The sequence below is a fragment of the Tachypleus tridentatus genome, chromosome 7 (genome assembly GCF_004210375.1).
Source record: "Tachypleus tridentatus isolate NWPU-2018 chromosome 7, ASM421037v1, whole genome shotgun sequence".
Lineage (NCBI taxonomy): Eukaryota > Metazoa > Arthropoda > Merostomata > Xiphosura > Limulidae > Tachypleus > Tachypleus tridentatus.
In genome coordinates, this window is record NC_134831.1 from 138,447,522 (window position 1) to 138,511,391 (window position 63,870).

General features: G+C 34.6%; 1 protein-coding gene across 4 annotated transcripts; it reads left to right on the forward strand.

The window, feature by feature from the left end:
* Positions 1-26,644: 26,644 nt before the first annotated feature.
* LOC143256710 (5-hydroxytryptamine receptor 2A-like) lies at positions 26,645-49,974 on the forward strand. Of its 4 annotated transcripts, none has more exons than XM_076514311.1 (4): positions 26,645-26,819; positions 27,827-27,900; positions 36,168-36,613; positions 46,088-49,974. In XM_076514311.1, exons 3-4 carry the CDS (start codon positions 36,298-36,300, stop codon positions 47,119-47,121), a joined length of 1,350 nt encoding a protein of 449 aa, XP_076370426.1. In that variant the 5' UTR covers positions 26,645-26,819; positions 27,827-27,900; positions 36,168-36,297; the 3' UTR covers positions 47,122-49,974. The 4 variants fall into 4 exon arrangements, with proteins under 4 accessions (XP_076370426.1, XP_076370428.1, XP_076370427.1 ...); XM_076514313.1 differs by having other exon boundaries at positions 36,464-36,613; XM_076514312.1 differs by lacking the exon at positions 27,827-27,900.
* The last annotated feature ends 13,896 nt before the right edge of the window (positions 49,975-63,870 follow it).

Sequence of the window (63,870 nt, forward strand, 5' to 3'; positions counted from 1 at the left end):
TCAGGTGTTATAAAATTCATGATGCTCTAAAATCACGTAGGACCAAGAAATCTTGATAAAAATCAAACAGAAACCCTATAGCCCGAGCGTTTTCGAAAGGTGGACCTTTTATCTTCAGGGAGTGGCATTGTGATTGAACGAGTGATATATATATATATATATGTAGAGTGTTTAGTGACATCATGGGGGCCATCCGGTTTACCGAGGATTGTTTATTTCTCTGTGTAATGTTGTGAACGTCTCATTTCTGGTGCAATGTAGCCGATGACAAGCGTGTGTGTGAAAAGATGCTCGTGATATTTCAATTTTGAAATGGATAAATGTATGTGTATTAAAAAAGATTATTAGGTGTTTAAGTAAAATAAAATAAATATGACACCTGGAAGGTAACTGGAAAAGTTATGGTATATTAATATATTTTAAAAAATCAGCTTTGATTTTTCACGAAAAAATAAGTGAAGAAAAGTTATTATTATTGTTCTAACAGATGTGAAACTAATGACCGGAGATCACTGATTCCTGGATCTAGATTATTTCCTGACAGATGTGAAACTAATGACCAGAGATCACTGATTCCTGGACCTAAATTAATTCCTGACAGATATGAAACTAATGACGGGATATCACTGATTCTTAGATCTGGATTAATTCCTGACAGATATGAAACTAATGACCAGAGATCACTGATTCCTGGATCTAGATTAATTCCTGACAGAGATGAAACTAATGACCGGAGATCACTGATTCCTGCATTTAGATTAATTCTTGACAGATATGAAACTAACGACCGGAGATCACTGATTCCTGGATCTAGATTAATTTCTGACAGATATGAAACTAATGACCGGAGATCACTGATTCATAGATCTAGATTATATCCTGACAGATATGAAACTAATGACCGGAGATCACTGATTCCTGCATTTAGATTAATTCTTGACAGATATGAAACTAATGACCGAAGATCACTGATTCCTGGATCTAGATTAATTCCTGACAGGTATGAAACTAATGACCGGAGATCACTGATTCCTGCATTTAGATTAATTCTTGACAGATATGAAACTAATGACCGAAGATCACTGATTCCTGGATCTAGATTAATTCCTGACAGGTATGAAACTAATGACCGGAGATCACTGATTCCTGCATTTAGATTAATTCTTGACAGATATGAAACTAATGACCGAAGATCACTGATTCCTGGATCTAGATTAATTCCTGACAGATATGAAACTAATGACCGAAGATCACTGATTCCTGGATCTAGATTAATTCCTGACAGGTATGAAACTAATGACCGGAGATCACTGATTCCTGGATCTAGATTAATTCCTGACAGATATGAAACTAATGACCGGAGATCACTGATTCCTGGATCTAGATTAATTCCTGACAGGTATGAAACTAATGACCGGAGATCACTGATTCCTGGATCTAGATTAATTCTTGACAGATATGAAACTAATGACCGAAGATCACTGATTCCTGGATCTAGATTAATTCCTGACAGATATGAAACTAATGACCGGAGATCACTGATTCCTGGATCTAGATTAATTCCTGACAGATATGAAATTAATGACCGGAGATCATTGATTCCTGGATCTAGATTAATTCCTGACAGGTATGAAACTAATGACCGGAGATCACTGATTCCTGGATCTAGATTAATTCCTGACAGATATGAAACTAATGACCGGAGATCACTGATTCCTGGATCTAGATTAATTCCTGACAGATATGAAACTAATGACCGGAGATCACTGATTCCTGGATCTAGATTAATTCCTGACAGATATGAAATTAATGACCGGAGATCACTGATTCCTGGATCTAGATTAATTCCTGACAAATATGAAACTAATGACCGGAGATCACTGATTTCTGGATCTAGATTAATTCCTGACAGATATAAAACTAATGACCGGAGATCACTGATTCCTGGATCTAGATTAATTCCTGACAGATATGAAACTAATGACCGGAGATCACTGATTCCTGGATCTAGATTAATTCCTGACAGATATGAAACTAATGACCGGAGATCACTGATTCCTGGATCTAGATTAATTCCTGACAGATATGAAATTAATGACCGGAGATCACTGATTCCTGGATCTAGATTAATTCCTGACAAATATGAAACTAATGACCGGAGATCACTGATTTCTGGATCTAGATTAATTCCTGACAGATATGAAACTAATGACCGGAGATCACTGATTCCTGGATCTAGATTAATTCCGAAAGGTTGAACAGTGTTTAGCTTGACAATGCAATAAGCTCCTTATATTTCTCTATCTGCTTTAGTTTTTGAATCCTGTTTCAATGCCAGTGAGAGTAACATCGTTAATGGAGTGACTGGGCTGTTTGTAGTGTTGAACGACAGAGAGATATTTATCGTGTTAATAGAAGATTTATGATTGTTAAAACGTTCTCTCAGAGTTGTTTGTGTGCGTCCTACATATTGGTGATTGCATTTTTTACACTGTGTAAGATAAATGGTGATTTTTGTTTCATAAGTGAGTTCTTTAGTTATTTTAAAATTTCTTTGATTGTGCTTGTCAGAAAATGAGTCATTTTTTATGAATTTGCAGGTTTGACAACGGGCTTTATTACATGGATGATAACCATTTGGGGTGGATGTACTTTATTTTTGTGGATATGTTTTAGAGTTCTGCTTTTTTGGAAAGAGACAATGGGAACTTCAGGAAATATTTGTTTGAGACGACTGTCGATGTAGCAGATGAAATTTTTTTTCAGAAGTCGTGAAACATTTCTGAGTTTAACAAGAGGAATTCTATTTGAAAGTTTAGTATTACTCTGATTCGGGATGTTTTTCCACTGAATGCTGTTAGCCTTCTCATTTTGTTTGTTGATTTCGGTATCTTTATATCCTCTTTGTTACATGGTTTGCCTTAGAACCTTAGTGTGTTTTCTGTAGTCTGTTCCATTTAAGTATTTTTTTTTTATTCTAAGAGCTTGACTGTAAGTAATGTTTCGTTTTGTATGAGAGGGGGTGACAGTTTTTATTGTAAAGATACTGTAGTCTGTCTGTAGGTTTCTTTGTACAAGTCAGTTTGTAAGGTTTTGTTTTTTTTACAAAAACTATGACACCAAGGAAGTTAATCTGCGTAGGCGAATACTCGCAAGTAAACTTGATTGTTTTGTGAAAGGAATTTTACAAGTGCAATAAATTCTTTAATTTACTGAAGATCGGCTGTCCAAATGAAAAATATGTCGTCTGTGTAATATTTCCATATATGGGGTTTTACAGGGCTGAGTTGTAAAAGCTGGTTTTCAATATAACCCATAAAAATGTTGATATAATTGGGAATTATTCTGGTACCCATTGCGGTGCCGTTAACCTGAATGCAGTGTTCGTTACTAAATTCGAGATTGTTACAGAATTAGACCCAGGCTGGCAAGATCGGTTATTGTTTGAGATTTTGATGGGTTAGAGATGTTTAATGCGGACTTTAGAGTTTCTAGTCCTTCATCATGTGGGATGTTGTTATAAACGGAAGAAACATCCATTGTGCAAAGAAGACTATGTGGTGGTAACTGTCCATCAGAATTAATATCTTCTGTGATGTTAAGAAAGTAGGTAGTATCCTTTATATAAGAAGGAAGGGAACATGGAATACATTTTATGTGCTTGTCAATTAAAGCGGAAAGCTTTTCAGTAGCTATGTTTATATTAAAATTTATGGGTCAGCCAGGGTTGTTTGGTTTGTGTATTTTGGGTACGAGATAGAATTTACCAAGAAAAGTTTGTCTGGGTGTCAGATACTGAAATGTTTATTTGTTAATTTTACTGTTTTTGAGGAGTTCTTTAAGTTTATCAGTTACGGTTTTATTAAACTGAGTTGTAGGATCATGAAAAAGTGTTTTATAGAAATTAATGCGCTCTAGTTGACGGTTGGCTTCCGTAATATAGTTATCTTTGTTCAGAATAACAATAGCTCCACTCTCGTCTTTTGGCTTTATTATGATATTGTTGTTCGATTTAAGATTGTTTAAAGTATTTCTTTCGTTTTGGTTAATGTTATTAGGACATTGTTTGGAAGTTTTTTAAGGTCTAATTATGCCATTTTCTACAAGTTTAATACAGCTCTCTTGAAGTGGTTCTCTGTTTGGTGCAGGTGTCCATAAATACTTTTCTTTAAAGTTAGGTGTATGTTGATTTTCAATTGGGTTTGTTGTGAAAAAATTTGCGAAGTCCTAATTTTCTAGAGAATTCATAAAGGTCAGAGAGAAGCTCGGATAATATAGATGTTATTTGAGCATCATGTTAGAGGTATCATAAAATTATGTGCTTTTAAATTCAAATACAAGAATGTTTCCATTCGTAACATATAGTGATCACACTAGAATAATCAACTACGTAACTTAAACATTTGTACTGATGCACATTATATTAAAACAATAGTAAACTGACAGGCAAAAATTTATAGTCATTATTGAAATTATTATATGTATATATAACATACTACACGTTAAGACCTCTATTCTGTTGAAACGTGAAGTATTCTCACTACATGATATACTTTTATCTCAGCTTACTATTTTGTCGTTTATTAATGTACTATTATCCACAGAAAATGTGTTTAGTTGTACATAGTTTGATTCCTTGACCAAATGCCCCAGTTGAGATAATTCATCATAATTGTATTTGAATTTCGCGCAAAGCTTCAAGAGGGTTATCTGCGCCAGCCGTTCCTAATTTTGCAGTGGAAGACTAGAGGGAAGACAGCTAGTCATCACCACCCAACGCTAACTCTTGGGCTACTCTTTTACCAACGAATAGTGGGATTGACCGTCACATTACAACACCCCCATAGCTGTAAGAGCGAGCATGCTTGGTGTAATGGGGATTCGAACCAGCGACCCTCAGATTACGAGTTGAACACTTAACCATCTGGCCACGCTGGGCCAAGTTTATTTGCACTGTGATTATTAGTTCAACAGTAGGCCAGGAATACGTTTACAGAATCAAAACACATAAATCTGGGATTCCATTCCTTGAGGTAGAAAGTGCGCACAAAGGCTATTATGCAGCTTTGCGTTAAAACAATTATTTCCCTAATAGTGCTTGTGAAACATATTTGTATGGATAGATTGCAATATAAAACGCACAGTTGCACAAACAAATTTATACAGGGTGTCAGCATTTTAATATGTCAATCGCTCGTCAACATGCTCTAGGGTTAGACAATGTTTGAAATTTAATACGTGATCAGACTACATGAAATTCGATAGGAAATCTGTATATATGCTTAAGGTAGATATTTTAAGCATATAAAGATATACGACAAAGGCTTATTAGATACGTTTGGGACAAATCACAATGATATATATATATATATATCACCATTATCTTCTAAAGTTTAATATTTGCTTTTTTTTCATTTTTTGAAAATACTGGTTATTGAGACTAAAATGAACGAATGATTATTCGTAGTTTTAAATAAAAAATGGTTTATCTATACCACGTGCAGTGTTCAAACGATAATATTTGCTATTCATTATCATTAAATTATAACAACGGAGGGTGATGTATTTGGCCCGGCATGGCCAGGTTGTCAGGGCATCCGATTCATACTCTGAGGGTCAGGGGTTCGAATCCCCGTCACACCAAACATGCTTGCCATTTCAGGCGTGGGGGCGTTATAAAGTGACGTTGGTAAAAGAGTAGCCAGGAGTTGGTGGTGAGCGATAATGACTAGCTGCTTTTCCTCTAGTCTTACACTGCTAAATGAGAAGGGATAGCGCAGATAGCCCTCGTGCAGCTTTGCGCGAAATTCAAAAACAAACAAATTGATGCATTGTTTGTTGATTTTGCAACGTTTCCATACGACAAGGGTGTTGACCGGATTTTATGACGTGTTTATTTCTTATTCTTTTGACTACCTCATTTAAAAAAATATTTCAAAATGTCATGAAACATGTATTTATACGCGTAACCTTTATGTAGTTCTCTCAGTATTCACTTCGCAGAATTGTCGGGTGAGGATAAAGAACAGATCAACGTTTCACCCAAACTGATCTCTCTTTTTCAGTGAATTGATGAAAGATCGTTTAACTGAAACGCAGACCGTTCTTCCTTAAAAGTCCTCGGTATATTTTTATACATTGTGGTTAAACTGTTGGCCGAGTCTGTAAAATGTCCTGTCGTTAATGCTAGCCTTTGGTCTCTTTCACTCCTTACTAAGTCGGTTTTTTTTCCCTCTGAACTTCGTAAACTGCGGTTGACTATTGATGTAACCTAAATATCTTATACAGCTGGTGTAACTTAATTTAACGATAATAGGAAGTGACTTAACATTACGAAAACCCTTCACAGTACTCTGTTTCTTAGGCTTTAGTAAATACGGATTTTCTCTGTATGTGCAGTTAGGGTTAACTGTGACACTAAAATTTATAACTGAAACACTTAGACAAGAAACAAGTAAGAAAGAGCCGCTAATGATAGATGTGAATATTAATGACATGAAATAAATATTCTATTTCATTGTTCATTCCAAACTGTTAGAAAACTGTTTGATCTAAAGCATTAGGTGTCTTACATGCTCGCCCTTTCTTACGTGGGGGCGTTATAATGTAACGATGAAAGAGTAGCCCAAGAGTTGGCGGAGGATGGTGGGGACTAGCTTTCTTCTCTCCAGTCTTATACTCTTAAATTAGGGACTGCTAGCCTATATATCACTCGTATAGTTTTGCGCGAAATTCAAAACAAACAAATCTTCGGGAGAAATTTATTTTGTGCTATTTTGTCATTTTCTCATGTTTCAAGGCACATTATTTTAAGCAGTCACTGTCTTATGTATTCTTGTTTAGTTTGAAAATCGCGAAAAAATACACGAGGGCTATCTACTCTAGCCGTCCCTAATTTAGCAATGTAAAACTAGGGGAGTGTATGTTTTTTTATAGCAAAGCCACTCGGGCCATCTGCGGGGACCACGGAAGAGAATCGAACTCCTGACTTTAGCGTTGTAAATCCGTAGACTTACCGCTGTACTAGCGGGGGGCAAAACTAGGGAAACACAGCTAGTCATCACCACCCACCACGATCTCTTGGGCTTCTCTTTATACCAACGAATAATGAGATTGACCGTCACTTTATAACGCCCCCACAGCTAAAAGAACGAGCATCTTTGGTGTGACGGGGATTCGAATCCACGACCCTCACATTACGAGTTGAGTGCCTTTAAAAACGTGACCATCACAGTTTTTATGTATTTGAGCAGTCAATATTATTTCATATTTTGCCGAAAATTCATAACAAATAGTACAAGATATAATAATGTTTATATTTAATCATATTTTTAACTACAAGGAGTGTTTCAACGCATTGAACTTTCTCTATCTACTTTTATGATGTCACAAGAAATAACAATTTTTGAGCATCAAGAAACCTGTGAAAAATATTAATTTACATAATGATATGAGTTTGGAAGTAACTTGTTTTTCCCCCAATGAATTCGTAATGGTGAAACGCTAGCTTGAGTAAAGACAAGCCCCATCAGTGAGAAGTATGTTTGTATTTTTAATAATTAACCACAAAGATACATCATGGACTATCTGTGCTCTGCCCACAACGGGTATCAAAACCCGGTTTACAACATTGTAAGTCCGAAGCTTTACCGCTGTGTTCATGGGGGCCGGAAGAAAATCTGAGGACTTGTAACTCTAAGAACCAGGCTTTGGTACAAGTGGCGAGCAGAATACAGATAGCCATATGTCTAGCTTTGTTCTTAAAGAAAAACAAAGAAATAAAAATAATATTTATTATTTAGCAATAATGTACACGTTATTGCAAGGAAGAAAAATGTAAAAAAAGAGCGAAACACTTGATATGAGTAATTAATTCGTTCATAAACGTAAATATTAGTTAACCTAGAAATTGTGATGTTCAAATAATACAACAATTATCTACGAATTATGCAATTAATAATTTCTTGTGTGGAAGAAAACACGTAACATAAATTTTAGAACAATGGTTTGTGCAAATGTGTTCAGCATTTTTACAATAGTTTTACATATAAGATCTGATTATTATACCCTCGTAATAAGAAAACAAAACCATTCACATATATTGGTTTTAATATAAAACACGGTAATACTTAGACAATATTAATTATTAAAGAACTGAGCCTTATTTCTGTGACACTCCAGTAATTAGCGTATCTGCCTGTGGATCAGCGGCTCCATGGTTCGTGCTCGTTTACAACAATACGAAATCTCGCTTCACACTTTGGGGTCGTGGGTGCATTCTAAGCTTGACGGTCAAATCACATTATTTGATAAGAATAGCCTACGAATTGAAGGTGAATGATGTTGACTAGCTGCATTCCTTCGTGTCTTTTATTTCGAAATTTGAGATAGCTAGAGTAGTAGCCCTCAAGCAGTTTTATGTGAAATTAAAACAAACAAAAAAACATATATATCCTGAGAATATTACATTCTAACGTATAGAGTTAGGACCAAATTATTTTTATAGTTCTATATCACTGAGCCTGAAAAACAAACTTTTATTATGATAATTCTCTAATAAAAATAAATTTGTCATTAAAAATGATTAAGGCAAAATAGAAAATCAACTCATAGAAAAATCAGCTCAATCAAGGGTTAACAACAAGAAATCTTCAACAGAACTTACAAAACTATAGTTGTGAGATGTAAATAGACATCCAGAATAAACTTACTCTTATGTTTACAGAATATCTCGTGTTCGGATACTTACGATAAAACAGTGAGATGTATTAAGTACCACTTATGCAGATATTAATTTTACAGAGTTACAGTGCTTAAATACCGAGTTCGATTCCTCACTGCAAATAGGCCATTGTGTATCTTCGCGCTAATATAAGATTAGTTTGGTTTGTTTGAATTTCTCGCAAAGCTACATGAGGGTTATCTGCGCTAGCCGTCTATAACTTTGCAGTGTAAGACTAGAGGAGAGGCAGCTAGTCATCACCACCCACTCCTAACTCTTTGGCTATTCTTTTACCAACGAATAGTGGAATTGACCGTCACATTATAACACCCCCACAGCTGAAAGGGCGAGCATGTTTTGGTGTGACGGGAATTCGAACCCGTAACCTTCAGATTAAGAGTCGAACGCCTTAATCACCTGGCCATGCCGGGCTTCAACAATTGTTGCACACTGTCTTGGTATTAACTTTAAGTAAACTAATGCACTCATCAATTTTGTCAGACTTCGGTAATGAATGTACCCTACAGCAAATTAATTCGTTAGCGTTCTAGTCATTATAACAAACTATTAATTGAGCTAGAAAATGCCAAGTCTCTGTTAATAAATAGTTTGAAGAATATCTCTGTAAACAAATTTTTTAAGAGTTTGATGAATGTGAACGCTATTTATGCGAATAAAGTAATTATTTATACCGTTTAAAATTGTTGTGAAGAAACTGTATTAAAAAGATTAGATTTTTATAATTTTTTTTCTTATAGCAAAGCTATATTAAGCTATCCCTATTTTCATCGAGGGGAATCGAGTTCCTGATTTGATCATTATAAATCCAAAATCTTTACCTCTGTCTCACTGGGAAAGGGGTGGGGCGTACAAATTAAGATAGTTTTACCTGTAGTTTTAATTTTTTCGATCAGATAAATTAGTTGTTGAAAAGTTAACATTTTTTTTTGTTTCTCAAACTTCAGAGGTGTTATATATAAATGTCACAAAGTCGTGCTTAAAAACATCGGAGATCACAATGAAAAATAACTGTAATATAAAACTGTCCAATGTCTATCAGAAACAAAAGGCAGTATTTCCATCACTGGTACTACGCTTCAAATCAACGACTGCGTAGTTAAGGAAGAATACATATTAACCAGTTTGATACTCTCCCACGTGTGTGTCCACTCGACACATGTTAAAAGATGTAAAAATACTTATCAGTTCCGAATTATTTTTGTCTGTTTTGTTTATTTTTTCTTACATGTTGTTTATCCGATTTTTTACGGCAGAAAATGGGCCTAATACTTGTTTACAATTACTATCCGTCTGCATGTTGATATGACGATAAATTCAACGCACAGTAATGTAAACAGGTATATGTAAAACATAATTATGTTTGATAAAACTGGTTTTCTAGTTGACGCCACAGAACAATATTACCCTAATACTTCGAAATGATGGTCTTTAATTATACTTTCCATTGAACGCATCAACTTTATGGTAAAAGGAAGAAAAGTGTTTCCTTTTTAAAGAAATGAGAAAGTTATAAGTAGACCACATTCTTTGTCTACTTTCTGAACAAGTGGATAATCATTCTCCCATACTAAAATAATCGGAAAATCATACAGTTCTAATAATTACAGATGGAATAAATATGGTTCATGAAGCTTTATGTGGCAATTACGCATCACTAAGCAGCCCCAATATTCTTAGGATAACAACCCAAAACACCGCTAACAACGAAGACACTCAACTGTATGACCGAAGGCAGAGTGGGGTTAAACAGACTTTTTGTGGTTTGCTGCCTGTCATTCATAATAAAGATTAATTATTATTCATTGTAATTTTTATCAAAGAGTTTATTACATATCTGATCTTTCTTACTAGGGTTTGGGTTTAAGATGAAGCTCAATACATTAACAGGATGGTGCTAGTTCCTCATCATTTTAACAAAGACGTTATAGCATTAGGCTTAGCAGAAAACACATTTTTCTACCCTCCTAAACAGAGCATAGCAGGAAACATACGATGTTAAACAAAACATTACAGGAAGGAATAAATTAAATTGCAATTGTGCATAGATAAAATATTAAAAACGAGTAAATAGTGTTAAACAGTTGCATGTGACAATTCTGCTAAGTTGATTAGTAATTCGCTAATCAGGCCAATCCTTTTGGTGATTTGTAGTTTGCTAATTAGGTAATTCTTTCTGATAATTGGTGATTCGATAACCAGGCCATTTATTTTGGTGATTAGTACTTCGTTAATTAGGCCAATCCGTTTGGTGATTAGTAATTCGCTGATCAGGCCAATCTGTTTGGTGTTTAGTAGTTCGCTAATTAGGCCAATATTGTTGGTGATTAATAAGTCGCTAATTAGGCTAATCTTTTTTAGAGTTGTGCTTATTTTTTAATACAGAATGTTTATTGTGCAACTATTTAACTTTTCACGTTCGTTTTTATTATTGTTAATGTGTAACAAGGGTGGTATTTGTGATGTAGTATACGTCACTGTCAGCGATCTACACATTACAAAAACGAACGAACCTTATATATTTTTTCCCAAACTAAGGGTACGTGTCTAGGATATAACACCAGATAACACAAGGATCAAGTTATTTCTCACTCTTCCTAGCTAAGATATGCAATTATACATTTTTCCTAACTAAATTAACATGACTGATCTAAAATAGAGAAATTAGAGTTCTTATACCGTTACCTGAACATAGCTATAGTCATTTGAAGAGTATATTAACCAGGTGGCAATAGAATAATATATTTTACTTAATATTCTTTCATAGTAGCTCAAATCTACATCATAGGCTATCCGTGTTATGTCATCACAGGTATCGGAATCTGATTTCTAGCGTTGTAAGTTCGCAGACATACCGCCATACTACTGGGGGCCATCTTAATATTTCTCAAATAATTTAATTTATTACCAGAATATCTGTTTTACCCTGGTTCCTTTGCATTCGTTTAAGGCACTGGTTTTATCGACGTATCGTTTATTAAAAGAGAATGTGTCAAAAGTGAAAACTTTTAATGAGTGTTTGTAGATTGCGTTCATGTGTTGTTTTATTGTTTGCAGAAAACTAATCAGTTTCGCGATGTGTGTTCGTGATTAATGTTGACAGTATTCGTTACTCACGTCATCCTTAATATATCTACTGAGATATTTAGAATACCTGAGGATTTTAAACTTTATCCATTAGCGATTAGATAAAATTGATTCTCTATTTTCTAACAAATGCATTTAGTATAATATATTTGATGGTTTGTATTTTTATTGTGGTGTTGTTATAAACAAAAGAAAGTTCTTGAACACGTTTCTTCCAAAAAAAAAAAAAAAAAGAAAAAAGAATTACACTCTAATATCGTACTGGTCAAGTTAGGACTTGATTAAATATCAAAAACCATTTCTGTATTCACGCTCAAGAAGCTAGTCAAACTTCAATGGAACTGTTATTGTTGCACTCAATATTTCTCTGCAAAAACAAAGGAAAATCTGCACTAGTTATCTGTTACATTCAGTTGATAGACGAGAGGGAAAAATAACTAGACAACACCCCTAACTGCCAACTATTTTCTTGTTTTACCGAACACTGATATCTATCTGCTTGCTACCTTTGTAATACATCCACGGCTGAAATTACGGAGCGGGATTAGTATTACTTGTCGTAAGTGGACGTCAACAATAGATCAGAGTCTGGCGCGCCATCTGGTGGGTCATGCTCGACCCTTATGAATACTTATGCCCTAGTACTCGTTGTTTTCGAAAGATGTTGAAAATAAAAAAGTATTTGCTGTAATGTAAGTCACTCTGTGGGAGAGCGGTAAGTTTATGGACTTATAAAGCTAAGATACGAAGTTCAGTTCCACATACTAGACATAGAAAAATAGTCCAATATAGCTTTGCTCTAATAACAATCTACTATACAAAAACAATAACTTATTCAGTTGTTTTTTTTCTATAAATGCGTTTTATAACTATCTTTTCCTAACAGGGTGCATCTGGCTCATATCATCATTATTAGCAAGTTACCAAAATACATTTTAATATAACGAACTCAATACAACACAATATATGTTTAGTGTTCTTTGTGAAAATAATATTGAATGAGAACAGTAATGAAACTGTGTTCATACGTATTAAAACACACACACTGATTTCATGTGGTAAAAATTCGCATCGTTTCTTATTTAATAGCTAATATATATATATATATATAAAAGGAACTAATTATTATTATTCAACAAACCAATCTAGAGACGTTAGGCCTAAGCTAGGACAAAGAAAACGGTGTTAATCAAGCGGTACTTACTGCAGTAAACCCAATTCTTTACAATGAACAGTATGACAAACACGTATACCCCTTACCCCCACCACTCAGGAAACGAATTTTGTATAAAAAAGCAACGTAACCGGCATAGTTTCACCTTTCTAAAAAAACACGAAAAAAACGACATTTAAGTGGTTTTATGTTTAATCAGCAGAAACGTCATTCAATAAGTCCTATAGCAACAAAAAAGTAAATTAATCAAACCTAATTTAGTCTTTCAAAGGATAGGGAACACTGTTTTCTGCTTCTATATTAGTTATCGAGCTCCAGAACCACTTTTCTTTTACTCGAGAAAATCAGGCCACTTATTAGTTTTTATTTGCTAAAAATAAGAAGTTTTAATTGAGATAGGGGCTTTACTTTGTTGTTTTTATATGTATAATCTTTGATTACTTTGTGTGTTATCAACTCTTTCTTCATGTACTTGTATTTAACACAGAGTAAATGATTTAAAAATATGTTATGTAATAAAACATATAAGAAAGACAAAAACAATCAAACAATTCATTTTATTTTAACACAGTTAGCGGAAAATCGACAGAATGTATTATTTCTTGTTTATGCTGACTAAGTTTAGCTGTTTTATATTGAATGATTAGATATGGGATCAAGGTTTTGGATTACTAACTCTTTACATTCTTTATAACGTTTTGTCTAAACTTCCTGAACGCAATGACTGACTTCAACCTTTTATTTCTGAAAGGGTTTCAATCGTATATTGAAAACTTATCCTAAAACTGAGTTGCTTTCGTCTTACGTTTTGATAAGCGTATATTAAAACGTTTTGAAATTTTCCTGCTTACTGGTGGCATTCATTTAAAATTTAAGAAAATAAATTACATTGGCGAGTCTGTTATTCTAACAGTGCCTTTTGTTAATTTTAGCAGTCTTACATAGGTGACGCTGTTATTTTAGTTATACATTTGTTAATCTGAACAAACATTGGTGAGACTGCTATTTTGGCAGTGCCTTTCGTTAATCTGAATAAAGTTACATGATTGAGACTGTTATTTTATCACTATATTTTGTAAACCTGAACAAAGTTACATGATTGAGACTGTTATTTTACCAGTATATTTTGTTAATCTGAACAAACTTACATGGATAAGACTGTTATTTTAGTACCGCCTTTTGTTAAGGGTGTGGGATATTTCACTGGTATCTGAACATTTATCCTAAAGTTAGAAATTATATGTTGTTTAACTATTGTCTAAATCGTGAAAATCTTGTTATTAGCATATTGAGATGTATTGCATGTCTTAATAAACAAGAGTACGTATTCAATATTACGCTGTCAAATATGAAATTTAAAGACTTAAAACAACATACAGTTTAAAACTATTTGTGGATACTGTCCTAAATAAACTTTTGCCTAGAAAATGGAGTACTATGTTGACCAATATTTAAAGAATTTCTTGATGAAATATTTTCTGAAAAAATTTTATCAGTCAATCTATACCTAGCAATCAGAATGTAATGATTTAGATTCATTAATATATTTGGAGACTTAGAAGCAAAATCATGGATTATTCCACAATCAGCTATTTGGAATCAAGAAAAAAATTTCAAATATTCAATAAAGAAATTATAACTGTGTCAGCACTTGTGATTGCAATGTCCGTCAAAATCATTTAGCTCGTATATCAGCGCTGGTGATCGCAGTGTCAATGAAAGTCATTCATCTCGAACATCAGCACTGGTGATTGCAATGTGAAAATCATTTAGCTAGTATTTTGTCATGCTTACATCCACAGTGGATGAAGTGTAGAAGATATAGAATACCACTAGAAATTAGGATACTGAGTCTAGGCTTCGCTACTCAGAAAAATTCTTCACTCTTCGTTCCATATAAACTTGAAACGTGACGTAAAGCAAAACTGTATGTCTGGTATTAAACACAAATTGCAGGTCCAAACAGAAGGCTATCTACTACAGTTTGTAAATCTTGTATCATATAAAACGTCAGTCTTTATGTTAAAGAATAATCTAGAACCAGGGTCCCTTAACCACAAGTCCCTTCCCTCTCTGTTCCCTTCGTCAACTAGAGAAAGGTTTGTATATTTCTGTGTTACTACGACAATGAAAAGTAGTACGAAATTATTTACAAACTAAGAAGAAAAGGAGATTTTCTCATATTACTCAAAGGGTTAATCACTAAAAGTCTCCATTATTAGTAACTAAACGTATAACAAGGCTTTATGTTTTTCTTTTTAGCTTGATATCTTTAAGTGAGTTTTAAAGTTTTAAGTGATTTTTTTAAAAAAATAGCCAAGGAGTTAAACCAGTTTTTAAAATGGTTTTATCAGTGTGTGTTTTGTCTTCCTGCAACAAAGGAAATTAATTTGAGTTCATTACATACTATATGATATGTTAAAAACACCAGTTTATTAGTTATTATTATTCAAGTAATATTTGAAATATTTATACTTCTGTCTACTTAGCTAACCAGTAAGAAGATATAATCTATTGAATTCACGTAAAAAAACAAACAAACTAAAAATGTGTGCACTCTGGGGGAAGGGGGGGGTATTATCGTTAAGTAGCATTGGCTCACCTTCTTCCATACTAAATGCGTGAAGTCCTTGCTGTATGCAACATAGGTATTATTGTACTAAGAAGTACATTCTTATATCACATGAAAGTGATCACGAGTTCACATGTTTTACCACATACTACAATAAAAGGAGAGTCGTAAGAAACACTCGTTAATTGGAATATCCGTTATCTGTAACCTAAACTCACTAAATAGAAGTGAAGTATTTTATTATACTTTAATATTGTGAAACACAAAGGTTGGTGTTTTAGACATATATAACTTTTTAGGGATTTCTGTTTTGTTTTCACATTTTGGCCTGAGCCATAAAACAGATAATGAGCTGTTTCCCGAATCTATGAGAATGGCCTTTATTACCAAGAGAGATATGTTGACAAGAGTCATCGTCAATGTTTAATTTAAAGGATATCACAAAGTTCCAGACAACATACATTTTAAAGCAGGAGCAAATAAAGTGAATGTTCAGAAAAACAACGTGACAGAAAAACGTACAAACTATCAACTGAAAGTCGGAAACTATTCACGACCTTTTCCTTTTGAGTATAAACATTTCATTTGGTAAATTGGTATTTCAAATGTCTTTGTTAGAGTTGCAAAACTTCGTTTATGGGCGTCTCGTGTAATATTAGTTTGTGGGAAGTATGTTGACCGTTGGTTTACAATACAACTTCGCTAAAGCTTCAATTAATGTTAATATTAGCGGATATAAAGGGAAAATGCTCTTAGTATGAATTTGTTACAGACTACCAAGCAATATTTATGAAATTTATGAGGAACTTTACAATGATTTTAATTTCAGGCATATAGATTGGGAAGTGCCAGAGTTAAACCATGAGGGAGAAAGGTTTCTGGAAATTGTTCAAGATAGATTTTTTTCATCAATTAGTCAAAGAACCTGCTAAAAAAATGTTATACTTATTGTTAGCTTTTAATACAGAAATGGTTGAGAGGGTGGAAGTTGGGGAACACATGGATGCAAGTGATCACTATTCTATTAAATTCAATATTTTGATGCATAACGAGATCAGGAATAATGATATTTTAGTTAAAATTTCCAAAAAAACAAACTTTGAAAGGATGCGACAGTAATTATCTGTTGTTAATTGGGCGATTGTTACTTGAAGACACTGATAAAATGTGGAAATTTGTTAAATGTTCAAGAGAAACATATTCCTTATAGAAAGGAAAGGTTAGCTGCAAGAGAAAACCAGTTTCACCCACAAAGGGTATAAAAATGAAAGGAAAACATTATAAATGAAAAAAAATAAATTGAGGGAAGACTAGAGGGAAGGCAACTAATCATCACCACCCACCGCCAACTCTTGGGCTACTCTTTTACCAACGAATAGCGGGATTGACCGTCACATTATAACGCTTCCACAGCAGAAAAGGCGAGCACGTTTGTTCCGACGGGGATGCGAACCCGCGACACTCAGATTACGAGTTGCACGCCTTAACCCACCTGGCCATGCCGGGCCTTTAAGGAGATTGGGCATGTGAGCCACTTACTACTATTTTTGTCAGTCCTTGAATAGCGAGCAGTTACCAAAGGATTGAAAGTTAGCCAATGTAACTCCTCTTTTCAAGGATAGTGATAAAATTTATCCCAGTGATTATAGACCCATTAGTCTTAAATTAGTTGTGGAAAATGTTTTGAAAAATCTGGTGAAAAATTCTTTGCAAAGTCATTTAACAAAGTTTAGAATTTTATCATGATTTAACTAAGGGGAACCTTGCCTTGCAAGTCTTTTTACATTCTTTGAAAAGGTTACAGCTTGTTCGTTGAGGGTAATGATGTAGATGTGGTGTATCTGAATTTTCAGAAAGCATTTGACAAAATGCCACTTGAAAGTCTTGTAAAAAATTGTCTATGTACGTGTAGGAGATAAGTCAGTAAATTGGATAGAAGAGTGGCTGGATAGAAGAAAGCAGGGGCTGTTACAAATTAAGTTCAATCAAACTGTATTAATGTTATAAGTGGGATACGTTAGGGCTCAGTGTTAGGAACGTTGCTATTTTTGGTTTACATCAATGACAGTTATTACATCGAAGTTACTTAAATTTACAGATTATATTAAGTTCTTTATGTTACTAGATGTGAAAAGGATTCTGCTTATTTACAAACGGATTCAGATTATTGAGTGAGTTGAGCAAATAAATGGCAGATGGGTTTTAATTATAATAAATGCAATATGATGCGTGCGGGTTATCATAACTTGAATTATAAGTATAACTTGGATTGGAGTAATCGTAACAGTGTCATAAGAGAAAGGAATCTTGGTGTAATAGTCAATAAGTCTTTAAAGCCATCCAAGCAGCGTGCTGTTGCTAGTGGTAGGAAAATGGCCCGTCATGGCCAAGGGTGTTAAGACATGCCACTCGTAATCTGAGGGTCGCGGGCTCGCATCCCCGTCGTGCCAAACATGCTTGCCCTATCAGCCGTGGGGGCGTTATAATGGTTCGGTTAATCCCACTATTCGTTGGTAAAAGAGTAGCCCAAGATTTGGCAGAGTAGAAATCATCTTCAACTAAGACTGTTTTAGTTTTTTAACAGAGTGATTGACTTCTGAAACATGTTACCTTCGGATGTTGTGGAGGCGGTAAAGTTAATGAATTTAAGAGAAAGCTTAATAACTATATGAGCTATAAGGGCTGATAATAATATTTTTAATAGTTATAGCTTAGTTTAGGGATGAGGCAGCTGAGATGAACCAATAGGTCCCTTGTAATCTCTGAATATTATGTTATGTTATTTTGAACCGTTTCTGTTAATATCTTTAACTATACAATTTTCTGTCTTTTTGGAGTAAGAAAGGTCGGACGTGACCTAGAGATTAACTGTCTATCTGTTGATCAGAAAGCTCGCGGTTCGAGACGTGAAACCACTGAATATGCTCCACACTTTCAGTATGGGTGCATTAACAAAGGTGAAAGGTATGGAATATTGGTATTAGGTTCACATATCTGGATAAATCCCTTGTAATGGCGGGTTCTATTGGCTGCCTTCCCGCTAGTCAACACTTTCAAATTAAGAAGAAGTATATATCTGAATCATGATCCAAGGCGTAGTTCAGGTTAAAAATTAGAGATAAAGCTGCTTTAATCATTATGTAATTGAGATCCATCTTTATTAATTTTTGGTCATGATGTGTCATCTAATCTTATAATCCTTTTAACAATATCGCGAGAGTCTGCATAATTTTTTGAAAATAGCTTCGATGCACAGAGATCACATTTTTAATGACAGTTATTTCTGTGTATGCTAACACAGTTATTGCATTTCAAATACTTTATTGATAAATTAGACAAATTTTTTTGTTTAAAATATTGATGTTATTTTTTTTATTATTGTGCCAAGATTGTTTTATTTATTTTTGTTTGATTCACTAAAACCATCCATGTTTATGATAGTACAAGTTTCCAGATGACATCGCATGGCCAAGTGTGTTAAGGCGTGCGACTTGCAATGTGAGGGTCGCGGCTTCGCATCCCCGTCGCGCCAAACATGCTCGCCATTTCAGCCGTGGGAGCGTTATAATGTTACGGTCAATCCTACTATTCGTTGGTAAAAGAGTAGCCCAAGAGTTGGCGGTGGGTGGTGATGACTGGCTGCCTTCCCTCTAGTCGTATACTACTAAATTAGGGACGGCTAGCACAGATAGCCCTCGAGTAGCTTTGTGCAAAATTCAAAAAAAACAAAAAACAGACATGGTGAAAACTTGAGAAAATACGTCACTATAGGTTGAAAAACGACTCGAGTTACAATTTTTTTTTTTTCCTCTCATCACTTGGAGAAAACAAAGATTGTAATTTGTCAATACCATTAGCTGAAATATTGGTGGCAAAGATTTAATTTTGGATTTATTACGATATCATATATTTTTACTAATAAGCTAAATAAATTTTTTTTTACCGCATGCACAGATGTTTGTGCAATTGTCTGTAACTTGTGAACTGACATTATGGAACTTAGCGCGTTAAGGCGTGCGCTTCGTAATCTGAGGGTCGCGGGTTCGCGCCCGAGTCGTGCCAAACATGCTCGCCCTCCCAGCCGTGGGGGCGTATAATGTTACGGTCAATCCCACTATTCTTTGGTAAAAGAGTAGCCCAAGAGTTGGCGGTGGGTGGTGATGACTAGCTGCCTTCCCTGTAGTCTTACACTACTGAATTAGGGACGGCTCGCACAGATAGCCCTCGAGTAGCTTTGTGCGAAATTCAAAACAAACAAACAAAACATTATGGAACAAATTTTCGTTATTATTATTATTGTTGTATAAATTTCAAAGTTTATTATTGGATATCATAAAATATGAACTTCAAAATATTTTTTTTTCATAAATAATAATACAAATATAATTATGTATAATGCTTATGTCTAAACAATCTCCAATTGTCCTTTTTTTTTTATATGGTGTTTAACAAGACGTTGGTCGTCCGGGCGTGGCTTAGTCGTTAGCATTCCGGATTGTGCAATCAAGGATTTATGGTTTGCGTTGCTGCAAAATGCGCTCTGCACTTTGAGTTCATGTCTATAATTCATGCTATAATTGTTTTTTTAATTTTGCGTAAAGCTACACGAGGGTTATCTGCGCTACCCGTCTCTAATTTACTAATGTAAGACTAGATGGAAGGTAGCTAATCATCAAAACAGATCGCAACTCTTGGGATACTCTTTTACCAACGAATAGTGGGATTGATCGTAACATTATGACGTCCCCACGACTGAAAAGGCGTGAATGTTTGGTGCGATGGGGATTCGAATCCGTGACCGTCGGATTACGAGTCGAGCGCCTAAACCACCTGGCCGTGCATCTGCTATAATAGTGATAATTAAATTCTAATATTTAATCATACAGAGGTTGGCGGTGGATGCTTTTAACCAGCTACCTTCTTTCTAGTCTGTCAGTTATAAATTAAGGACAGTTAGGCACAACTTTGCTCAAAATTCTCAAACAAACAGGAAACAAGATGCATCTAATAATGATAATAATAAGATAATTTTCATCCAACATTTTATAAGTTATTATATTGTTTCAGCAGGGAGTGATAACAAAGTTAGGAGTTTGTTAGAGTACAGAGCCAAAGAAATAACTTTTTTCTTCGAAATTGTAAGTAACGCAATTATTTCCTGAAAATTTGCTGACAATTAAATATATGATACAACCTAATGTAGCTTCAAAAAGGCTATCATAGTCTAAAAACAGATAATTATTATTCATAACGAGATCATTGTTTACATAAGAGCAGCTTCTACCAAGAACAGCTGACGTAAAGTGAAAGATGTGTCAATATCCGGAAGAATAGAGTGCTTAATTTTCTAAATGGTTTTTGAAAATATTATTAACGAAACGGTTAGAAATTATGATAAAGTAAATATAACTTTAATGAAGCTTTTCAAAATCATCCTGTTTTTATAACAACTCCATTAATGTTCTAAACCCAAACATCTTTTATCATTGTATTCTTTAATTTTCGCACTATCCAAGTTATCACACATGAACACTTTTTATCATACTAATATTTAACTTTAATCTTACCCTACCCTGATTATCACACATGAACACTTTTTATCATACTAATATTTAACTTTAATCTTACCCTACCCTGATTATCACACATGAACACTTTTTATCATACTAATATTTAACTTTAATCTTATCCTACCCTGATTATCACACATGAACACTTTTTATCATACTAATATTTAACTTTAATCTTACCCTACCCTGATTATCACACATGAACACTTTTTATCATACTAATATTTAACTTTAATCTTATCCTACCCTGATTATCACACATGAACACTTTTTATCATACTAATATTTAACTTTAATCTTATCCTACCCTGATTATCACACATGAACACTTTTATCATACTAATATTTAACTTTAATCTTATCCTACCCTGATTATCACACATGAACACTTTTATCATACTAATATTTAACTTTAATCTTACCCCACCCTGATTATCACACATGAACACTTTTTATCATACTAATATTTAACTTTAATCTTATCCTACCCTGATTATCACACATGAACACTTTTTATCATACTAATATTTAACTTTAATCTTATCCTACCCTGATTATCACACATGAACACTTTTATCATACTAATATTTAACTTTAATCTTATCCTACCCTGATTATCACACATGAACACTTTTATCATACTAATATTTAACTTTAATCTTATCCTACCCTGATTATCACACATGAACACTTTTATCATACTAATATTTAACTTTAATCTTATCCCACCCTGATTATCACACATGAACACTTTTATCATACTAATATTTAACTTTAATCTTATCCTACCCTGATTATCACACATGAACACTTTTATCATACTAATATTTAACTTTAATCTTATCCCACCCTGATTATCACACATGAACACTTTTATCATACTAATATTAAACTTTAATCTTATCTTACCCTGATTATCACACATGAACACTTTTATCATACTAATATTTAACTTTAATCTTATCCTACCCTGATTATCACACATGAACACTTTTATCATACTAATATTTAACTTTAATCTTATCCTACCCTGATTATCACACATGAACACACTTTTATCATACTAATATTTAACTTTAATCTTATCTTACCCTGATTATCACACATGAACACTTTTTTATCATACTAATATTTAACTTTAATCTTATCCTACCCTGATTATCACACATGAACACTTTTATCATACTAATATTTAACTTTAATCTTATCCCACCCTGATTATCACACATGAACACTTTTTTATCATACTAATATTTAACTTTAATCTTATCTTACCCTGATTATCACACATGAACACTTTTTTTATCATACTAATATTTAACTTTAATCTTATCCTACCCTGATTATCACACATGAACACTTTTATCATACTAATATTTAACTTTAATCTTATCCTACCCTGATTATCACACATGAACACTTTTATCATACTAATATTTAACTTTAATCTTATCCTACCCTGATTATCACACATGAACACTTTTATCATACTAATATTTAACTTTAATCTTATCCTACCCTGATTATCACACATGAACACTTTTATCATACTAATATTTAACTTTAATCTTATCCTACCCTGATTATCACACATGAACACTTTTATCATACTAATATTTAACTTTAATCTTATCCTACCCTGATTATCACACATGAACACTTTTATCATACTAATATTTAACTTTAATCTTATCCTACCCTGATTATCACACATGAACACTTTTTATCATACTAATATTTAACTTTAATCTTACCCCACCCTGATTATCACACATGAACACTTTTTATCATACTAATATTTAACTTTAATCTTACCCCACCCTGATTATCACACATGAACACTTTTTATCATACTAATATTTAACTTTAATCTTATCCTACCCTGATTATCACACATGAACACTTTTATCATACTAATATTTAACTTTAATCTTATCCTACCCTGATTATCACACATGAACACTTTTATCATACTAATCAACTTTAATCTATCCTACCCTGATTATCACACATGAACACTTTTTTATCATACTAATATTTAACTTTAATCTTATCCCACCCTGATTATCACACATGAACACTTTTTATCATACTAATATTTAACTTTAATCTTATCCTACCCTGATTATCACACATGAACACTTTTATCATACTAATATTTAACTTTAATCTTATCCCACCCTGATTATCACACATGAACACTTTTATCATACTAATATTTAACTTTAATCTTATCTTACCCTGATTATCACACATGAACACTTTTTATCATACTAATATTTAACTTTAATCTTATCCTACCCTGATTATCACACATGAACACTTTTTATCATACTAATATTTAACTTTAATCTTATCCTACCCTGATTATCACACATGAACACTTTTTATCATACTAATATTTAACTTTAATCTTATCTTACCCTGATTATCACACATGAACACTTTTTATCATACTAATATTTAACTTTAATCTTATCCTACCCTGATTATCACACATGAACACTTTTTATCATACTAATATTTAACTTTAATCTTATCCCACCCTGATTATCACACATGAACACTTTTATCATACTAATATTTAACTTTAATCTTATCTTACCCTGATTATCACACATGAACACTTTTATCATACTAATATTTAACTTTAATCTTATCCTACCCTGATTATCACACATGAACACTTTTATCATACTAATATTTAACTTTAATCTTATCCTACCCTGATTATCACACATGAACACTTTTTTATCATACTAATATTTAACTTTAATCTTATCCTACCCTGATTATCACACAGAAAACCTTTTATCATACTAATATTTAACTTTAATCTTATCCTACCCTGATTATCACACATGAACACTTTTATCATACTAATATTTAACTTTAATCTTATCCTACCCTGATTATCACACATGAACACTTTTATCATACTAATATTTAACTTTAATCTTATCCTACCCTGATTATCACACATGAACACTTTTTATCATACTAATATTTAACTTTAATCTTATCCTACCCTGATTATCACACATGAACACTTTTTTATCATACTAATATTTAACTTTAATCTTACCCTATCCTGATTATCACACATGAACACTTTTTATCATACTAATATTTAACTTTAATCTTACCCTATCCTGATTATCACACATGAAAATCTTTTTATCATTCTATTAATTAACATAATTCATCGCCACACACAAGAAAACTAAATCTCAGCCTACCATAAACATCCAGTACTGTTATAGACCCTGTAGCGATTATAATTCTACAAAAATATGTTGGTTTATTTGATAAGCTAAGCGAGAGAAAAACACGAAAAATTCCGTGGCAGGTAATTAGTTTTAAAGGAAGATGAACTTCCAAGCTGGGGTGTTCAGGGATATTTATATCCCCCTTCGCCCCGCTCGAGATAGAATTTTGATGAATGCATTGAAAAACTGGATTAAATTTTCTAGTTTTTGTGTCATATCGTGAAGACTGGCAGAGTGAAGGTAGTTTGAAGGTAGTTTCAGAAAAAAGCAACAGAAGAAGTGTTGTCGGTTCAAGGCGGCGGAGAGAAAGCAGTCCAGGCTTGACCGAAGGAGAACGGAAGGAAGCAAGTTAACGATATATCACTCAAAAGTCCCATGATCAGAGCCACAGAGTGGCTGGGATCTGTAAATCTAAATGCCTCAGAATCTGCTGTAGAGGAAACGGGAGTACCCCGAGAAAACCTACTTTCACAAGACAGGCGCCGAATATTCTACCTGTCCTGTGCCCAGTGCTGGAATATACAAAAAAGCCATCGAATAATGATTAGTAAAACAATATATTGTGTTCAGTGTTATTGTATGATGTCTTAGAGGCCAGGTATGCATTGTATGGGGATATTATTTTGTGTGGTGCGCTTGTCATGGTATGTGATTTAGTTGTTAAGGAGCTACGTGTTTCTGTGTTTTCATAGTATTTGTAGGCTAGTGTTGTAAGGCGATCCGTGAGGAGAGGTACATTGCAAATTTCGTGCATGTATTTGATAGGAGTGTATTTGGGTAATCTAAATGCCATTCTTAGTACTCTGTTCTGATGAAGTTGAAGTGATCTGGCTGTGGATTGTTTACATGTTGTATGTGATTTTAGCGCCGTACGCAATTAGAGGACGAATGTAGGCTCTGTAAATGTTAATGATAGTGTTAGGTGTGCATCCTTTGTTGTTTCCTGTTATAAGTTTTAAATGATAGATTCTATTACTAACATATTTGTTGACAGTTTTGATGTGTTGTGTCCAGGAGAATCGTGTGTCAAATGTTGTGTCGTGTGCCAAATATTATTCCTACAAATTTGGCATGAGTTTAATTTAATTGTATTGTTTCCTAATGTAATATTTATTTTTTTTAGGTTTTTATTATGTTTATTAAGACTTGTGCCTAAATGCAATGGTTTTGTGTGTATTTAACAGGACTCTCCAATCGTTGCATTATTTGAGTATAGTAGTAAGTGTTTCTTGTATTCTGTTGCTTGCAATCGTTGGATCTTATTAATACCGTGTATTATTATTATTGTTATGCACATGGGTAAATAGTGAATCCTCTCATATGATAAGGGCCCGGCATGGCGAAGTAGCTCGGACGATCGACTCGTAATCTGAGGTTCAGGGGGTTCAAATCTTCATCACATCGAACATACTCACCCTTTCAGCTGTGGGGCGTTAAAATATGACAGTTAGTCTCATTATTCGTTGGTAAAAGAGTAACCAAAAAGTTGGCGGTGGGTGGTGATGACTAACTTAGCTACCTCTAGTTTTGCACTGCTAACTTAGGGATGGCTAGCGCAGATACCAAACGTATAGCTTTGCGTGAAATTAAAAAAAAAACATAATATGATAAGTTATAGTTATACACAGGGGTACTGATTATTGTCCTACCCATATCACATGTTATTGTTAAACACTTTTGTATTGTTTACTGCCCTACTCATATTATACGTTATTGTTACACACGTGAGTATTGTTTATTGTCTTACTAACACCACACACACATATGGCCGATTACTGCCCTGCTGTTGTTTATTACCTTATCAAAGTTATATATAATTTTATTATTATTAGTATTATAGATTAATTATCTTCCTGCTAAATTCATATGTCATTGTTATAGAAAACAAACACTGATCATTCTCTCTTCCAATTTTCTACCCAAAAGACTCGTCAATATTGTTAAGATATGTTACGCTGCAGCTTTGGGAATATTTAGCTGTGGTATGAAATACGTAAATGCATACTTTGCTGATACAAGCAATCGCAAACCCTCATTCAAACGTACGTATTACTTAATGTGTATTTCTTGTAAATTACCTAATCTTTAATTCGTGATTAGAAAAAAAATCCAAGAGATTCATTGGTGTGCGCTTTGAGCTGTGTAATTGAACGTGCTCCACTTACATTCGTTGAGTGACGTAACTTCGAAATCCCACAGACATAGGGCGTTCTTCGGTAGTCGGTAGACAAGTCCTCTCTCGTTAACACGTGTAGACAGACGCGTGGACAATTACTTCTAGCGCAAGGATACTGTCAGTTAGCGCTCGTGTAACAGACATCATTTGAACTTTATACAGTTAACTTATGTTGATCCATTCTTTACACACGTCTAGCTAACACCAAAAGAGACGGAGCCTGTAGATAAAGTAAGTTTTTAATTTTACCGATTTGAGGACTTAATTCCATACTAAACACAACTGACAATAACTGTTTAGTATTAGTACTAAATTGAAGAAACGAAGTAAGTAAAAAATTATTTTTCTCAAAATATTTTAATAAGGTGGTAAGAATTTTAGTGTTACCTTAGAAGCGAAGTAAATTTTTACACAATAAAATGTGTGTTAAAATAGATTCACTTGTGGTATTTTAGACGGTTGGTTTATGGTTCTAAGTGTACATAATTCACTAATGGTATTAATAGGTATTATGTGATGTCGCTTTATTTTAATTAATACAAAATGCCCAGCTGCATATACGGGTGTTGTTTCTATTATTCCTGCGAGTAAAAAATTCTATTTATTACTACTTCTATGTTTCGAGAGACGTATGGCAGATTGTGTTACTTTGTTTCTTTCTCACATAATACAAGTTCCACGGTGGGACAGCACCAAAATTTATGGACTTACAATCCGGGGTTCGAATCCTCACGGAAGAACAGCAGATAGCTCGATATGATTTTGCTTTAAAACAGATAATCTAGTCTGATAATTCTTTTAATGATTATCTTTAGGATTAGTGCTTATTTTGATCATATTTGTTAACTTACCTGTAAAGCAGACAAGTTTGTGTGTGTGTGTGTTTCTTATAGCAAACCCACATCAGGCAATCTGCTGAGTCCATCGAGGAGAAAAAGCAGACAAGAAATAAATACTATATCAACTTATATCATTAGTGGTATTTGACTTTGTTATAAAACAGACAATCATGTCTAGATAGCGTGCGCGTTTAAAGCAAATAAAGGACGCGTTTCCGTATGCACGTGAACTTAATGTTCTTAAAGTAATATTTTTCACAAAATTCTCATTATTTAGCAAAGAAAAGAAAGCATAAAGTAAAAAGGTTAAAAATGCATTATTTCCTTTCTGGTAGAAAAGGCTTAACGGCATAAACGCCTAATTTCCGTGTGTGACTGATGATTCAGTTTCTTGCATAGATTCATTCAGAAGTGACGTGGCACGCTTTGAAGTGTTTCCTGCAGTGTTCATAGTCGACTTTTCACGTGTGAAGGTAAGGACCTATACTACATATATATATATCAGCAATTAATTACTTCACGTTAAAAATAAAACAAAATAAATCTTTTCGATCCTACCGTCTTAATACACAAAACAAAAGGTAAAAAAAGTCACCCACTAAGACGGTTGAAAATAACATTTCTGTTCGAATAAAATATGAAGTTTGTACATACAGTCAGTTTGTTTGTTTTTGAATTTCGCGCAAAGCTACAAGAGGGTTATCTACGCTAGCCGTCCCTAATTTAGCAGTGTAAAACTAGAGGGAAGGTAGCTAGTCATCACTACCCACCGCCAACTCTGGGAATACTATTTTACCAACGAATAGTGGGATTGATCGTCACGTTATAACGCCATCACGGCTGAAAGGGCGAGCATGTTTGGTGCGACGGGGATTAGAGCTTCAGATGACGAGTCGAACGCCTTAACCCACCTGGCCATGCCGGGTCGCATACAGTCACATACGATATCGTATTATAAATGTCCAACCGTATAAAATTGATTATCTTTCTACCTCCTCACGTAAATACACATAAATGCACCAGCACTCTTTACAACCGTTTCAAAACGTACACATCTACCGAGTTTTGCGCCTGTAGGTTGAACGAAACGTGTATTTGGTGTTTCATCAAACACGTTGATGAAAAATATTTTCTTTATATTATTTGTTTCTATTTTTTACTCTAACATGTCATACACACAAACCTTTTCTGACTTGCACAAACTAGTCTACAGAATAAACTTATAGAAAATAGCTAATTAAAAACAAAACAAAAAGTGATTTAATCACGTGTAAAATAGTAATATTATTTTTAATTAAGAATGGACTGGTTTTAGGTTATAGAAGTTTAGCTATTAAACATAAGTCAAGTATTTTTCTGTTGAAATATATACAATGATATCAATTTGATCATATTCACTAGTTTATTGGTATCATACGATAATGGAACTCTTTCTTAATGTATGATACTGAAAAAACTTTTTTATTACACGACGTACAACCCCCAACTTCGTGAAATGTTTATCCTGTGTGTATGTAGATTTGTAATAGGGATTACGATTTTCCCGTTTCGCCTCCGTTTTCCATCACGGAGAACTATATTTTGCTTCACTCAAATGTACATGAAAAAACTGGGTAGCTGAATTTGCTGCACGTTGTAGAGCAAAACAAAGGTGAAGAAGTCGGATGCAGATTCAATGTTTACGGAGTTATAAAGCGATGAATAACGTCAGATACAGTTCTGTATTATCAGATTTTCAAGTATCTACCGAGTATTCAAGGGAAAAACTGTAATTTGTGGTCAGAAATTGACAACAAATTTGAAATATTTTTCGAAGCGGTGCTATTTGTTTACATATACGCAGCGTGCATATATGATATCATGAATACGTCACACATGGGAAATTCGTCATAGCTATGCATTTCGGAACGGCTGGTATGGGTATTAACACTTCTATTAATACCCATATCAGCCATTCTGAGATACATTTTTATTTCAAGTGGGTTTCTCTTCATCAAGACCTCCTTCGCCATAGCCAGTTGCAAGCACAGATAATGTTACTAATACATTGACACGAATGATAAGCGACTCATTGTCTGCCACTCAGATCATTGTTAAGTAGCATAAAGTTAAAGGCAAAACAAACAATGCAAAAGAATTATCATTTTGTATATTCTTTACTTTATTTATTGAGCTTATATTGTCTTCATTATCATGTGATTTACTATACCCCTCCGACATATTGGTTTGGTTTTAAAATTTTGTGCAAAGCTACACGAGAGCTATCTGCGCTAGCCGTACCTAAGTTAGCAGTGTAAGACGAGGGGGGGAAGGCAGCGCTAGTCATCACCATCCACCGCCATCTCTTGGGCTGCTCTTCTACCAACGAATAGTGGGATTCATCGTTATACTATAACGCCTCCACGGCTGAAAGGGCGAAAATGTTTGGTGTGACGGAGATTCGATCCCACGTCCCTCAAATTATGAGTCGGGAGCTTTAACCACATGGTCATGCCGGGCTCACATTTACGATCGTACTGAATGTATACTTAAGAAATATACTTTGCTTCAATGAATTGCAAATTTTATTATGTATTTGCGTTGAGAGTAGGACAAACTTAATAATAGTATTAAATAAATAAGTATTTGTGTCATTATCGAGTCACGATAAATGTTTTCGTCTCTACTGAACTCTCTAACCATAATAAGACTTAGGTGATGTTTTGACTTAGTAGAAAGTTGCCATAATTTTCAAATAAATATACTTTAACACAAAAACGTGTTCAGTAATCAAATGAACTATAAAAAAACTATTGACAATTTGTTACTTAGTCTTCTAAACGTTTCTTTCTTTATCCGGTATAGTCAGATAGCTAGGGTGCTCGACCCGTAACTCGAGTGACGCGAAATCGAATCCCTGTTACACCATACTTTCTCGCCCTTTCAATCTTGGGTGCATTATAAAAAGACGGTCAATCCCACTATTCGTTAGTGAAAGAGTAGCCCAAGAGTTGGCGGTGAGTAGTGATGACGAGCTGCCTTCCCTCTAGTCTTGCACTGCTAAATTAGGGACGGCTAGCGCAGATATCACTCGCGTAGTTTAGCGCGAAATTCAAAAACAAACAAACAAACAAACAAATTTTTCTTTTTCAATTGGACTTGAAATGCTAAAATCCGGAGTGTGATTCCTTGCGGTGGACAGAGTGTGTATATATATATATATATCCCATTGCGTAACTTTACACTACGAATACAACAATTAGGCTTTCTACTACTTTCCGTTATTATTCTTTGCAGGAGCTTCGTCTTATCAACGTCCCATGAAGTCATAAATTACTTTTCACATCACTTATTCACCCTACATTGACATAAATAGTTTATAATTTTCTCTATCCAATAGCAATTAAACTTTCCGTGCAACTGTTTTGAAAGGTGAATTTTAATAGCAGTTATTCGATCACGTGCTGTGACGTCATAGAAGGGTGGGAACACAGAGGCTATTAAAAATTAAACGAAAAAAGGGGAAAACCACGTGAGAAACAAAACTTGAAAATATAGTTCTCAAGGTACGATAGTTTCGTAGCAAATACAGACCATAGATTTGAGACAGATATGAAAAACTAAAATAATATAAGTGCATAATTTACAAGCAAGACTACCTCCGAGTTGCACAGAAGTTTGACTAGAAAACAACCAATCCAAAATTTAACAAGCCTAATTCTTTCCTATAAGCTTTGCAAGATACAATGTATAGGATTTGTTTTTTGAAATTCGCTCAAAGCTACACGAGGGCTGTCTGCGCTAGCCGTCCCTAATTTAGCAGTGTAAGACTAGAGGGAAAGCAGCTAGTTATCACCACCTACCGCCAACTCTTAGACTACTCTTTCAACAACGAATAGTGAGATTGACCGTAACATTATAACGACCCCGCGACTGAAAGGGCGAGCATGTTTGGCGCGACGAGGATGCGAACCTACGATCCTCAGACTACAAGTTGAGCGCTTTAACCACCCAGCCATGCCGGGCTCAATATATATAGGAAAATACTTTTTTAAAATGAGTTAAACAGACCAAACAATAAAAACAGACTTTCTCTTTTCATTGCAACTAGATATAGAACTTTTCATGATAACAAAACATATTTTTTAGAAAAAAGCCAGCATTATTTCTTTGTCGCGTTCGGAATCTTCCACAGTTTTGTACCAATTTTTGTAATTAGAAATAACACAGTGTAGACATTAATAAACAGAAACAAAGCAAACAAAGATTAGTTTGTTTTGAATTTCGTGCAAAGCTACACGACGACTATCTGCGCTAGCCGTCCCTAATTTAGCAGTGTAAGACTAGGGGGAAGGCAGCTAGTCATCACCATTCTCTGCCAACTCTTGGGCTACTCTTTTACAAACGAGTAGTTGGATTGATCGTCAATTATAACGCTCACGTGGCTGAAAGGGCGAGCATGTTTGATGCGACCGGAATTCGAACCCGTGACCCTCGGATTACTAGTCAAGTGCCTTAATCACCTGGGTATGCCGAGCATACAAAGATAGGAACTTGTGTTGTTTGAATAATTAGAGGCCAACGCCTGTTCAGATGTAAGTCGAGTACACACCAGCAAGTTGGCTCGGTTGTTCTCTCTTATAATTCTTGTCTGAAAGGAATAACATTTTATTAAGAGTGACTTACTCGGGCACATATGGATGATTTACGGGCAGTCAATAGTAACTTTTCAAGTGTTGCCGGTTGTTAACCTTGGGATCCACTGGAGTCCCTCAAGTGTACCTTCCTCCTGATCAATTGGAGTGTTCCTAAGTTATAATTCTGTTCAATGTGGCCTAAGTATTTTCAGAAAGTTAATCAATAATTTTTCTGACTATGCATTTTAATCAGTTCCAATACGAATTGTCATATTAACCTCTCAAGTGGAAACCTCTAGTAAAGAAGAGATAGCATCCATCTGAATGATGGTGGTCAATAGATAGCAATAATGAACCAATAAAAGGAGCGCAAATCAAGAACCTGCTCCAGGAATATTGTGTATATATACATACCCTTAAAAGGCACTACTAAAGAAGAAGAGAAACCAAGTTTTAGAGCGCCCCTGATTATATCTTCAGCTTCAAAGCTGTTGTTTGATGACCGAAGAAGACTTGTAGCCGAAACAATGCGATAATAAAGAACCTACCATAGCGTTCTTTATATCATTAATACCCTAGTGGGCCCAGCATGGCCAAGCGTGTTAAGGCGTGCGAATCGCAATCTGAGGGTCGCGGATTCGCATTCCCGTCGTGCCAAACATGCTCGCCGTTTCAGCCGTGGGGGCGTTATAATGTGACGGTCAATCCCACTATTCGTTGATAAAAGAGTAGCCCAAGAGTTGGCGGTGGGTGGTGATGACTAGCTGCCTTCCCTCTAGTCTTACACTGCTAAATTATGGACGGCTAGCACAGATAGCCCTCCAGTAGCTTTGTTTGAAATTCCAAAAACAAACAAACAAACATCCTAGTGTCCATCGCTGTATCTCGTGAACATTTTTCAATACGCGACACATTAATAAACTCTCTAATCTGTACGAAGTAGTTTTATAAAGTTTTACGTCTCCTCCACATTGGACTAAATAACTGATTGATCTAGTGAGATAGATCCGAAAAGATATCGAACGTTACTCCACGTATGTCGCATATGTGGTATTTATAGAATTTTTGCATAGAACAAAGTAGGTCAGCGTAGTTTCACTTACATGTATTATTCTCATAAAATCCCTTTATAGTGAAACCAACCGTGAAACATACGTTACTGTGAAGACCATCTATAAAGCTAATAACTAATATTTTGCTTTAAACTTTGGGAACAAGTAGCATGGCGACAAAATGAGAATAATCAAAGAAGTGAAAGCTTTAGGATTGATTTACAACTTAAATTTTCTCACCTAACCTTTCAAATATGTTTTTCAAGATCAAAATTTAAGTAAATAAAATGTGTGATTGTCTTCGATTCTTCAGCCTACCCAAATAAAATTTGTTATTTTGGCACCGTGAATAAATTGTTTTTGCCCTTGACGAAATACAATAAGACAACAAAGTTAAAATTTATTAGTGCTTCACCAAAATGCAGCTATAGAGGGATGGAATCTCCCCTTTGAAAGTTAGGGTAAAGAAAAAATAAAAACTTTAAAGATATATTAATAAAAATAAATCGCCCCTAGATGATATGGAAACGTATTGTTAACACTTGCACTATTACTGATTGTTTAAGGAAGTTGTGTGACGTATATTTCACCTCCTCCAATGACATAGAGGTAAATATGTAGACTTACAACGCTAAAACCGCGTTTCGTTGCCTGTGGTAGGCACAACACAAATAGGACATTGTACAGTTTTGTACTGAATTACATACAAATAAAATATATTTTACATACCTAGTATTTGGAAAATTTCAAATATTTTGCCTTTTTGAGAAAAAATTCTACCAACGAAACCTGTGTTCACGTCTTTGCGTAGATTTAACTTGCTAGAGAATTATTACGTGTCTTATTATTTACCACAGTAAATGTTCAATCTGTTATTGTCAACTTTTACGAATTATAATTATATATTTTAACGCACAAATGTTTTGTTTTAATATTATTGATAAATATCTTTGCGAAGTCATTATCTTTGTAAAACTGGCAATAATTGTCACCATTACTTTAGATGAAAGAAATTATTGGTTTTAATGTTCCAAACATGTGGCATTTCCACTTTCAGGTTCTAACTAATACCCATGTGGCATTGCCGCATTCAGGTTCTAACTAATACCCATGTGGCATTGCCGCTTTCAGGTTCTAACTAATACCCATGTGGCATTGCCGCTTTCAGGTTCTAACTAATACCCATGTGGTATTGCCACTTTCAGGTTCTAACTAATACCCATGTGGTATTGCCGCTTTCAGGTTCTAACTAATACCCATGTGGTATTGCCACTTTCAGGTTCTAACTAATACCCATGTGACATTGCCACTTTCAGGTTCTAACTAATACCCATGTGACATTGCCACTTTCAGGTTCTAACTAATACCTATGTGACATTGCCACTTTCAGGTTCTAACTAATACCCATGTGACATTGTCACTTTCAGGTTCTAACTAATACCCATGTGACATTGCCACTTTCAGGTTCTAACTAATACCCATGTGACATTGCCATTTTCAGGTTCTAACTAATACCCATGTGACATTGCCACTTTCAGGTTCTAACTAATACCCATGTGACATTGTCACTTTCAGGTTCTAACTAATACCCATGTGACATTGTCACTTTCAGGTTCTAACTAATACCTATGTGACATTGCCACTTTCAGGTTCTAACTAATACCCACTTTTAAACAGCAAATTTTATTGTCTTGCAAATTTGCTTATTATGAGATCTGACGTCTAAAAATATGATATTATGGAATATAATATAAAAGATATACGATATTATAGAGCATTACGTCGTTCACTTAAATCAGACTTTATATTGTGTAATCTCTTGTGGCTAAAAACCTGGCTCCAAAAATATGTGGCTACAGTTGATAATGCTTTTTGGTTTTAACGTGATTTTTCAAACATATTACGATCGAAAATAATTGTTATTACTTGAATCGTAATAGGACAAAAGTCGTTAAGTCGATCAAAACTAATAAAAAAGATCGTTGTGAAATTCTTCAATAAAATTATGAAATTAATGTCCTAGATATCATATCACATCATACGGCCCGGCATGGCCAGGTGGTTAAGGCACTCGACTCATAATCGAATCTCCGTCGCACCAAACATGCTCGCCCTTTCACTCTTGGGGGCGTTATAATATAACAATCAATTCCACTATTCGTTGGTAAAAGAGTAACCTAAGAGTTGGTGGTGATTACTAGCTGCCTTCCCTCTAGTCTTACACTGCTAATTTAGGGACGACTAGCGCACATAGCCCTCGTGTAACTTTGCGCGAAATTCAAAACAAACCATATCACATATATATAAGTTTATATTTAATAAACGTAGAATAAACTAAAGTATTATTCCAATGTGTTTAATCCCTTACTAAGTCATACTGGAATAAAACTAACAAGTTGCAAAATGTATAAATTTTAAGATCACTTATTTACTGCTAAGTTAAAACGCAAAAAGGCAAAAGCTGAAATATTTGTGACTATATTTGTATGTAACATCTTAAACTAGTGTGGTTATTTTATACTACAATTATGACATTTAGAGACAGTTAAACTGTAGAAAAAATAATCCTTATCAAATGTTAAAACTGATACTTAATTGGCTGCTTCACCTAATGATTTTTACTGATAACATATTTGCGTTGCTGAAACGTTTTTATGGAATTGTTTCGAACCATTTTTTCATAAGAGGTACAGTACCAGAAATTTGGTTTGGGTTGAATTAAAAAAAAAGAAAAATATTGTGAATATTAATTGATGTTTAAGTCTTAGATTGGCTCAGTTTATTCTGTTTCTTTCCATGCTGTCCTACTTATGGAATTTATCATTTAAAAGGAATCTAGGGTTCATGACACCTGAACTTTAAATAAGTCAATAATTTTATCACAAGACAAGTTATACTCTACACTCGAAACGAAAACGTATAAGTAAAAAATATAATAAAACATAACCAGTCGATTAGTACGTTAACCAATAAACTACTTTCAAATCAAGTTTTTATTTTTGTTTTGTTATCACAAAACTTTTCTCGACGACAAGTTTTTAGTTATTGAAAAAAACAACCTTCAAATTGCAGGTGTCTCTTCGACTTGTGTTAGTGAGTAAAGTGAAGATGACTGACTGAGGGGTCGATAAACCCAACGATTACCGAAGTGAATTCCAACTTTACTTAGGAGCTCCTTGGTGTGGTGTTAACAGCAAGCGAAATGAACAATAGTAACATTTATATGAATGAGACAACATACATTAGCGCTATTATTTCAAAGGTGGTTGACATTAATTCCTCTCTTTCTGAAAAGCAGTCGTTGCCTCCAAAGCTGTCACATGTATATAGCCTACTAAGCCTATTTCTGTTGTTATTTGTGATTTCAGGAGGATTAGGAAATACGCTAGTATGTCTAGCAATATGTCGAGAACGGCGTCTTCAGAACGTCACCAATTATTTTCTATTATCACTGGCTATGGCGGATTTGTTGGTGTGTCTGGTAGTTATGCCCTTTGGAATTGTGGATCTGTTTTTTGGTAAGTTATTAACGTCATTGCATTTTTTTCCTTTAAAGTTAAGCAACAAATAAAGAGTTCTGTCATTGACGATTTAAAGTCAGAAATAAGTTATGAATACCTGATTCGAACCGATTGACTTACTAGTAGCTGATAAGTGAGTTATGCATAACTGATTTATACGTAAGCGAATAAATGACTTTAGACCTAATAAATGGGTTTTGGATACATACCTTATTCATACATCACCTAGCCAATTGTTTTAGCAGTTGTTAAAAAGTGGGTTATGAATATCTAGTTCATACATCATTTCTTAACCTCAAGATAACTAGAACCGATACACAATTCAAAACAGAAATTCACAGAAAAATCACCCGTACTGAATTGTACATTCCCTGGGACTCAGCACATGAAACAAAACAAAAACTCAACATATCAAGAAACCAAATAAACACATAACATAAAACTATCTTCACTCGATAAAATTAACGATGAAATCAACAAAATAAAACAACACTTCATCAACATCAACAAATTTCCTCAGAAACCCACGGCAAAAGTATACGCAACACCTAGACCAACAACAAACAAACAAAACAATAAATCCCAAGATACAACAAACTACAAAATCTTATCTTCCTGTATACCATATGTTCTCGTTAAGAGCGAAAAAAATAACCAACATTTGGAAAAAAAACTCGTAACAGAACACAACATTCCAGTTAATACTAAATTTATTCAAAAACCAGGTACGAAACTAAAGTCCATACTAGGTAAATAGTACACTGACAAACATAACACCATCATTATTTATAAAATACAATGCAACAACTGCCACGACTTCTATATTGGACAAACAAGCAGAAAAATTGAGACTAGATTCAAAGAACAACAAGAAGAAAAAACAACAACCCCTTCAAAAGTTTTTGAATACTGCAAATCAAATAAACACAACATAACCATAGAAAACACCCAGATACTAAGTAGGGAAACAAATATAAACAAATGCAAAATCAAAGAAGCCCTACTCATACAACAACTAAAACCAAAATTAAACCAGTATAAAGGAACACCTTTATACCTATACTAATTAATAACCTAACATCCACCTGCAATGCCCCCTACAATCCCGTGCCCGTTTATACTCTCGTCCCCAAGATATGTGTCCGGCAACGGTCAGTTGCAAACTCTTTCTTAACCTGAAGATAACTTAAAGAGGTTGAAACGTTGTTCTCTGCTTATCAATAAAAGTGTTAATACCCATACCAGCCGTTCTGAGATACATTTTTTTTTCAAGTGGATTTCTCATTATCAAGAAGGACTGGGTTCATACATCGTCCAATCAGTTACTCTTGTTGTAGCTATTAAGTAACTTATCGGCACTTGACTCCTACATCTCCCAATCAATTAGTTTGGCAATGGTTTACTAAGTGAATTGTACACACATGTTTCAAACATTATCTAATTACTTATTTTTACGGCAGTTACTACATGAAATAATCATACCTGATTCATACATCAACCAACCAATTACTCTGGCATTAGCTGCTAAGTAAGTTATGTATTCTCGAACCACACATCATCCAATTAATTACTTTGGCAGTGGATACTAAATGATTCTTGAAATGTATATGCAAATTGACTCCCTACTGGTAGTTAATTTTTACAATACAGAGTTGCATAACTCCGTGGTTTATGAAACAGTGCTTTCTTTCCATTAATTCATTGTCTTTGTGATTCATTTTGAAGACATAATCAGAAAGAAGTCAAGTAGAAAATTAAACTAAAAATCCATAACACTTTTCTTTATGGCCCGGCATGGCCAAGCGTGTTATGGCGTGCGACTCGTAATCTGAGGGTCGCGGGTTCGCATCCCCGTCGCGCCAAACATGCTCGCCCTTTCAGCCGTGGGGGCGTTATAATGTTACGGTCAATCTTACTATTCGTTGGTAAAAGAGTAGCCCAAGATTTGGCGGTGGGTGGTGATGACTAACTGCCTTCCTTCTAGTCTTACACTGCTAAATTAGGGACGGCTAGCCCAGATAGCCCTCGAGTAGCTTTGGGCGAAATTAAAAACAAACAAACAAACAAACACTTTCCTTTCTTTGGGTGATTTCACCGTCGTTTTCCCACTGAAAGAACACAGTGCCATAGCACTGCTAGAATCTGCTAGAAACAGTTTTAATATTCCTGGTGGACAGAGCACAAATAACCCAATGTGTAGCTTTGTGCTTAATTACAAACACACGAATAAACCCACTTAATAGAGCGATACTTTAGAAGCAATGTGCAGTTTCACTTAATTAAGCATTCCTGAATAAAAACATCTGTATAGTACACTAACTTGGGGATCAGCATGGTCAGGTGGTTAAGGTACTCGACTCGTCATCTGAGTGTCGCGGGTTCGAATCCCCATAACACCAAACATGCTCGCTACTTTAACCATGAAACTATTCGTTGATAAAAAAATAGCCCAAGAGTTCGCAGTCGGTGGTGATAACTAGCTACCTTCCTTTTAGTTTTACACTACAAAATTAGGAACGGTTAGCGCTGATAGCCTTCGTGTAGCTTGCGCAAAATTCAAAACAAACCAAACCAATAATTTGGAACATCTCCCGTTACAGAGTCAGCCACTATAAACTTATGCTGTCCTCCAGAGTGAAACATTATAGATTTATGTTGTCCTCCTTCTTACACGATAACAAATTAAGAAGCCTTCGTTTATACAGCAGCACAGAGTCAAGTTATATAACTGTTTCGAATAAAGAATATATCACTATTGAGCTATGCAGTTTCTTTATTAAAACGTATGTTAAAAAAACACAATCTTTCTTCTGTTATTTTGTCACAAGGTTATTAACTACAAAAGTAAACAAATGAACTTAAAAGAAAACCTTCGCCCAGTGACCTGATTAGAAAAATGAATAACAATTTCTGGTTTTTTGTATTTTTTTCACAAATCCAGATAGTGGAAATAGTACGAAAAGCGCCTTATACTAAACATCATCCCACATGTTCACAGTATTTTTTCTGACCCCAATTTAACGAGTACAGTTTCCAATTAGCTGACGAACTGGAGTTGGAGCCGATCCAGATTGTCAAAAATAGAGAACAAAAATATACAACATAAGTGTTCATAACGTTAAGACCTGAAATTGTAAAATTCATACCCCCCTCTTTTAACCTAAATCCCAGTTAAATCAGTATTTTCTAAACAGAAAACTAAAAGTGAAGTATTTGCCGATATTCTTATAAATGACGAAAACTATGTACGTCAAATATGGTCAGAATTATACTTGATTGTAATAATAATAATAATACTTTTCTAAGAAACACAAATATATCCAAAATGTCTTGCTTTCAGTTGACCATTGTCAACCTTATAGATCTATATCTAACCTGTTGCTAACCTTACTGACCTATTTAACTTGACGTTTCTGGTAATCAAGTACTTATATAACAATATTCATACCAATTACAATAATTATTACATCTAAAAAAAACGTGAAGTCCTTATTGTTGTTTTGAATTAAGCACAAAGCTACACAATGGGCTATCTGTGCTCTGCCCACCACGGGTATCGAAACCCGGTGTTTAGCGTTGTAAGTCCGCAGACATACCGCTGAGCCACTGGGAGGTATGTGAAGTCCATCTAGTTCAGTTATATTCTATACAACAAAGTATGATAGATTTCATAATGGTTTAAACTGTTCAGAAGCTTTCCATCGACTGGCATTATTCCAAGAAATAAAAACGTGTAACCTGCCTTGTACAATAGTGAGAAGATGGTAATAAGTTATTTAAACTATTTTTATTGTGTTTAATAAAAACTTTTGTACTTTTGCAGTATTAGAAAAAGTGTTGCGAGTGATTTTTAAAGAGTTTAGATTTTAAAGGATATGATAATTTCCATAAAAATGTGGATATAGTTGTGAGACAGGATTTTATCTTAACAATCCAAAGTTATCTTTTCATCGCTAGTATAAGTCTTAAGTATAAATTCGCTTTCGTTTTTGTTCTGTTAACAACAGCAGAATACAGATGAACACAGTTGCACTTAATAATTGTAGATCTATATTTGGGAACACGTTTTTACCGGGCAGATTTTCTGTATAAAAAAACAAAATAAAGAACAAAGTAAGGTCTATAGAATTATAAATTAAAACGGACGTATCTTAAAGGTCAGTGTGCTGTACGAGAATTGAAAAACTCAACGCCTATTATCTAGCACATTTAACACGTGTGTCGTATAAGCCGCGTTCAGGTTGCAAACAAACTATTCTTCCGAATTAGAAATCGAATTGTAAGATTTCCACTCTTGCACTATGTTTATATTCCTACTTTAAAAACCTTGGTCTCCTTGATATATAATTAAATTTGAGTTCATCAGCTTGTGTGTTGAGAGACAAACGAACCATCTGTTTTTGAACCATCATTGAGTTGGTATGTACTGTTTCAACAGTGGATACGACAACTTTGATTATGTTGTTAGCAGTTGTTTTAATATTTTTTGCTATTATTTTACAGAAAAACAAATGCAGTTATTGAAAATTATAAAATTCGTAGTAAATAACAGTGGGGCTAGTAAGTTGAGACTAAATCTGACTAGTAAGGCTAAGTGAAAATAGCAAGTGAAGCCAAGGATATCATTCCATCTAGTGACAGCGTAAAACAGAGTCTAATTGGCTAAACTATGAATGGGTTTTGCCTGTTTTTTTTTTTAACATAAAACCAGAGTTACAAAGAATAACTGATAGCAGAAAATTTATTTTAAAGGGAGGATCTTTTTATATTAGTATATATAATGATATTGCATTAAGTTCGTTCAAGCTATATTGTCTTTACGAAACAAAACACTACAACTCTGTTCCTTCTTTTTAATACCCTTATTACATCATTTATGCCTCATCAGCGTGTTATGCGGTCTCTCCTAATATAACTGTTCGTCACTGGTTATGTTGTCTGTCTTAGCAAAGTTAACAATTATAGATTTATGTTGTTCTCCCAAGTCAACCATTATAGAGTTATGTTCTCTAGAGTCAGCCATTATAGATTTATGTTGTTCTCCCAAGTCAACCATTATAGAGTTATGTTCTCTAGAGTCAGCCATTATAGATTTATGTTGTCATCCTTGGTACACTAGCTCAGTATCAGGTTGAACGAAGCTCTCCAATAACAGGTTCAACAGAGTTCTATATAGTAGACACTTACGTTACAGTTTCATTTTTGAGGTTTGGAACTGTACGAGGCTTCAAATGCCCACAGAACCATAAATCGGCTGCTGTTAGGTACGGTGAACAAGATGGCGATTCACAAATGACATGTGATCATTCTGTTCTAAAAGTGCTCCCACAAGACTTGTGCCACTTGATTACCAATATATGGAAGGGTATTATCCTGTATGAAAAAAAAAATCGTAGTGTTTCCCGCATTTCACTGTTGCAGCATGGGAATCCCATTGTTAATTAATAAGGCATGATATCGTACAATATTAACTGTGAAACTTTGAAGTAAACTTGATCATAGTTTTCCAGAAAGGTACTGTCCAATACTAAAGTCAACTGTGAAACAATACCGTACCGTCATCTTAGCATCATAAAAATGTTACAAGATAGGTTAATTTACAACCATAAAATGCACTTGTGTACTTTAACACCGCTAATAAAAGGTTGCGTCATCACTCCATAAGACATTCTCAGACCATTGGTCATCGAATTCAATTCTTGCCACTAGATTCAATGCAATATCAATATGTAAAGCCAACCAGTATCCTTTGTTCTGATCTGTTTTATGTTAGGTAACATAATGGTAATATTTGTGATCGGAGATTTATTGTTTTTGCCAACTGTATAAGTTGAAAAATTCGAATATCACACAAAATAATTTCCATTGCTGCACCAATAAGCACTTGTACTACGACATGATTGACCTCATCAATAATTTCAATAGGTGTCGGTGGTCTGCATGGACGTTTCTTACCACAAATTCAAATATCTTATTAAGTTGCACATCACAACACTAAAACAACGTCATTTGAGGATGTTATAGCATCTATGGTAGTGCCTGAGAGTTGCATCGACATTACAAGCTTTGTTATAATAGCATTTCACTAACGTATCTGCAAATTTGTCAGTTTCATATTGGTCAAATAAGATATGCTGCAATCTACAGGCTAATTTACACATTGACAACTGTTACATTTATATCTGTATGATATACTTGGCATCCTTGTGCGATTTAACCTTCCTATATAATACTGTTTCAAATATGACACATTAAACTGCGAAACTTTCATTGTAAAAGTATACATACACAGATATATATATTTACTTAGAAATATAGAACTTTCTGCAAATTTTAAGACACCCTCTAAGATACTCATTCTATAAAGTTTGTTTGTTTTATTATTGTGAACAAAACTACAAAAGAGTTACCTGTGCTCTGCCCACCACGGGTATCGGAATTCGATTACCAGCAGTATACATCACTAGACATATAACCATTGAAAAGAATATTTCAAAAAGAAAAGGGAAATTGTAATAAATCGGTTGAATCTCATAACTAGTTTATTGTGATACGATCTGTGTATACTACCTGTCATTAGAAGCCGTTTCATTTCTTCTCTCTATACATAGAATAAATAAAATGTTTACTAATCTGGTTTACCTCATATTAAATAAGATTAATATTGTACGTTGGAGATCTATTGTTTTTGCAAGCTTTCTTTCAACGTTTACAAAGTTTTATTATCAACAAATTGATCATTAATAGTTATAAAAAGCTTCCAGTGGCTCAGCGGTATGTCGGCGAACTTACAATGCTAAAATCCGGGTTTCGATACCCGTGTTGGGCAGAGTACGGATATCCCATTGTGGTTTACTCAAGACAACAACGTTATAAAAGAAAATAAATAAATAATTTGCTTTTTGTAGCATGGTTTCATTTTTTAATCTTTTTTTCTCTAAACTTTTTTATTGATTGTCTCTTCATTGTATTAGACGTGGTAATTTAAGCTAAAAACAGAAGTAGATTTTTGTTATTGTTATAATTCAATTATTCTCTTCGAATTCGTATTAAAGGGTGAAAAATGTTTTATAAAACTATTTAATCTTATTATACAAACTATATGTTCTAAAATAAAAACTAGAAGTGTAAGCATAAAATTGACTGCAAGTATAAATCCAAGTACTAGGCTGGTCTTAAATATTTTTGTGATGAGAGAATATCTTTGTTTTGTAATTAATTAAAACCTAACCTCTTATAGAAGTATGGTAGTTTGTTACGTAATTTGTATTTTGCAAATAATTTCGAGTTCCTTGAAAATTAACGCCATTTTTGAGATTTGGTGAAAACTAAAAGAAACTTGACAGTTTGTTTGTTTGTTTGTTTGAATTTCGCGCAAAGCTACTCGAGGGCTATATACGCTAGCCGTCCCTAATTTAGCAGTATAAGACTAGAGGGAAGGCAGCTAGTCATCACCACCCCCGCCAAACTCTTGGGCTACCCTTTTACCGACGAATAGTGGGATCGACTGTCACATTATAACGCCCCCACGGCTGAAAGGGCGAGCATGTTTGGTGCTACCAGGATTCGAACCCGCGACCCTCGGATTACGAGTCAAACGCCTTAACACACTTGACAGTAGTAGAATACCATTTTTCATGAAAGCCTGAAAGCAGTTGCGCACGCATATGGTTAATATGGCTTTCATTATATGCAAAATACACGTAACAACTGAGCAATATAGAATTCACTACATGATAAAATGACTTTTAAATGTACGTTAAAGTTGTCTCCACCTACACACTACGTTGTTGTTGTTTTTACAACTTTCTGAAAGCTTTGTTTATTTGCATCATTGTTATAAATGAACTGTGGGCACATAGAAAACTATACTTGTAATCTATACCTTTAGTAGCAAATTACTAGCCAATTTTAATAAACATAAATATGAATCAAATACGCCAGAGGGCAAGGTGAAACACTAAATTTAACTCAAGAGAAAATAACACAGAGACTTAGCAACAGAGTATTCAACAGTGTATGTTATCGATGTGTATGGATTGTTCTCGTATTTGCCACACTATTTAACAGAAACCTCATTTTATTCAATTAAATATTAACTGGACAAGCAAACGAATAGAACTAGTAGAACTGTGTATTCTATCGCCGTTCTATTTTAAATGAAGTGCGATTTCATTTATGTTCGAATTCATCACAGCCTCTGAACAAAGAAGAGATGGTCTTTTCAGGAGAAGATAATCAATAAACTATTGTGTCCAACTTTTTACGATACTAAACAATATATATGATAATTAAATTATCTTGCCTTCTAGCGCAACTTTATATGTGTATTGTGAGTTTACATTTTAAATAGTACATCTGTTAATCTAATTATACGAACATGACTTCCACCCTGTTTTCAGATAGTATAGTAACAAGTAAGTATTAATTTTGGATATTTACCAATCTGGTTTAAACTGGAATATGTATCTAACACTCTTTATCAATTCGAGATAATCTCCTATTTCTTTAATCCGTCACTTCAATCTGTTTTTACGCCTGTGTACCCAGCTATATCAAAGCTTTTTTTCAAGCACGAATATATGGCAATCCAATTTTATCTGGAATAAAACTGATTTGCTTAAAACCAAGAACTACCAATTAATTTCAAATAGTAGGGCATTTATAATTTATTTTAAGTTGAAGTGCTTTCCAATCTGTTAGTTAAGAATATATACAAATCTGTTTTAGGTAGAATACCTACCAATTAGACCCAGTGTGGTACTTTTTAATCTATGTTAATTAAGAACACGAGCACTAACTGCGCTAGCCGTCCCTAATTTAGCAGTGTAAGACTAGAGGGAAGGTAGCTACTCTTTTACCAACGAACAGTGGGATTAACCGTCACATTATAACGTTTCCACGGCTGAAAGAGCGAGCATGTTTAGTGCGACGGGGATTGGAACCCGCAACCCTCGGATTACGAGTCGAGTACCTAAACTACTTGGCCATGCCGGGCATGTTTGATTGAAATTATTTATTTAATTTTAGATAGCCGTTTTCAATAAAGCAAGCATTGGACCCGTGCAATTATTAAATGAAGGTATTAATTATTGTTCATACACATATTTTATAGGGTTAATGTGTAAACATATTCGGTATTGGTTTTATGTATACAAGCGCAACTAAAGAGAAATAAATATTTCCATAATGACTGCTACATATGTTCTGCACTTGGTAGGAAATAGTTTTCTATTTACGTGTTAAATACTGGTAACTTATTTATAAAAATATATACAATTTTTTTAATATAAAATTGTATTTCTTTATGCAGAACATATATGGTAGTAATTAACAAGTCAGATATGTCTATGTATTTCCATTAGTTGTATTTGTAGAGAACTCATTTTATACACCTTATGAATATTCTAAGTAATCTACATAATAATTGGTTAAAACATAACGCATTGTTTCATTTTTCTCCTTCTAAAGGCTACTGGCCATTCGGACCATCGATCTGCGACATCTGGGTGACTTGTGATGTCCTTGGTTGCACATCTTCCATCATCCACATGTGTTTTATCTCTCTCAGCCGATATATGGGGATACGTAATCCACTAAAAACTCGCAAAAACTCTAAGAAGAAGGTAACCATCAAGATTGCTATCGCATGGTTAATATCCATGACAATAACGAGTCCCATTACTGTTCTGGGTTTCACTGACACCAAAAATATACAACCAACAACTCGAATGTGTGCAATAAACAATCGATTTTTCTTCATTTTTGGCTCTTTATCCGCTTTTTACATCCCCATGCTTATCATGGTGACGTCATATATTCTGACAGTCCGTCTGTTACAACAAAAGGCCAAGTTCTGTGAGGAAAGGCCTGGTCGGAAAGTGTCGTTCATACGACGAGGTCGCAGACGCATGTTACAAGATAAGTTACACAAAAGTGAGACGTCAAATACGGAGTGCAATAAGTGTGAAAGATATACCACTCGTCAATTTCGGGACAATAACAATGAAGACACAGTTCTTGAAAACAGTCCAGAAGATTCACGTGCAAACTATGGGTGTTTTCAGGAGTCCCTCGAGAAACGATCCCACATACAATATAAAGAAACCAGTGATGTTTGTACACTGCGCTGTAGGTCACATATGCAGGTAATGAACGAACAGAAAGCGACACAAGTTCTTGGAATAGTATTTTTTTGTTTTATCACCTGTTGGACTCCATTCTTTGCTTTGAATATTTTGTTCCCTATTATAGATCCAACAAGTTTTCCTGAGTACCTCACTACGACTTTCTTGTGGCTAGGCTACGTGTCATCTACTATTAACCCTATCATTTACACTATTTTTAATAAAACATTCAGAAGAGCTTTCTGGCGGCTCCTGTCTTGCTCCTGTTGGCAGGATAATAGAAGGTCTGCTGTTATAAACGAGTCGATAATGTGGCCAACCAAGTCTAAACACTTTGTGAACATCATTACTTCCCGTCACCTAATTGCAGAAGGTTAATATATATCAGCTGGTGAGATACTATGGGTTTGTTAAGTACTTATTTAAGTTACTGCTTTACCTCAAACATTAATTTCCATGTTCATCGTATGTGAAAGGATGGATGGTTTATGAGAGCGCTGTTTTGAGATTATAAATATTAGAGGATGTAAATTACAAATAGTCTAGCTTTTTATAGGCTTCTAGAGATATGTCTTGAAACACGGCTCATTAAACTTCATTAACATTTGTAATATTTCTAGTGTACTTCTGCTACATAATTGGCTATCTGTGCTGCACCCGCCGAATATGTTGATACCTGAAGTTTAGCGTTAAAAGCCTCCAAGCGGCGGGTCTGTGCTTGTGATAAAACGTGCTGGATATATAAAAAAAATGGTTCGGAAATTCAATGTATAAAGTGTGGGGAGGGGTAAAAGTTTAATTTAAAGTAATGGATCGTTGTGTAAACTAATGTCTACATCCTGATTAGGCTACTTTACTAACTCCTGTTCTGTACTAAACAAAAGCTAAATTTAATCATCTCGGTGTTTCTACTGAGCATATAAACTATTGAGAACTTAGAATACAGATAACAACAAAGCACTGAATGATCAACAAAAACACTTTTGCGGTCGATTGTTTTTGTTGTTTTTAGTGGGATTGACCGTCACATTATAACGCCCTCACGGCTAAAAGGGCGAGAATGTTTTGTGCGACCGGGATTCGAACGCCTTAACACGCTTGGCCACGCCGGACCAAGTCATTTTTGACTTGCGATTTAGTTATTTCAAGTTATGTTCTTTACAAACGCCTGAAAAAACTTTTTCATCTAGTTAGAAATGTTAAATATTTAAGAACACTTGACTGAGTAGATCATCCTTTTCTGCCCTCTATTACTGTTAAAGAGCACACAATATTTTATGAAATTAAACTGGCAAGTGTAATATTATTACTATTACATTTTATAGACATTGTTGAATTTCGTTTTCTCTGCTCATTACTCAATCGAGAATTAGGTAATAACACGAAAAAAATTATATGATAAATTAGAAACACAGGTACAAGGACCAGAGAAATCACTTTCATGTCACAAGTTTAAGTGCTCGCATTTTATCCATATACGATCATTTACAAATAGATGCGTTTAAAATAAACGTTCACTATATCAAAGATAATTACTGAACGTGATCTTAAAATTAATACACTTCAATGAGACTCTCATGTGTTTTGGTAGTTTGAATAACAGTTATTTAATTATGAATTTCTAATCATGTTGTTCTCTTTCTAAACACTTTTAACGAAACGTTGTTCATGTTTATATGTTTTGTTTACTTTCTGGAAAGAGTTTTTTCTCACATTGACAAATTCAGCTGTACAACGTGCCCGGCATGGTCATAATCTGAGGGTCGTAGGTTCGAATCCCCGTCACACCAAACATGTTCGCCCTTTCAGCCGTGGGGGCGTTATGATGTTGCGGTTAATCCCACTATTCGTTGGTAAAAGAGTAGCTCAAGAGGTGGCGGTAGGCGGTGATGACTAGCTGCCTTTCCTCTAGTATTACACTGCTAAATTAGGGACGGCTAGCGCAGATAGCCCCATGTAGCTTTGCGCGAAATACAAACAAACAAAATTTACTGAAAATTGGTAATTTTCATTTTGCCCAGAACAAACTTAATCTCTTTCGGAGCCCCCTGGGTATAGTAAGAGAATACGTGAAATAAAAAACATAATCATACTTCACACATACAGCTACACAAACACTAAGTATAATGTCATGTTTGATATTCCAAGTTGCGAATACGCAGTATTCTGACTTAATTACATACAAATACGGTGATATTCACGTTTTGTAAAAATATTTTTGGAATAGGTTTCAGTTTTATACTAATGTACAGGACATGAGAAGCAATAGTATGTTTATTTCCTTTATGTTGAAATCAGGCCTAGAAATTTCTTAGCATAAGAAATTATAGTAGTTCGTGTTTCATATTTTAAAAATACCTTCTTTATTCAGATGTTATACAATACTTTTATAAGATTTCGGCGGGAGAAGCTGGGTACGTGTTATAGAATTTAAAAATTTTACTGAAAAATAACATTCTTACGATTTTTTGACTAACAATATAATCTTTAATATTTTTAATCCATGGAAGAACCCCAGTAGCGTAGCAGTACATCTGCGGACTTACACCGCTAAAAACCGGGTTTCGATACTCGTGGTGGGCAAAGCACAGATAGCCTATAGTGTAGCTTTGTGCTTAGTTCTAAACAAACAATCTATGGACGAACTACTCAAAAGTAAAGAAATTACAAATAAAAGTTTGTTTTTATTATTATTTTATCTCATTTCTATTTTATTTATTTATATTTCATATACATTTTATTTATTATCGAACATGTAATATTTAATGTCTGTATATGTTTATAACGAAGCAAGAAGCGATTTATTGAAATAATTATGAGACAATATAGTATGCAAGTATATCCAGTGTTTTATTTTTAATTATTTCTCTGAACTATTTCGTCTATTCACTACTTTGAAATACTTTTCGAAACAGAGTTTTTGAATTTATTATAGAACTACTTACTTTAAACAATAGATAAAGTCACTAAATTTGCTTGAAATGCATATTTTTATAGATTGAAATTAACACTCATTTTCCGGCTCTAGTGCTTTATGTATATAACTTTTAAGAAAAACTTATTTAAGTGTTGTTTAAATTATGGAGGGAAAAGTTAGTGTTATATGGAATGGACAAAATATAATATGGTTAATGGTAGGGCAGGGCCGATAGGTAGTTCTCCTCACTACCTCCATGAATAGGTTAATTTACTTATATAAAAGTAAAATTGTAGAAGTTGTAAGCCTTATAGTCAAACAAATAAAACGATTTTATTATCATTAAACGGGCTGAAGTATGCATTCTTCTTTTAACCAAATAGTGTACAAGAGCTCACCTGCAATAAAAGTCGTTACAATATTGGTATTAGGAGTGGGATCATCGGTAGATATAAAATAAGATCCAGTGGCTTCATATGCTTGAAGTACATTGAAAATTGAATGCAAAAAAGAAAGTTACAGAAAATTAAACGAAGAACAATAACAAAGAGACAAAATATTAAAAGAGGAGAAAGAAAAGAGCAGGACAATTATGAGAAAACCTAACAGAAAAATATAAAATGGAAAGAAAAACACTTTGTTAGGAGGAGAATTATAAGAACGAAAAAATATTTTTACAGAAGAATTATGAAGAAAAATCAATTTATTTAAGCAGACGAGATAAAAGAAACTATAGAAAATGTACAGAATAAATTTGTAAAATCAATGATGATATACAGAGAGATTAGAAAAATGGAAATGAAGTAAAAAAAGGACTACGACGTAAAACTTTAGTGATACAAAGATTGTAACAAAATCAAAGGAAATATAAGAAAGACGTTAATGAAGTAAAAATGGGCAATTTATATGAGAATAAAACTTTTAGAAACTGATTTTCTAAAGCCTCGATTTTCTCTGTATCCTTGCGAGAATATCAACCAACATGCTATGCAATATGGAATAGAAGAACCCGATAAAAACCTCTCCTGCTAGGCCTAAAACCTGATGCCCAGATGTCAGTATGTATCCAAGAAATAGGATTTTCACACATTGTGTATTATGAAAGAGACTGAGGATAAAATTTACCTTAACACTCTCTCAAATTCGAACCCTGAGAAAAATAACATCTGATCCTCAACTTTTACCAATATGATTCAGTTGCTTACGACTGCAATACTTTCCTGGACAACTACAGCTACACCACTAGTTCATTATGTTATAGAAATTAGTGGCCAAGTCCAATAACTTTTACCGTTTGAAAAATGTACGGACATTCTTAACAACTATTAGCCACAGGTGGCCACCATCTCAAGCAGATTTGAAATTTGACATCTGAAGGATATTTCTAAAGCGAATCTTAGCAGCAGATTTCCTGATGATGTGGAATGACTTGCTAAATTATAGTGTTTAGATGTTCTATGTGAATTAAAGTATTTGTTAGCATGCGACCATATTGTAAATGTCATAACAGATGAAGGTATTCGAATTATGATAGAGAAAAATAGGTGCAGATCTTCCACGGAAGCTAACTACTGGTTCATGGTGCATATAAACATCTACCAGCACCATCCAGGAGTTGTTGGACCATCACATCAAATAGTGACTACAGTAACTCACTTACTTTAGCATAAAATACTCTGCGTATCAGAGTTTTCTTATAGCAAAGCCACATCGGGCTATCTGTCGAGTCCACCGAGGGGACTCGAAACCCTGATTTTAGCGTGTAAATCCGTAGACCTACCGCTATACGAGCTGGGGAACAAAAATACTCTCGGAAAATCCATACATATTATTGGTTTTTGATATAAATCTACTAAAATTATAGATAATGGGTTTCTCTCATTATTAGCATTTTCAGAAAATCATCACAAATCAATCTTTAATTGTAAGCCATCTAGAAATATCATGCTCACAATTTAACTACACCTACTATAGTTTTTTGGATATCAAAACTTAAATTGCTGTTTTTTTTATTATATTTAATGAATGCTATTCATTGACGTAAATGATACTGAAAGCATATCTATGCACTGAATGTTTACAATTTAACTCATAAAGAATGATCTTTAACCTCATGTAACTGAAATCTTTCCTTGTTCCTTGATGCGAATCAACAATGTTCTCATAGTTGTTCCAATGTGGATTTAATTAGATCGAAAAGATGAGTATTAAAGTCACCAACGCAGGTAAGTTTAAACAAGGGCATGTTATTCTGCACGTTAGCAATTACGCTTTAGAATGCTTAACGTGGGAACCACATTCATGTTTAGCTTTTTATGATGTAAACTCGAACATCCACACATTCTAGAATGAGTGTCGTGTAAGTTGAAACATCTCAATGCTATTTAAAAAAACAATAGTTAATTTCTTCAAAGTTCTAACAGATTACGTTGTCTGATATATGTGTAAGAGTTCGATTTATTTAAGACATTGTTTAATTATTCTCACTTTTCGTTAAAAAAAAGGTTTAAAAACTTAGCATTTCCTCAGGTAAATGAACGAATATATGCAAGAGATATATTTTAAAGAAAACGTAGAATTCTATTAAACGTAATAAAAATAAATTCTTGTCCTATGTGGTTAGCAATATACTTTAAAATACATCACGGGAGTCTATAAAGAAAGAGAAGAAAATTAGATACTTTCTCTAAAATGGTTTGGTTTCAATTTCGCCTAAAGCTACTCGAAAGCTATCTGCGCTAGCTGTTCCTAATTTTGCAGTGTAAATCTAGAAAGAAGGCGGCTAGTCATCACCACCCACTGCAAGCTCTTGATTTACTTTTTTACCAACGAATAATGTGATTGACCGTCGTATTGTAACGCCCCCACGGCTGAAAGGGCGAGTATGTTTGGTGTGACGGGATTCGAACCTGCGACCCTAAGATTACGAGTCGAGCGCCCTAATCTACCATTTGGCTATGCCAAACCGCATCAAATACTGACAGATGGCTCTGCGGTTTTAGAGAAAGAACAAGATAAGGTCAGCACTAGATTAAACGAAAAATAATTATTTAAACTTCGGGTGGCATTCCTAACACGTTGTGCTATTACCAAACTTCTTGAAAATAATTAATTTTGTTTGTTTGTAGTTAATTATAAGTCTCACCACTAATCACTGAGCAGAGAATCACTTATCGGTTTCAAAATTAATTCTCTATAAACTGTATCAAGTTTTTGTGTGTTGTTTTATACACTACATGGCCCAAAGTATGTGGACACTCGACCATATCACCCATATGTGCTTCTTGACCATCTCATTCCAAAACCATGGATATTAATTTGGAGTTGGTCCCTCCTTTGCTACTGAAACAGCCTCCACTCTTCTGGGAAGGCTTTTCACTAGATTTTGAACATGGTTACGGGAATTCGCTCCTATTCAGCCACAAGAGCATTAGTGAGGTCCGGCGCTGATGTCGGGCGTGAAGGCCTGGCTTGCAGTCGGCATTCCAATTCATCCCAAAGGTGTTCGATGGAGTTGAGGTCAGAGCTCTGTGCAGGCTAGTCAAGTTCTTCCACACCAATCTCGGCAAACCATGTCTTTATGGACATCGCTTTGTGCACAGGAACATTGTCATGCTGAAACAGAAAAGGACCTTCTCCAAACTGTTGCCACAAAGCTGGAAGCACACAATTCTCTAGAATGGTATTGTGTGCTGTAGCAGTAAGATTTACCTCCACACGAACAAAAGAGCCTAGCTAAAACCATGAAAAACAGCCCCAGACTATTATTCCTCATCCACAAAACTTTAAAGTTGGCACTATGCCTTCAGGCAGGTAGCGTTATCCTGGCACCTGCCAAGCCCAGATTCGTCCGTCAGACTGCCAGATAGTGAAGCGTAATTTATCACTGCAGAGACGCGTTTCCACTGCTTCAGAGTCCAATGGCGGTGTGCTTTACACCACTCCAGCCGACGCTTGGCTTTGCGCATGGTGATTGTAGGCTTGTGTGTGGCTGCTTGGCCATGGAAACCCATTCCATGAAGCTCCTGACGAACAGTTATTGTATTGGCGTTGCTTCCAGAAGTAGTTTGGAACTCGGTAGTGAGTGTTGCACTGTGGACAGACGATATTTATGCGCTACGCGCTTCAGCAGTCAGCAGTTCAATTCTGTGAGCTTGTGTGCCCTACCGCTTCGTGGTTGAGCTGTTGTTGCTTCTAGACGTTTCCACTTCACAATACCAGCACTTGCATTTGACCAGGGCAGATCTAGCAGGGCAGAAATTTGACGAACTGACTTGTTGAAAGGTGGCATCCTCTGACAGTGCCATGTTGAAAGTCACTGAGCTCTTCAGTACGACCCATTCTACTTCCTATGTTCGTCTATGGAGATTGCATAGCTGTATGCTTGATTATATGCACCTGTTAGAAATGGATGTGGCTGAAATAGCCAAACCCACTAAATAGAAGGGGTCTTAACATAATTTTGGCCACGTAGTGTACACTCTGTAACGTATACCGAATGTAATATTCTTATAAACAGTTCTGTTTAAATTGAACTTAAACGACTTCTGTTGTGCGATGCTAGATTTTTAACCCTTTTTAATATCGAAGCTATTTAAATTTCTAAGATGTTTTAACAAACATTATATTACGTCTTGTATATTCTGGTGGTTATGGCTCGTAAGATGTGTGTTGCAGGATTAAAACCTCTCTTTGAACACGTCCGAACTCGCAACCGCGGAAATGTTATAAAGCGACGGCCAGTTATAGCTTTTACTGGGGGTAAAGAGTAGACCAAGAAGTAACTGTAGGCAGTGCTGACTAATTTTTTCCCTCTATCGTATCTCCTTAAAATTAGGGACTGATAGTGTTGATACTCCTCCAGTAGTTTTGAGAGACAAATTCAACTAACAAACAAACAACTACATATTGTACTTAATGTCACAGTAGTAAACAGCTCATATATATTTATTATTTTAAAATGGAGCCTCTCAACACCTATGTCAGGAGATCGTTTTGTTTGTTTGTTTAAAATTAAGCACAAAGATACACAATGAGCTATCTGTTCTCTGCCCATCACGGGTTTCGAAACACGGTTTCTAGCGGTGTGAGTCCAAGACATACAGTTGTGCCGCTAGAAAGATCAGGAGGTGTAATTGCAGATTAATGCCTTGTTACTGGGAGACTGATGAATGTTCAGCTTTAACCTTGAACGATCTTTTTGCTCTGACTTGATCTATAAAGGCTGTTTTTATTTATCACATCTTTGAATTATTGTGAGACGATGCAACGTTGTTATAATACCCAAAAAAGATTGACATAAAATAACTAAAACAATACAATAATAAAAATTAATAGTTATCTGTGTTTGTCTCTGAAATGCATCCTTAGCAATCACGTATTAAATTTGCAGTAAAAAAAAAAGAAAATGTTACTCGTCATTTCTACAGTATGTGACAGACAAACCCTGTCAACACTACACAATACACATGAATTGTATTACAGTTCATAAATTCAGCTTTTAACAGCGCCTAAAGTGGTTAACAAATATAAATATTTTTTAATTGACTGTACTGTTAGATAAAAGGTTTGAGTTTTGACTTTATGAAAATGTAATTACATTTTGTTGTTGTTATTTAGTGGATAGGTTTTTAAAATTTAATGCAGCTTAATATTTGTGAATTATCAGATGATGTGGAATTAAAACAATCAGTGATACGAAAACGCGATATTGTGGTGGGATGCCTGCACTAAGTTTAATTGCAAGGGTTATTCACTAGGTGGCATCACAGTGGCTTTTAAAGATTTTTGTATTTTGTATATTCTAATCCAAAATAGATATTTAATAACTTACCTTTTTATAATGAAAATAACCGTCAGTGTTGTATTACATTTTTTTAATATTCCTACTCTATTTTTTAAAGTTGTTACTCGTTGACGTTTTAAAAATGCGTTTACGCAACAGATTAATAAAACCAAAAAGCACAGTTATTACAATAGGTTATAGGTTATTTTATTCTGATAATGTTCAGTAGATATATTGTTTCACAGTTTCCTTGGCAATGGACAGTATCACGCTTGAAATACATTTCACAAAATATTTGTATTTTATTTTTAAAATTTTAATTTTTTTTGTTGATCAGCACAAAGCTACACAATGGACTATCTGTATCGTGCCCGCCACCTGAATTTTAGATTTTATTTTCAGTTACGCACAGAGTTACAGATTGTACTATCTGTTTTATGCCAACCACGGATATCAAAACCCGGTTATTAGTGTTACAAGCCTTCAAACTTGCAGCAGGCTGGAATTTTATAACAGAGAATACAATTACCAAGTATCTTACTTGGAATATAGACGACGCCACATAATTAGAAGGATTTAGACATAAAGGGTGAGTGATACAGTAATTACGATTACTAATAACGAAGACAAATCATTTATTTTTTTGTAATATCTGGACTAACAATTTTATAATTCAGTCCTAAAACGTAAAGTTAACATAACACTTAACGATTGCAACTGTTAGCTTACACTTTGCACACTCGCTAAATAAACTAGTTTGTTCTTTCCGTGAACCCAGAAAAAAAATCATTCGAACTCTTGAAAACGCTATCTTACATTTGTACTTAAATGATCACCAATTAATATTGTCCTTTACAACATTAAATATTTGATATCCCAGTAAATGTTTTCACGTGCTTTTAATCATTTAACATTGTACAACTAAAATCAGTTATACTGCCTATCAAAATATATTTAGAGATAAGCTATTATAAATTATATGCAACTATATATATTTTCTATGTTATCATACAGTATGGTGGTAATTTCTACATTAAATAATTATCACCAGCGTCGAGAGATGGCAGGATATTCACGTGATATGTTAACGACGACGGTTTGTTTTTTCCCATTTAGTTTATCGTACCCTTCATCATGTCGGCATACCCAGGAGGATTAAGGCGTGCGACTCCTAATCTGAGGGTAATGAGTTCTCATCCCGGCCGCTTGTTTGTTTTTGAAATTCACACAAAGCTACTCGAGGGCTATCTGTGCTAGCGGTTCCTAATTTAGTAGTGTAAGAGTAGAGGGAAGGCAGCTAGTCATCACACCCACCGCCCACTCTTGGGCTACTCTTTTACCAACGAATAGTGGGATTGATCGTAACATTATAACGCCCCCACGGCTGAAAGGGAGAACATGTTTGGCGCGATGGGGATGCGAACCCGCGACCTTCAGATTACGAGTCGCACGCCTTAACATGCTTGGCCATGCCAGGCCCATCCCGGTCGCACCAAACATGCTCGCCTTTTTGAGCCGTGGGGCGTTATAATGTGACGGCCAATCTCACTATTCATTAGTAAAATAGTAGTCCAAGAGTTGGCGGTGGGTGATGACTAGCTGCCTTCCCTATAGTCTTACACTGCTAAATTAGGGACGGCTAGCGCAGATAGCCCTCGAGTAGCTCTGCGCGAAATTCAAAAAAACAAACAAACCCTCATCGTGTCTACTCCTAGTTTCCAACTCACTTTACAGCTGAATTAATAGTCATTGCAAACACACCAGCCCCTACCCTGTTTAAATGTAAATACATTTATTTCAAGTACTTATTATTTTATCCTACAGTTAATTCTCGGCAGCATCTCTGATACACTCAGGTTATATTTCTTTTCTTTAAACGCATTCATTAACCCATTGTACTGACCTATTTTTCCCTACAATCCCACGTCATTAGCCCACACGTGCACAACAAAATCTATATCATTGCTGTAAATTTATATAAAGTTGTCGACAGTTTCTTATGTTTTGATTCATTTTTACATATTAAACTTCACTTCAGTTTTCTGTTATTTCCTACTGTTATTTATTCTGCTATTTGTTAGTAAAAAATATTAATATTAATATTAATCACACTGTAGTAGAAAAAGTAGTCAAATACCTTTTTAGTTATTCTGAAGAAGTAAATTGTCTTATAGAATTAACCAGTTTACGCTGACTGAATTTTAATTAATTTATGTGGTTGATGCTGCTAGTAGTATTGGTTAAATGTGTGTAAAAATATGTCTAACCACACCAACATAAGAATATAAAATTTCTATTCGGCAAATACTTAATCCCCCATACATTTCCGTAAAAACTAATATTGAGATATTTGATGGCAGTTTTTCTGTGGCTTGGTAGATGCGTTATATTTCATACCAAACAATAAAAACAAAGGTGTCTAGTAATGGTTCATCTAATGTTTGTTTTCTATCACCAGTTCTTCGTCTTTTAATATATTGAAAGTTTAATAGATTTTTGTTCTTCCATTTTTTTATTCTAGGGACTGCAGGGCTGAAGAAATAACGTATTTTAACAGTGGCACTGAAAATAGTAGTACCGTTAGAACTTTAACCTTTATTTAAGAATCCCTCCCCAAAAGAAAAATCAATTATTTCCCGGCGACAACTTTTATGTTTGTTTTCTTTTTTCTTTGTTGAATTTCGTCAAAGCTTCTCGGCGGCTAAGTCCACTAGCCAATTCCAATATGTAAGTGATGGACTAGAAGAAAGGCAGCTAGGCAATAACAACACCTACCGCCTATTTTTGGGTCATTGTAATCGACAAATAGGATTTTCGTCCCACAGCTGAAAGAATGAGCATGTTTGATGTCGGGGTTCGAACTCGCGGCCTGCAGGTTGTTGAAGTCAGTATGTAAATCTTATTTTACGCGATACCTAACACGAAAATGCATTGAAATATGCATTACAAAGACTTGTACGTTATCCCTGTTTTGACGATATTATTTTATCAAATTTTCTTACGTTCGTTGACACTGCTAGATTTATTCGCGGGTTCAAATCCTCGTGACTTCAAACATGCTCGCCCTTTCAGTCGTGGAAGCGTTATAATGTAACGGTCAATCCTACTATTCGTTGGTAAAAGAGCAGCCCAAGAGTTGGTGGTAGGTGGTGATGACTAGTTGCCTTCCCTCTAATATTACATTGCTAAATTAGGGACGGCTAGCGCAGACAGCCCTCGTGTAGCTTTTCGCGAAATTCAAACCAAACGTACAAGATTAATCAATATTGTATATTTCGTTTTTTTTTTTTTTTTTTTTCGAGTCGATAAGTATAACGAAGACTGGATCTAGTTGTGGTTGTAAGTCGAGTGGGATTCAACAAGTATTTGTATTGTTAATTGTATTATGATTACCGGTTTTATTGCTTCCTCTAGTTTTTGTTTTCTTACAGATTACGAGAATCATGTAGTTCCCTCCTGTACGATTTAACATTATTTTATAGTTCGTGTTTCTCAGATCATGGTTTAGTTTCTTCTTCAACACTAACTCAGTACTAGAACTAAGACATCTGAAAAGTCATAGAACATTTTCTTTCATGGCTCTGAATCTCCCCAAGAACGAAAATTAATTCTTGTAACTAATGTTTTATTTTTTATTATTATTTTTCTGTTCGTTACAAAAACGTTTCAAAATAATACATATTTGGCAAACATGTTTCTTTTGATTCTACAGAAGCTGATTGTTGTATGGCGTCTGGCAGTAAATCTAGCGACTGAAACAAAAACAAAGTTCTAAAATTTAGCGAAACGAAAAAGACTACTTTTCAATTCTTCCCTAGTTAATTTTCGATGTTCTACGTCTGTGTGACTGGGAGATGATCGGTTTATTAATATAATGTTTCTATTTAACGCGCATGGTACAAACCTTAGCATATATAATAACTCATGTTGGTCAATGCTCCACAAACTATGATTTCAGCTGGAGGTATTATGGAGGTTCGAAAGCTAGCTGACGGTGAAGTAGTTTTAGAAATCTCCACTGATTTTTTGTCCAATGTTCTACTTCAATTGATGAAACTTGGATCATGGTACGTTGCTATCAAATTTCTTAGTTCTGACAGAGAAAGTAGCAGAGTTATATCAGAAGTAAAGCAGGAGATGAATGTGGAGAATTTGTATGAATATATCAGTAGATGGGGTTATGCAGTCAAATGGTACACACAGGTTAACTTGATAAGATTAGGAGGGCATGGCAGACAACTGGAGCAGTTACGACTTTTGCAGGCACAGAGTTCTGATAAGTTAACGTTTTTTGGCAAATCCATTTGTTAATAATCCGTTTCAGTCCTATATATGTAAAAACGGCTGGTATGAGTAGAGAAAATTCTATGTAGAGGAGCGAACAACGTTTCGACCTTCTTCGGTCATTGTCAGGTTCACAAAAAAAGAAAGAGGTAACTGACCGATAGCTGACCACATGTTTGAAGGGGGTTGTGTAATTGAGTGTAGGATATTAATAAATATAATCAAACATCTAAGCACGCCCTCTACATTTCTATCCGTTTTATACATATATATTTTTCTCTACAAGTGGGCTTACTCGTCGTCACTGATTATCGTTTCAGTCCTTTTACTGTTATCGATTTTGTCACATTGATTCTCACAGTCGCAGTAGATAATGGTGTTCTAGGTATGGGGATTCCCATGAGACTACTTCCAATAAAACTGTCTTCCCCAAGAGTATAACCTATAGTGAAGCTCATTCTTATGTTTTTCCCAAATGTGTGGTTCGTCTAAAGTAGAAAATGTCTGACATCTCGGCTCAGTCACTCTGCTCATTAACGAGTATTGCTTTCATACGTTGCAAAACATTAATTCAATGTCTTGAAAAGCACGTTCCTGTTATCAAAAGAAACTACTTAATATTCAAGTGGCGTTTTTTGTGGATCATACTCAGGTGGTGGATAGTTCTGCACAGAATGATAATGCTCGGATAGGTCTGTCTACATTTCAACTGGATTTTGTTGACTTCCTAACAGAAGTATAAATTGGTTGTTCCGTAGCTATTTTCAATTCTAATAGTAAATAACGCTAAATATCGGTTTTCGATTTCCACAGTGAACAGAGTACAGATAACCCATCGTGTACCTTTGGACACCACAACAAAAAAATAAACACATGAACAAACCTGTTGTTTAACACATGCTCTACCGCATAATAAATCAAATATAAAAAAGTAAACATTCAAGAGGTGCCAAGGTGCAGTCACCGTGTCCCAAACTCATATGCTACAAGAAACAGTTGACTTTAGAACACGATTGTTTGTGACTTACCGGTGTGTCACGCGGCCCATAATTAAGAGTCGGTTGTGACCCACCGATGGGTGCACATGGCAGCGAACATGTTAAGTCTGAATAAGAATTAATTTTTTCATGTTTGTTGTTTGTACTTTCATACCAATGCAAGAAAAATAAGTACAAACATAATTCAATAAATGAAATTAAAAGAAGTTATGCAAATATGTATTTAATAATGGTTTGACAGCACCCAAGTAACGTGTGGATATTTCGTCTCTTCAGTTATTGTAGAAGAACACAGGTGCAAAGATAATGTGTTTTAGATAATCAGTTCTCCTTTGGTGTTATTGGAAGTCACTAAGTTAACCAATATTGTTTTTACTTAACTCGTAAGGTACCAGTTTTAACAAATGTAACCAACCTGTTTTGGCCACTGCTCTGGCTTCAGCTGGAAGTATAAGGAAGGTTCATAAGCTAGTTGATAGTTTTAAAATCTTCACCCCCCCCCCCCTATAAGAGGAACATTAGCATGTCTACGGACTTATACTAAGAGAAACTGGGAAAGTTGGGGATACTTTAGAAATCTATAAAAGTCACTACCTTTATAATGATACGCTTGGTGGTTTTCATAGCTTTATTTTGAGGTCATCATGAAGGCATATTTGTTGATTATACTGCTAGTTGAAAATAGGATATTAGCCTGTTTAATTTACCATTCTATTTAGCAGAACTTGGATCTTATACAATGTTAAACAAATACCGGAGAATTTTCTTTCTCCGCAATATAAGTACATAAGTACATGATAATTGCTTGTCAGAAACTGGTAACTGTGTCACAGCTTCATATCACAGATACTGATATTCACAGTTTCAGTACCTGGAAAATGATATTACTGGATAGTCATTGGATATGAAAATCACACATTTCTTTAATTTCTAAATGTCATAAACGCTTGAAGTTTCTTCGAGTACCATATATCACTTCATTAAAGGCTGATAGACATACTTTATTGTGACTATAGTGTACCTTAATATGTTCAAATTTGTATCATGGTGGTACACGTACATTATAAAACTACCCAATACTACCTTATCATATGCTCCTCGTAGTTTTTACGTTCTTCATCGTGCTGTATTATACTCCTGTTTGGGAACCATGTATTGTACTCCATGCTCTACCTATATATTTTGGCTGATGCGACTTTTTTGAGCATTTGCAAGTTTGTTTGTTTGTTTTTCTGTTTTTTTCAATTTCGCGCAAAGCTACTCGAGGGCTATCTGCGCTTGCCGTCCCTAATTTAGCAATGAAAGACTAGAGGGAAGGCAGTTAGTTATCACCACCCACCACGAACTCTTGGGCTACTCTTTTACCAACGAATAGTGGGATTGACTGTAACATTACAACGCCCCCACGGCTGAAAAGACGAGCATCTTTAGTGTGACGGGGATGCGAACCCGCGACCCTTAGATTACGAGTCGCACACCTTAACCCACCTGGACATGTCGGGCCGCATGTGCAGGCAAAATTGATCTAGCTTATATGACAATACACTGGTCCAGTGTGCTATATATAATATAAAAACGTTTATTAATGGCTTCATTTACCTTGACCACTAAAAGCGGGCCAAGGAATTGTTGCTTCACGTTTTTTTAGACAACATTATTCAGATTCAACCAGATCCATTAGACTTATGGAGATCTCCGTCTCCATGACTCCTTATGGATCTCTATCTTACAGAACTGCCTCACAAAATCAACCCGTTTCATAATTGTTTATCTTGACTATCAGTGATTCATGACCTTATGTAGATACACAGTTACAATAAGACTAGTGGAACAGCTGTCTGTGATTTTTGCATTCAAATCTTGAATTTATTTTTTATCGCTTATCATGTCCACATTTCAGTGTCAGTTTTTCTGCAGAGTTCATATGCTTTTTCTTGATGTCTTCCGGTTGACAGTTTAATCAACCTTTACCCTCATATTATTTTTACTGACTATTTTAGTTTTATTTTATTATAATATCATAATCATAGTGTTTACCTCGATTACCTCAGGAAAGTCGTTTTTTATTAAGAAAAAATAAACTTGTTCGAAACGGTCATCAGATTTGGCTTATGTGAATTCCTTGTCACAGTGAAGATAAACTGACAGAGCTCTGTTTTCCCTGGTCCATCTGTGGTGCTTTCCCAAAGTACGCCATATTGTTGAAACATTTTTTCTCATTCACCTCTTCTCTCATGGCCTGATCTCTAGTTAGAGTTGTATATATTCCGCGTTTCTATTTCCATTAAACAAACCTCTCACCATGTTGTATACAGCACCATCGACAAGATGCTGTAATTAATCGTTTACAACTTGGAAGTTGCCATTTAAACAACATGTTAATAGAAATGGTTTGTCATCCTCTTCCATTTGTGCCCATTGCAGAATCTCTCTGAAGACTATTGAATATCTGTTCTGAAACACAAGCAATTAACACAGCATTACATCCACTACTATTCTGGTACAGATATGTAGATAACACGGTTGCGGGATTCAGATCTACAGAACACATACTTAATTTTTTCAATCACATTAATTCTATACATCCCAACATCAACTTCACATGTGTGCAGGAAGAAAGCAATCAAATATCATTTCTTAACCTCAAAATTACAAGAACCGATACACAATTTAAAACAGAAATCCACCGAAAAATCACCCATACTGGATTATACATTCCTTGGGACTCAGCACATGAAACAAAACAAAAACTCAGCATACTAAGAAACCAAATAAACACAGCCATAAAACTATGCTCACCAGATAAAATTTACGATGAATTAGACAAAATAAAACAATACTTCATCAACATCAATAAGTTTCCTCCACAAACCGTACAAAACATTATACGCACACATCTAGACAGAAAGCAAAATCAACCAACAAAAGTAAATATATCTCACGAATAAAAAAATCACGAAACCATATACTGCTGCATACCATATATTTCCGACATCAGCAGAAAAATAACCAGCATTTGGCAAAAACTAGTAACAAAATATGACATTCCAGTTAATACCAAATTTATTCAAAAACCAGGCACAAAACTGATGTCTATACTATGTAAAAACTACACTGACAAACACCACACCAACATTATTTAT

Bases quoted from the DNA above. Each gene is read 5' to 3' on its own strand.
- LOC143256710 (XM_076514311.1), top strand. From the start codon at position 36,298: ATGAACAATAGTAACATTTATATGAATGAGACAACATACATTAGCGCT. The intron at 36,614-46,087 runs GTAAGTTATTAA...CTCCTTCTAAAG, and splicing joins AATTGTGGATCTGTTTTTTG to GCTACTGGCCATTCGGACCA.